The 60948-nt window shown below is 45.0% G+C and overlaps 1 protein-coding gene across 1 annotated transcript; it reads right to left on the bottom strand.

Annotated features, from left to right (window-relative positions):
- Positions 1-22509: 22509 nt before the first annotated feature.
- On the bottom strand, positions 22510-30978 carry ATP5MC2 (ATP synthase membrane subunit c locus 2). The gene is made up of 5 exons (XM_080939260.1): positions 30887-30978; positions 27632-27701; positions 25362-25439; positions 24727-24920; positions 22510-22774 (listed from the first exon to the last, which is right to left on the bottom strand). Exons 1-5 carry the CDS (start codon positions 30952-30954, stop codon positions 22660-22662), a joined length of 525 nt encoding a protein of 174 aa, XP_080795386.1. The 5' UTR covers positions 30955-30978; the 3' UTR covers positions 22510-22659.
- Positions 30979-60948: the final 29970 nt, after the last annotated feature.

Genomic DNA, 60948 nt, shown 5'->3' with positions numbered 1-60948 from the left:
TCTGCTTGTAGGTTTATTGTATATAGCTGAATAAGGAGGTAGACTATCACACGAGCTAAACAAGGAAGTTGGGCTTATGGCATATAACTGGATCAATGGGTCAGGTGTAGCTAATCTCAATAGTAGCAATTTCTATAGGGGAGCATTCTTCAAGTAGTAAATATCTAGGGGGGAGAACTCAATGGAGGACATTGTCTGCACACATTATCAACACATGTACGTGGACCAGTAGAAGGCTTTGCCATTCTTCTGATCTGGGATGGGGAAGGTTTTACCACTTTACCATGGGTTCTTGGTTTTACCTATTTTACCGTAGCCTTTACCTTGAGGCTTTGGGGTCCTTGACATGGCTATATTGCTCTGTTTATGCAGGACTTCCTCTGTTCCCCACAGTCCCCAAACAAAATCTGTTCTCTGCAAGTGCAAGTCAGATCAAATAAAGATAGCCTTCTATTTTTCAGACTTCACATGTACTCTCTTTCCTTGGCATGCAGTATTTGGATGGGTGGGTGCGCAGGGCTGTTGGCGTGAACTGGCATGATTCTGAGCTGGCTTTGAAAGAGTTACTTCAGCAGCTGGCATGATTACTGATCTTTGCATTCTTTTGGAGCGATTCTGCCAGCCGGGCTGGGTTCTGCTCTGTTCCTGCGTGTATTTCTGTTGCTATCCATATGGCAAGAAGCAGGCAGCCCCAGTCTAACACAGCATTGCTGGAGTTGCGGTTGTTAATCAGGTATGTTTCGGGTGAGTCTGCATGGCCACCATTTGCCAAATGCTTCAAAGCTGGAGGTACACTTGGTGCACTTTAAGCCAAAGGAAACATAGAGCTAAAGATAGAAATGTGGCAGTTGAAGCTGCTGGTTTGATGGAAAACTGCTTCAAGGGTTCTTGCTGTGAACGTCGAAACCTTTAAGGTAGCCTAAGTACTGTCTTCCAGAAAGCCACTAAACGTGTCAAAGAATGAGTTTCCTGTGAATGTCACTTTGAAGGAACTTTGAGCCCACTCTATCACTCATGGAAGCCACACTGCTGGCTGCAGGGTATTAGTTTTCAAGGCTCCCACAGAACTCAGGAAGAAGAAAGATGGGAGGGACAAGTTAAAATGCCTCTAGACTCACTGTTCTTAACTGTCTATCATTTTCCTTGAATAAACACTCATGGGTGCAAACCTTTGGATAAAATGCAAACTTTGTCCTTTTATCGTTTGTTTTGTTTTTAATTTTTGAGACATAGTCTCACTCTCTAGCCCAGGTTGGCTTAGCATTCACTGTAGCTCAGGCTGGCCTGAATGGGTAACAGCTTTCCTATGCTGAGTGCTGGAATTACAGGTATGAGCCACCACACCCAGCTTAATTTCCAGAGCTCTGGAAAGGCTGCACCTTACAGGGCCAGCAAGATTGCTCAGCGGGGGCTGGAGAGATGGCTTGGTGGTTAGTTAAGAGCACTGGCTGCTCTTCCAGAGGTCCTAAGTTCAATTCCCAGCAACCACATGGTGGCTCACAACCATCTGTAATGAGATCTGATGCCCTTTTCTGCCGTGTCTGAAGATAGCTACAGTGTACTTATATATAATAAATAAATAAATCTTAAAAAAAAAAAAAAAAGATTGCTTAGCAGGTAAAGGCTCTGGCCAAGCAAGTCTGATGATCTGAGCCTGGAACTCCAGAATTCATGACCACCACATTTGCACCATGATATGTGCTTTCCTACCAAAAGTAATACTTCTAATTTAAAAGCTGATCCTGACAACTTTATGACTTCCACAGCAATAAACTTTTTCCATTTTTGCTAATGCTGCTGCTTCCAATTGCTTTCTTCTTTCTCTCTTTCTTTCTCCCTTTCCTTCTTTCTTTCTCCCTTTCCTTCTTTCTTTCTCCCTTTCTTTCTTTTTTAGTAATTGTTTATTGTAACAGATCGGGGTGCCATGACATGTGTGTGGAGGGCAGAGGACAATTTGACAATCAGCTCTCTCTCTCTCCACTGTGTGGGTCCTGGGCATCAAACTCAGGGTTTTTAAGCTTGGTGGCAAGCACGCCACCCACTAAGCCATTAGCCATGGTTCTCTTGAGGAACAGAACTGATGGAATGAATCTCTATGTGTTAGAAGTGGATTTATTAGAGTGGCTCATAGGCTGTGGTCCTGTTATGTCAAGCAGCAGCCATTTTTCCAATGGAAAATCCAAGACTCTAATAGTTGTTCAGTCCCCGAGGCTAGATGTCTCAGGTCTTCAGAATGCGTTGGAATCCTGAAGAAGATCTCAATGCCTCAGAAGAAGGATAAGGCTGCTACTGAGAGTGAGGGGTAAGCAGGCAAAAAGGAAAGCTTCCTTCTTCCTTGTCCTTTTATATAGGCTGCCAGCAGACGGTGTGGCCAGATTGAGGGTGGGTATCCTCACCTCAAATGATCCAATTAAGAAAAATTCCTCACAGATGCAGTCAAGTTGATAAAACAAAAATGGTCACCAAACCCATTTGTTTTCAGGCTAATGTCTGTTTTTCTCAAACACTCCTTCTACTTGTGGAGTGTTTCCAGGATCATGGGGCCCTCACCAGTCCTCACCATGAGCATTGCCACTATCCTCACCTAAACCATGGCTTTCAAGTCACCCAGCATTTTCCAATGAAACCTCCCCTTCCCTCAGTTCAATATGGACATTTGAAACAAAACTGTGAACAAGGCATCTGTAAAGGCTATGGGTTTTGGGTTCTGTTTTCAATAAATATAAACTAGAAAGAAGGCCCAGGATTCCAAGGGCGTGCAGGCGACATGGTTGGTTGTCGAGGGACCGATGAGTGTAGGTTCAAAAGAGATATCCAAGGAAACATCTTGCTATTGGGAAACAAAATGGGGCAGGGGGCTAGCTCGATGCCCCACACCAAAAAGCACAAGTCATTTCTTTCTTGTCATCCAGGAATTAACCAGCAGGTAGAACAACCTCTGATTCATGCCACCGCAGGCACTGCCGCTCCAGACCTGGCTGTAGATAGACATCTTGTACTGTTCCCCAAAATTCGATATTATAAAGTATCGGAGTTTATGGTCCTTTGTCCCCAGGCATTAGAAATGGTCTTGGGAAGGAACAGTTTCACTTTCCAAGGATTTATTGAGCATCCAGAAATTATAATGGAGATTTCAAATGAGAAATTAAAATAATGGCTTATGTTTAAAAAAAAATACATGCGATTTAACAAAGGTGATGGGATCGTTCAGCTGTTACTGTGGCCCTACATCCAAGGCAAAGCTGCTCCCATAGAACGATCGGGAGGCTTTGTGGAAGCACTGGAAAACATGTGTTCTGGCAAACAGTTAATGATCAGAGGCCAGAATTAAAGTCGCAAGGGATCTCAGATAAATAGGGTATGTGATGGGTTGAATGTGTGGTACTGTAAGGTCAGATAGGAGATTTAAGACCTTATATGGCTGACATGCCTATACATTTACAGGATGAGATTTATCACATCAGTGGGGAACTCAGATTAATATTTCCTCAGTACCAGAGACAATCCCTAAAATAAAAAAGGTGAGTGAATGGAAGATATTTTTGGGGAAGGTATTGAAAGGTGTTATCTGGAACAACCACAGGCTGTGCAGGTTGTCCAATAACAGGATATAGTAGGGACTGAGTTTCCAATTTTATAAGGAGGGTTACTGCTGCAATGGCCCCACCCTTAAAATGATTGACTAAAAAGCCTGTGTGGGTAGATCAGTGGCCCTTAACTAAGGAAAATTTGCAGGCACTTGAGCAGCTGGTACAAGAGGAGATGAAGGACTCAACAAATAGAAGAGTCTACAACCCTTGGAATTCCCCTGTACCTTTTATTAAAAGGAAGAAAGAAAGAAATTGGGGAAATGGAGAATGTTAACAGACTCGAGAGCTTTGAATGGAGTAATTCAACCAATAGGTCTGTTACAGTCTGGAATTCCTTTACTTTCTTTATTTCCTAAGGCAAGGCATAAAGGCTATTTTTCTACAGATATACCACACATCCCTACAGAACAAGCAGCTGTAGAAATATCTAATCACACCTTAAAAGAAATTCTTGTAAAACAAAAAGGGAAAAAATAAAGATCCCCCAGGGATAGACGAAATAGTACTCGGTTAATTTTAACATTTTCTGAATGTTAACGAGAAAGGAACAACAGAAACTGAGAGACACTGGGTTACAGCAAAAACTGTGGAATTAAATCATCCTATATACTATAAGGATGTGTTAATATCAGAATGGAAGTTAGCAATTGTTTTGCTTTGGGGACTTGGATTTCCATAGGAATTGAAAAGCAGTGAATACCATCAAAACTAATAAAACTCGGAATTGAGCAGGGGAGGTCTTCTGAAAACTTGAGCCATAGACCTAAAAAGATCAAAGAAGAGAGCCTGACCAGCCATAAAAGCCTGTACAAGTAATGTTCAGCACATAACCACCGACAGGCCTACAAGCAGGACTTTTGAGACAGACTGTGCTAAATGTACATCCTACATACCCACGTTGGGACTATAACCAAAGGTTCACAGAGTTAGGGGCAGAGATTAAGAGACTGGAGGTTGTTGTCTTTACACAAAGAGGGCTGGCACAAGACCTGTAATAGAACAGTTTGTTTTATCTAGGTGGGGACAGAGTTTCAGAAAGAAGAAGAGGAGAAGCCAGAGAGGGAGGCAAGATGGAGGAAGACAAGGATGAAAGGCTCTGCATAGCTACAGGTTGTTATGAATATTTTATAAGGGATGGATTTGTACAAGATGATTTGTCTTGTCTAGGTGGGCAAATTATATCATTTGGCTCTAAGTTTATGGTGTGGATGTTTTGTGGAGTGTAAAAATTACTGAGAAAATCTGAGATAAAGCCATTGTTAAATTACAAATTTCTGGAGTCCTGGATTTTGTCTGGCTGGTTGGAGTGTAGGTAGAGTTTATGGCTGGCCCTCTGCTAGGAGAGAAACACTAGAAAGGAGCGGCTGCCAATGAGATGAATATAATGTTATTTCTATATGGCCCACCGGAGAGACCGCCAGAGTCAGAGGGTACCTGGGGTCAGCGTGGTGTGGTGCCACACTGGAACCGGTTGCTGCATTCTTAATATTTACGGCAACAAGAGATGTCATCCAGGAACTCCAGAATAAGATAGTCCAGGGGTATAAAAGGTTCAGGAAGTGGTATCCAGGAAAGAGGAGCATCACTGTTAGATTCTATCTCAGTTGTAAATGTGCTCCTGAGAGATCAACAGAAAAATCTCATTGGACACGGGAAATAATGGAGAAACAAAAATCGAAACAGTAGCGCGGTCACAAACAGCAGCTTCAAGACTGCAAAATTAGTAGCTAAAACAAACGGAGGAAGTGCAGTATGATTTATTTCGTGTGCCTGACCTTTAAAGGAACCCCCCTCCCCACCCCGTGGCTAATCAACTGAATCCTTGGGACTGGTTAGCCATTAGAACTGCTTGACCCTATGACCTTCAGTGTCAGTTGCCTCTTGGACTTCTGGGAACAGGAGAGGATATAAAAAGGCAGAAGAGGGTGAGAGAGATTGAGGATTGGAATGGGGTCTGGGTGGCAGAAGAGTAGACTTGGAGAAGAAAGCTGTTTGCAAGAAGAAAGAAGAAGAAAGAAGATTGAGCAAGGCTAGAGAAAGGATTGAGCAGAGTTCAGGTAAGAGTCCACTGAGCCAGGAGAAGCTGAGCTGCACCAGAGAAGATATTGTTAGAATACAGGAGAAGAGCCCATGCAGAATCTACATTCCTCTGTGGTCCAGGATAAACCTGTGTGACCCTGATTTCCCTTCAGATCTCTGCTCTGAGCCAAATGAAGACACTCTTGTGTTCGCCCCACATTTCACATCTCCTCACTCCATTTTCTTTCCCTTGCTTCATTATTCCCTGGCTCCTACAGCATCTGACACGCTGTATTTGCTAATGTTCATCTGTCTCCTCACATCAAGAAGTAAGCTTGAGAAGAAGAGACTGCAGTTTCGTATCTACTTAGAATTTTGGCCTCAGGACACAAAGAACTACTGTCAGTACCCCTGGCTCTCCTGTAAAGACCCCTCCATCCCATGTCTTTGTAAATGTGTCCTTCTTACTGACATCTACTTTATTACAAGTAAACACCTCTGGTGCTAACTTTGTGAAGTGACACTGTTACCATCCCTATTTTATAAAAGAGAACTCGGAGGCCTAGAAAGATGAAGAAATTTGCCTGAGATTGCACAACTAGTTAGTAATACAACCAAAATTACCTTTAGGGAAAAAAAAACTTGTGGTAGAATATTTTAATGATACTAGTATAGGGAGGGATCCTAAAACAAGAATTAAAAAAAAATGGGTAAATTAGAAGGGGTAGGGGGTCTGGAGCAATGGCTCAGTGGTTAAGAGCACCGACTGTTCTCCCAAAGGTCCTGAGTTCAATTCCCAGCAACTACATGGTGGCTCACAACCATCTGTAGTGGGATCTGATGTCCTCTTCTGGTGTGTCTGAAGACAGCTATAATGTACTCATATAAATAAATACTTAATTATAAAAAAGCATCATGGCCTGGGGATACAGCTCAGAGCACTGGCCTGGCTTTCATATGGACCAGAGTTCTCTGGAACTACTTTAAAAAGTCATAAAGGAAAAAAATGGAAATATCTGAAGGTCTTTACATAGAATGATACACAGGACCCCCAAAGATAGCTCAGTTGGTTAATTAATTACTCACCACACAAGCAAGAGGACTTTGTTTCATTCCCAGCACTCACATTAGTTACATAAACTGGGCATGGTGGCACATGCATATAATCCCAATACTCAGAGGTTGATCTCTGGGACAAGCCCCAGGTCCCAGTAGGAAACCCTGTTTCAAAAGTGGTAGTTGGGAAGCAGAAGACGACTCAGTGGGTAAAGGCTCTTGCTATGAAGCCTGATAGCTCCAGTTTGGTGGAAGGAGAGACCCAACTCTTGTAAGTTGTCTTCTGACTGCCGTATGTGCATCGGGTTGCATGTGCACCCAAACATGTACACACAAATAAATTAAATTGAAACAGGGAGGTATGGTGATGAGGGGATGAGGTGACACACTTCCTTTAACAAGGCCACTCCTACTCCAGTGAGGCCACACTTCCTAACAGTGCCACTCCCTATGGGCCAGGCATTCAAACACATGGATCTATGGGTTCCATACCTATTCAAACCACCACAGTATAAAATATAGGTTTTGTGGGAACAGGGACCAGGAAGTGGGGTGAAGTGGAGACGAAGCTCACAAAGATGCCCAGGATTCAGACTCCGGAGACCAGCATCAGAGTGCAGATCTAACTTCATCATTTATACAAGATTATATATAGCTTTGTAGCCAGCTGGGGTATGTTTTGATATTCAAGGGCAAATCGGGGTGCAATTACTATGCAATTTGAGGTGATTGATTTTTGCCTACCATGGGAAAAACTGGACAGTCACCCAACAAGGAAGGTAGGGAAAAATATGTCTAGAATATAAGAGGTCCTTGGGGTGTCCATAGGTATTACTATGCCTAGGGACTAAGATGAGTGGAAAAATAGAACAACCCACCCAGATAAGACTCCAGTACCTAGATCCTTCAGGAAAGGCAACTGTTGAGGAGATGGCTCTGTGGGCAAGAGAGCATTCTGTGCAAGTGTGAGGACTTGAGTTCAAATACTCAGAGCCCTTGTAAAAATCTGGGTATGTCTGGTTACATGTCTGTAACCCAGCACCGTGAGGGTTGGAGACTGGAGAGCTCTGGGACTTTGCTGGCTTGCTGACCGAGCACCAGCTTCAGGGAGAGACCCTGTCTCAAGGGAAGTGGGAGGAAGAGTGGTGGAGCAGAACACAGGACATCCTCCTCTGGTTTCCTATGCACATGTGAGCAAACACCACACACATACAACACAAAACAGTTGTGACCAGTTGAGGTACTTTCTGAAGTCAACAGGAATGTGAAGGGTGGTGGAAATAAAGTAATTGTAAGTGGCAGCTGCAAGCTTAAGCGCACTTGCAGAGAGGAGAGCCGTAACTGTTTCCAAGTCTTTATTTTGTTCACATGCCTATCTGTTTAGGTCTAGATAGAAGGGAGTGTAAATAGTAAGCAAATATCTGTTTTACCTTTTATCCTTTATCATTCATCTTAATATCTATAAACTAAGATGTTCAAGTATTGTTATTTTTCATTTTTATATGGCTGTTTGTCTACAAGCATGCCCATGCATGCCTGGTGTCTGCGGAGCACAGAAGAGGGTGCCAGACTTTCTGGAACTGTCATGTGGGTGCTGTGAATTGAACCCAGGTCCTCTGGAAGAGAAGCCAGTACTCTTCATTGCTAAGCCATCTATCTCTCCAGCCCAAGTATTGTAATTTTTATATCATGGTGTTTAAGTTGCTGGTTAGCAAAGTAAAAAACAGTGTGAACTGATGTGTGGTAGCACAGTGTGAACTGATGTGTGGTAGGTAGCACAGTGTGAACTGGTGTGTGGTAGCACAGTGTGAACTGATGTGTGGTAGCACAGTGTGAACTGATGGGGGTAGCACAGTGTGAAATGGTGTGTGGTAGCACAGTGTGAACTGGTGTGTGGTAGCACAGTGTGAACTGATGTGTGGTAGCACAGTGTGAACTGGTGGGGTAGCACAGTGTGAACTGGTGGGGTAACAGTGTGAACTGATGTGTGGTAGCACAGTGTGAACTGATGGGGTAGCACAGTGTGAACTGATGTGTGGTAGCATAGTGTGAACTGATGTGTGGTAGGTAGCACAGTATGAACTGGTCGGGTAGCACAACTGGCTCCAGGAGAGAACACACACCACTCAGGGACGTTGCCTCCTCTTCAGGAGAAGGGGGCATGCAAGTTTCAGTTGTGGTTGGACTCGGGACAGCCGTATCACATTAGGCAGTATTAGGACCTTGATACTGGTTTTATTTAGAGATTAAGTATGGTTTGGGGAGGCTTATATGGATGCCAATGCGATAAGGAGATAATTTAGAATAATTTAGTTTTTGTGGCAGCCCGGCTGAGACAGGCAGCCTCTGTCTATTCAGCCAAACATCGTTCTGAAACCATCCATGGGGATATTCTGAATGAGATAACATTCGAATCAGTAGACTGAGTAAAGCGAATCGCCTTTCTCATGTAGTTGGGCCTCATCCAATCCATTAGAAGTCTGAATTGAAAAGGTGGGCTGCACATCGCAGCCCAAACCTGCAAGCTCAGCACTTAGGCGAAGTCACTCTGCCTGGCTGTGATATCATATACATCTCTTATGTGAGGAATACAGCCTAATAACTTCTTTTGGGTCTTTTTAAAACAATGAAGTAAAGTTGAGGCTTAAAGATGTTTTGATACAGGCTTAATTAAGCCCAAGGGTTAAAAGAAAGAGAGGTGCTGAGAAGACAGTAAGACACAGCAGGAGGCACTGTGTGGGTTTCTCTCAGAAAGAGTAGCAAGACAGACCTCAGTGTGGGCACTGGCTCTTTAAGGGAGAGTCATTGCTTCTCAGTCTTTTTGACTCAGACAGGATTTATACCACCAACTTCCCTGGGGCTCCAAGTCACAGATGGCAAATTGTAGGGCTTCTCCATCTCTATAATTGCACAAGCCACGGCTTATTGTGTTGTGTTGCACAAGCTTTTGCTGGGGAGATGAGCAAATGCCTATTCAGTCCTGGTAGGGCACCAATGGCAGAAGGAAGAAATTTTTCCACTTGAGTGTACCTTGCTGAATCCTTGAGTTTAACTGAGGTTACTTACAGGGTGATGGGTGATGGGTAACCTACAAGATGGGCACGGCCGCACCACTGAGGAAGAAAATCTGTTAGCTACCACTTGAGCCCCTCTGCCATGACAGAACATTAATGGGTTTGTACTGAGAGAGGACAGCTGTTCCATGTGTGTTCGCTGTCTTCCTTTTCGCTGTGCTCAGATACCTGACCAAACACAATTTAAAGGAATAGGGGTCTAGTTGGCTCACACTTTAGAGAACTGAGGTCTACCTGAGGGAAGGCATGGGGGCAGGAGTGGGAAGTGGATCGCTACACTGTGTCTTAGAGTCAGGCTACAGAGTGTACTCAGGTGGCTTTCTCTTTTTCTCTCCTCCCCCTTTATTTAGTCTGGAAACCAGTCTGTACTATGGTACCACCCACATTCAGGGAGGGTCTTCTTCTTCCCATGGTTGTGAGCTGCTTGACTTGGGTACTGGGAACTGAGCCTAGGTCCTCTGCAAAAATAACAATTGCTCTTAATGGCAAAGACAACCCTCCAGTCCTATTTCCTTTTTATTATTTTAACTCTCCCTCTCTCTCCTCTGTCTGTCTGTCTGTCTGTCTCTCTCTCTCTCTCCTGTGTGTGTGTGTGTGTGTGTGTGTGTGTGTGTGTACATGAGTGAGGGTGACAGAGGAGACCAGATACATCAGATTTCCTGGAGCCACAGTTACAGGCAGTTGTGAGCTGTCTGACATGGGTGTTGGAACCCAAGTTCAGGTCCTCTGCAAAAGAAGTATGAAATATTAACTGCTGAACCATTTCTCCAGTCCTGGACCTTATTTTTTGAGACAGGTTCTCTCATTGAAGCCAGACCACACTGAGTGGCTAGGCTGGTTGGCCACTGAGCCTGAAGGATCCCCTTGTCTCTGCCTCCCCAGATCTGGGAGCCTGGCTTTTTCTGTGGGTGTGGGTGTCCTGTTTTTGTCACCATCAATTACCAACGGAGTTGTCTCCATAGTCCTCTTTGTGTCCCCTTTAAGAAAACTTTGCCAGGGTCAACAGTATGGCTCAGCCACTCAGGCACTTGCTGTCCAGTCTGATGGCCTAAGTTGCATCATACATGGTGGGGAGAGAACTGACTCAATAAAGTTGTCCTCTGACAGTCACACATATACCAGATGTGTGCACATGTGTGCATGAGCAGGCTTGTGCATGAGCACGCCTGCCCGCCCCTACACATAAATAAATAAGTAGATACCTCCGCCGAATCCAAAGTTACTGAAAGTTTCGTTGTTTTCTTCTAGTGTCTTTACAATTTAAAATTTACCTATATTTGTGTTTAATTGTTTCTGTTGTTTCATTGTTGTTTGGGGGGGGAGGTGTGACAGTTTTTCTATGAAGGCCTAGATGTCTTGAAACCATAATATAGAGCAGGTTGGGTTTGAAATCACAGTGACCCTACCTCTGCATTCCAGCATTGAACCGCTGCATCTGCACAGTTTCTCTTTCCTTTCTTTTTTCTCTCTTTCTTTCTCTCTCTTTCTTTCTTTCTCTTTCCCTACTTACCTTTTTGAGTGGATCTTGATATATAGCTTAGGAGAGCTTGAGCCCTCTTGCTTCAACCTCCCAAGTTCTGAGATTACAGGTATCTGCTACCACACCTGGCTCCATCTTGACATTTTCAGGTAACTTTTGTATATACCATGAGACAAAGAGCAAGGTGACTTTATTTCACATATTACTCCAGAACCACTTGTTAAAAAGCATGTTCTTCCCTCCTTTTGGACTGCTCTACCCACACACAACCAATTAAATTTCAGCAAAGGTGTCAAGGCAATTTAAACAGGAGAGAGAAAGAGGGCTAGAGACATATGCTTGTTAAGCACTTACCTAGCATGTGTGAGACCTTGAATTGGATGCCCAATACCACACACACAACAGTTCAAAACAGTGTGGAATCCAGGACTTGCCCAGCAAGCCATCTCACCAGCCCCTGTACTTAGGCTTTAGTGTCTCACCAAATGTCTCATATATTTCAGGATGGTTTTGCATCTTCTGTCTAATTCAGTATCAAGTATTTTGAGACACTTAGCTCAGGGTGACCTCAATCTTTTTCAAGGGGCAATGCTTCATTTTAATGAAGCATGCTGTTGAGAAACCAGTGACAGGTGAGATTGATAATGTTGAGGTGTTATGATTCATAAGCCCTCAGTAAACAGAATTAGAGGGGGAAGTGTATATTACCTACAATATATATTTCATTGTACATCACATTGGTACTTCCAATTCATTCTGACTTAAAGAAAAGAAATCTACCTTTTCCCCAGGTGAGACCTTTGGCAGGAAGAAATCTTACTTATTTTTATCCTAAGTATATTTATTTGATCAGCACCCCCTCATTTGCAACCGGCCTCTTGATGACATTACTGCTGTCCCTACCTCTACCACAGATGCCCTTCTTTATCTCTATCCATAAAGGTACATTGTCCCTACAACCTCCATGGGCCAGAGTTAACCCCATAGATATTTAGAACTGTTGTAGTCCTTCAAAGTCTCTGATACCCCCACAAGTGAGTTACTGTTGCTGTTCATCTTACTGGGCTCCTAAATCCCTGGATTCCTAGTACCTCTGTGTGTGTGTAGTGTGTGTGTGTGTGTGTGTGTGTAGTATGTGTATGTGTATGTGTGTGTTTGTGTGTGTGTGTGTGTGTGTGTGTGTGTGTGTATGTGTGTGTGTGTGTATAGAGTATTGATAAATGCTCTACTGAGGGACTATAACCCAGATCAAGTTGACAATTTTGGAACTGAACTATTCAGGAGGGACAGAGGTAGGAAGGAATGGAAAGATGAAAGTAAGAAAGACTGGCAGGTGTGTTTTGAGTTATTCCTTAAACATAAAAAAGCCATGGCCTGCTGGAGAGGTGACTCAGTGGTTAGGAGCACATGCTCTATTCGGAGAATTTGGGCTCAGTTCCCGTCACCCTCTTCTGGGCTCACCTCTCTAACTCTAGTTCTAGAGGACACGGTCTTCTAGCTTCCATGAACATGGTGCAAAGCAAAACACCCATACACACAAAATTTAAAAAGTAAGTAAATTAGAATATAACTAAAACCCCAAGCATGTTGGTGTAAGCCTACAATCTCAGTATTTGTGATGGTAAGACAGGAAGATTATGGGTCTGAAGCCATGCTAGGCTACACCGTGAGTTCACACACACACACACACACACACACACACACACACACACACACACACGGAAAGAGTTATTTTTCTTTCTTCTTTTGAGAATGATCCATTCAGTTCATTTGCCCTAAATACCCACTATTTCATTGTGATCGCCATTAATAAGCACTGTTGGCTGTTATTTTGCTTATGATGGGACAGGGTTCATCATTAGAGCAGGTATGGCCAATCTATGTCCATGATAAAAGCTTCAGGTAGCTTGCTTACCACATTTGAAGCCACTCACTGTACAAACTTGACAGAGAATGGTCAGACAAAAACTGTCCTTTCATGAAGCCTATGCAGAGCATGAAGTGGCATGATGTGACCAAGTTCATTTAAGTGTCTGTGCTGGGATTACAGACATGCACTATTATGACCGATAAAACTCAAACTCTTTGTGATCTCCAGTAAAACAATTTTTTTGTTGTAGAATATAGAAACATAAAATCATTTTTTAAAAAAATGGGTACACAAGCGTAATCACTGCACTTGAGAGACCAGGGTCCAACCTGGGCTACATAGTGAGACATCACAAAGAACATCACAAACATCACAAACAACAAAAACTACCATCACTGGTCTTAAGAATTAACGAAACCTTTTAATAGAGGCTTTGCCAAATTTAAAAATGAGAAACGGAGCTGATAATAATGTAAAAGCGTCATAGAATGGCTAAAATTTAAAACATGACAGACTAAAGACATGCTGGAAAGGATGTGGAGCTGCTAGAACACTCTCATACCCTTGGTAGGAGTTCAAAGTGATATACCTGTTTTGGAAAATAGTTTTTGGCTATCTCTTACAAAGGTCCACCTACACTCATTACCACATAAGCCAGAAATCTGAGAGGAATAAAAACATATCCACAAATACTCATAGCAGCTGTTTTGTAACACCCCAAGTTACAGCCTGCATGAATGCACATCAGCCGATGACTAGATAAAGAAGTTACACCATTCAATGAGATTGCATTTGCAATAAGGACCAATGCATGCAAAACACATGGATGCCTCGCCTTTCCATGCATGACTCAAAAGCCCTTTAGAACATTCTGGAGAAAGCAAACTTCGGCTGTGGCGGAACTACTGCAAAGGCTTCAAAGGAACTTGTCGGTACAAAAATGTCTAAATCGTACGGTTATAAAGGTAACATGTCTCTGGGATCACAGGGCTGAACCACTACGTGTCTGGCCTTTTAGAGGGGTACAGGGGGTCCAAATGCAAGTCCCTTTGCTTATGCTGCAAGGATTTTCACAAATGAGCCACCTCCCCAGCCCTGTCGTAGGTAGTTTCATTCTAAATAATATAGTCTTACTATAAGTGATGTCTGTTGCAGGGGGGAGGCACGGACCCAAGCAGGGAAGCCAGGAGGGAGACTATTACAGTCCTGTATGAGACACTGCAGTGACTGGCAACCCAGAGTGGAGGAACCAAGGGTGCCTGCTGGGTTCCAACTGAATCGCTGGAATGAGACAAGTTAAGTTATGGAGGAAAAAGAGACACCGAGGAGTTTGTGGGCACAATGTGAAGGTTGGCAGGAGACTTGGAGTTTGTGGCAATTAGGTGAGTGAGTGATGGGAGGTAAACAGAAAAGAAGCTAGAAAGAAGCCGCTCGGGCTACCCTGATTTTATTTACCACTAAAAGGGATCTGGGCTTTGTAGTCTATTTAGTCACTGGAACACACTAAATGTTTTTGTTTGTTTGTTTGTTTGTTTGTTTTTAAGTAGGGTAATTGATCAAGCCCGAGTTTCCAAAGATAATTAGAAGCAGTAATGTGGAGTGTGGACTGAAGGGAGACATTGGAAGTCAGAAGAAACTCTGCAGAACTGATTTTTTAGGAGATGGCCCAGTACAGTGAACAGAGACAGACGACCTCTCATTACAGACTGAACTTCACACACTTCACAACTCATGTGGGTTAATCCTCTGTGCCTGCGGATATAATAGTGGGGCGTGTGGACACAGAAGCACAGGAAAAATGCCAGATGGAGGCATAGGTCTACTACCACAACTGTCAGCATCACATGACACTGTTCCCAAAGAGCACAGGATGGACAGATGACCCAGGAGCCCCCTTTTTTGTTTTAGTTTGTCGGTGTCCTGCTCTCATGTAGCCCAGGCTGGCCTCACACTCACAATGTCCCCATGGCTGGTTTTAAGCTCTTGCTCCTCCTGTCTCTGCGAGGTTCGCAGGCATTTGACAGCATGTCTTAGAATCCCCTCTAATTCAGAGACTCCTTACCGAGCAGCCCTGACAGCATTTTGCTCCTCCAAAACGTAGGTTTGGGGAGGCCAGGGCAGCAGTGAGGTGTTCACGTTTGAGGCAGAGTCTGTTGTATTGTAGTCTGGCTTCAAACTCTCTGTGTAACCAGGCCAGGCCTGGATCTTCTTGCTTCTACTTCCCAAAAGCTGGGATTGCAGCTACCATGCCCAGTAAAAACGCAGTTTCTTTTGCAACTGAACATTAATACAAGAACCAAAAGGACCCTCAAAGACAGGAAGATGGAAGTCAACTTAGCTAAGAAAATATATTGAGAGGAGAGTCAGAAGGAAGGCAATGAACAAAACTAGAGACTGTGCCAGAAGCCTCAGGCCAGCCGCTCCCGCTCCGGCTCCAGGAGACTTCCTTAGGTAGAGGCTTTAAGTTGGGGGTTGTCTTCTTCCCAGCACCGTAGGGAAACCCGACAGAGGCCTCACCAGTCTTTCCAGGCTGGGAGTTCCCTGCCAAAGCAAACAATCCCAGTTCTCCCATTGTGCTCCAGCCGGGGTAGGGGAAAACAAAGATCTCTTTCTTTTCTTCCCTAGTGCTATGGCTGCAGCCAAAGGCGGTTGTTTACACAATCTTCCCTGGTGAAGAATTTGTTCCTTTTCTTTCTAGGTTGCAGCTGGAAAAGATTGAGTTCCTCCTTGCTGTTCCTTATTCCCCTGTCTCTGGGCAGGAAAGGTGCCCACGACTTGACCTTCCCACCCTAGGCACTCAGGAGTAAACTCCAGGGATATGACAGGGAAGTTTGACAGCCTCTCGAGCTTGGAACGGGAGGAGAGCTCAGAGTTTCTGTCCTGGCTTCCAATTCTCCTCACCCTCTTCCATTTCCTACATTTCTCAGGCACATTTCTACAATGGTCAAATGATCGAACCCCAGGGCAGATTTTGCTTATTCTGAAAAGATGATAGCAGGTTAGTAGGTAGAGCACTTTCTAGAACTGTCTCCAGTGTATTACTAACTAGATCTGGCAGGGCGAGCGTCTAGGGCGAGCGTCTCTCCCGCATCCCTTAAACAAAAAAAGCAAGACGGGGAAAGAAGAGTGGCAGAGTCTAATTTTAGTGCTGGCGGAGAATCCCAGTGTTAAGTTACTCTTGGTAAACTGGTAACTAAGAAACAGCAGAGAGAGAGAGAGAGCCTTTAGGTCTAGCTTTCCAAGTCATTTTAAAAGCTAATTTTGTGCTGGGCCTGCAGCTCGATGGTAGAACATATGCTTAGCACGGTAGGGCCTTGGGTTCAACCTCCAGGACCAAAATTAAACCAAAGCAAAAAAGAAAATCAGATCAAAGCTGAACTAGTTTCATTTATTCTGTGGTGTCTCAGGGAGGCAGATGCAACCTCATTTTGCAAGGTTAGGAACACGCAGCACAGGACAGTGACAAAGGCTCAGTGAGTAACTTGAGCCCAGGATTCTGGAACGTTCAATCGAGATCCCACAGGGTCAAACTGTTTTCTGAAAGCAGCATGAGTCTTTAATGTTTTTTTTTTTTTTTTTTTTTTTTTTGGTGGTTCTAGGGATTGAACCCAGGGCCTCCTGGTTCACACTGTCTAAGCATTCCACCGCAAGAGAACATCTCCAGCCTGTCAGTCTTTTTCACTGAGTAAACTTTTCCTGCTGTCAAGTTTTTCCCTACCTCAAATCCCTCTTGACTGTTGCCCTGTTGCTAAGGGAGCCAGGGATAGCTGTTTGTTACTCTGCAGCTATGTTTTGGAAACTTGAAGTTACTGCTTCAGGTGTTGGGAGTGTAGTGGGGCCACAAGTTGGCTTAACTCAGAAACCATTCCTTCACGTCATACAAACGCCTCACTCCAGCCAACTTCCCCACACCCACCTCAGCAAGATGTACGGAGAGAGTCTTTCTGTAAAAGCAGCTTTGAAGTTCCTGGAAGGCCATAATCCACCATGGTTAAAAATATCTATCACAGAGGCAGAATCGTGCCAGCTGAACTGAGCAAGCTCAGAACCCCCAGAAAATAACCAGTGTGGTAAAACAGGCCCAGAAGCAGGAAAATGTACCTGTTTTCAGGAAAGCCATGGTGATGGTAATTTTTAAAAATTTTTACCGAGAAACTGTAGGCATTGTCCAGATTTCTTTTCCTTGTTTCCAATGACATCCTGCAGTTGTATAATGCAAGGACAGGCATGTGTCACCATGTCTGGACAAGTATTGATTCTTAAACACCAAAGATAAGGTACCTACTTTATATAAATTAAAAGGCTCTGAAGCATGTGTACCCTCCTGAGTAAAGTATCTTTCCTATTCAGCTCTCTTGAGCTATGTTAGACCAGATGAAATTAGGAGGCAACTTTCTGTCTGGGCTGGCCTTGTTATTTTTTGGAGGTTTTGAGAAAAATGAATTTGATTTACCCATTGACAGAATGTTTCCTTGCAGCTGTGAGGTGTTCAGATCAATAGTTAGGGGTTATGCTCAGCAGAGAGACTACTTTTTATTTTTGCAAATGGTCCTTTGCATTTCCTTAAATCTGATTTCCTCTAATGCTGACAGTGTGAGAGAGCCCTGTGCTGTCAATGTGACTAGATGTGGCTTAGTACCTAAGCAGGGGAGTGGGGCCAAATGCACAGACTCTGGGGATTACAACAGGGCATATTTAAAGAGTCATTTGTTTATTTTGAGGTTTGGGGAATGAGACAAGAGGCTCGGGCTGGAGAGATGGCTCAGTGGTTAAGAGCACTGACTGGTCTTCCAGAGGTCCGGAGTTCAAATCCCAGCAACCACATGGTGGCTCACAACCATCTGTAATGGGATCTAGTGTGTCTGAAGACAGCTACAGTGTACTCATATACATAAAGTAAATAAATAAATCTTAAAAAAAAAAACCTAAGAGGTTCTGCACACATATACTAGGCAAATATTCTTCTACCTCAGAGCTATGCCATCCAGTGTGTTCTGGTTCTGCAGCAGGGTCATACCACATACCCTTGGCAGCCCTCAAACTCAAGATTCTTCCACCTCAGTCTCCCAGTGTATGCCACCATGCTTGGCTTAGATCATTTTTTAAAGGTTTGTTTAAAAGAATTTTGCTTAGGGCTGGCATGATGACTCAGTGGTAAACAAAGTACCACAGAACCCATGTAAAACAGCTGGATTCAGGAAGATGGCTCAGGGATAAAAGACACACTGCCAAACTTGATGACCTAAATTCCATTTTTTGGCCTCAAATGGTGGAAGGAGAGAACTGACTCCTTCACATTGCCCTTGTGACGTCCACATCTGCGCCATGGTACACGCCTCCCTCCTCAAAAGAAGTAACGTGGTAGTAACATGCATCTGTAACTGCAGCTCTTCTGCAGCCTGGAAACTCCAGGGCCAGCTAGCCTGAAGTGCTCCAGAGTCACAGATACAAGAGATGTGCTGCCTCAACAAGGCAGAGGAAAAAGATGGAGTCCACATGCGTGCCACAACAGCACTGAGTGAACAAGACTCACAGGAAGACATAAAATCTCTGCCTATCAAATCGGTTTATCAAAAGATGGGGGGAAAATGATCCCTGCAGGGAAAAGGAAGAAACAGGAACAAAGCGTCTCTGACTGACTTTAGAGTTACTAGGAGAAACCAAGAAAGTCCTCCTGACTTGTGACTAGTATTCTATAAACTGCATTTGCCATTTCTAAAGTGGCCACTTGTACTGATGCACTAATACCCACAGTGTCTTGAAGTGGGTTTTTTTTTTAAGATTTATTTATTATTATTATATTTATGAGTACACTGTAGCTGTTTTCAGACACACCAGACACCAGAAGAAGGCATCAGATCCCATTACAGATGGTTGTGAGCAACCATATGGTTGCTGGGAATTGAACTCAGAACCTCTGGAAGAGCAGTCAGTGCTCTTAACCACTGAGCCATCTCTCCAGCCTGGTTTTTTGTTTGTTTGTTTTTGATTTTGCTTTTTTGAGACAGGGTTTCTCTGTGTTTCTGGCTGTGCTGGAACTTGTTCTATAGTGTAGACAAGGCTGGCCTTGAACTCAGAAATCTGCCTGCCTCTGCCACCACTACTCCTCCTTCCCAAAAGAAACTTTAAGGAATACCTGGGGACTAACAGATCTTCTCAGACTTTAGTTTTTCCTTTCCACATGGTGAGAATACCAGGTTGAACAGTGGCATGTGCTCAGAACAGATTGGGGAAAGGCAAGGTATTTTGAGATATGAATTAATACAAAATTTTATTGCTCAAAACTAGGACTACAGTGATATTCCCTCTTACAGAATTAAGTAGAATGTTCCTTTCTTCCAGCTCCCCAATTGAAGGTCACACACAGCTGCCCTAGCTTCCTAGATACCAACTCAAGCTAGATCGCTAATGTTGCTGGTTTGCTTGTGGTGATGTCCTTGAGAGAGCCATCCTGAGAAAGCAGCTACGATCGGATCCCCCTCTCTGCTATGTTGCATTCGGATGAGTTTGTTTTTGAGACAGGGTCTCTCTGTGTAGCCCTGACGGTCTGGAACTCATTCCGTAGACCAGGCTGGCCTTGAACTCAGAAGTCTGTCAGCCTCTGCACACTGGGATTAAAGGTATCACCATGCCCAGCTTGATATTTAGATGATTCTGAAAGGGCATCATTTACTTTTCCTGAGCCTGTAAGAACAGGAAAGCAGGTCTCTGCCTGCAGCATTGCTGGGTTCATTCCTAAGCACCTTTCCTGTCAGATTACAAAATTCCCTTCCTTTGGAAGGGAGAACTGCCTAGAAAATGGCTCAGACACTGAAGCCCATTAAGAATGAGAAAGCAAATTAAAGTCAGCATGTTAAATTTTGACAGCACTGTCCTTTTAAATGCTCCAAGTGTTATACCTCCTTGCACAGTCCCTATGATGAGAGTGCTACTCCGGTTTACAGATGGGAAAAACAGAAGTCATGGAAGGTTACTGGTTAGAGCTGGTTGGTGTTACAAGAGAAGTCAGTTCCTGAGACTTCTTGATTTCAAATCATGGGCTGTTTCAAAAATCATGCCAAGCAGAAACCAAAGTTGGATGGATCTTTAGAAAATCTGCTCCTAAATCCCTTACTAAACTTCAACCCAAGTTCCAATCAGTATCTCTTGGGGCCTCAGCTGAGAGGAGCTGGTTGTCTTGACTACTGAATAAATCTGCAAGTGTCTACAGAACCATCTCATTAACAACTGAGGACAAAACCACGTGGGCCACAGGGCTTTGCTCTCTCCAAAAGGCTCACTCAGCTGGATTTAGTTCCAGGATCAAGAAGGGAAATAAAACAGGGTAGGAGAGCCCCCCCCCCCCCATGGTTCAAATTCAAGTGACCAAACCAAAGAGAGGGTTACTGCTTACTTCTGAGTATGCAGTTTTTGGTTGGAGACAAAAGTCAGCCCCATAGTCCAGAAAAAGAGTTAACTGCAGGCAGTGTATAACTCTGGAACCAAGCCTCTTATTCCCCTCAATCCAGTATCAAAGTCAAGGATGATGGGAACGGATCTGCTGGTGGCTTGTTTGTGCACATTTGTGCTCACACGTAGAGGCCAGAACACCACATCCTAGATTGTCTATCTTAGTTTCCAATACAGGTGTCAGGTTTGAGAGTCTCATGTAGCCCAGGCTAACCTCAAATCCCCCATATTGCTGAGGATGGCCTTGAGTTTCATTTTTCTATCTCAGCCTCCTAAATGCTGGTATGATAGGCCTACAGTACCATGCCTGGCTTTCTGCTTGCATACCTTATCAAGACTGAAAAGTAAAGCTTTATGGTCACCTAGATTATCATTTCTATTAAAAATACGTATGTGTTGCATGTGCACACATGTAAAAACCTTCTGCACACAAATTCAGTTTATAATAGAGGGGTATTATAAAGGGCTATGATGTGTTCTATAACCCTTTACATGTGTTCATGCTCATTTGACTGAGCATAGATGGATAAGAAACAGCTTCATAGAGAAGGAAGCATTTCAGCCAAGACTTTCATGACACAGTGTCTTAGGACTTTACTGCTATGAACAGACACCATAACCAAGGAAAATCTTATTGGGGCTGGCTTACAGGTTCAGAGGTTCAGTCCAGTATCATGGAGGCAGGAGCAGGGCAGCATCCAGGCAGGAGGAGCTGAGTTCTACATCTTCATCTGAAGGAAGCCAGGAACAGACTGGGCATCCTCAGGCAGCTGGGAGGAAGATCTCCAAGCCCACCCCAACAGTGACACACTTCCTCCAACAAGGCCACTCCCTAGGATGAGCATGTGCAAACCTTCATACACAACAACTCTGAAGAGGAAAAGGAGCAAAGATTCAAAAAGCCGAGATGAGCAAAGCCAGGACAGGGGTGGAAAACATTTTAAAGTACATTCTGGGTAGTGTATGGGGTCAAAAGACAATGTGCTACTCACACATCTGCAGTCCTCAGTACTTGAGAGACTTGAGGCCAGCCTGGGCAAGGAGGCAATACTTAGGGACAGTAGCTCAGACCTGTAGTCCCAGCACTTAGAAGGCTATTTTGAATTTGATTTACAGAGTTTCAGGCCAGTGAGGTATGTGACATGTGTGAATTTTGGATGACAAAAATCAGTCCTGTTCTTCAGGGAAGATTTACCTGGCTTACATTAGAAGTAAATGTTGGAAGAAAATGGAAGCAGGCTGACAGTTTAGAGGCCCATGCAATCAACCAGATGAGTGACAGTGACAGGTAACAAACTTTTAGTAACCATTTTAAGTACCACCCCAACTTCCAAGGCAAGTAGCAGGTCATACCAGGTAATAATTATTGAAAAGGACAGCTATTTTTTTTTTTTACAACTTTTTCTTTTTTAAAAAGATTTCATTATTTAATGTATGAATGCTCCATCTGCCTGTATACCCACAGGCCAGAAGAGGGCTTCAGATCCCATTACAGATGGCTGTAGCCACCATGTGGTTGCTGTGGATTGAACTCAGGACCTCTGGGAAGAGCAGCTGGTGCTCTTAACCACTGAGCCATCTCTCCAACTCAGGACAGCCATTTTAAATAGAAATTTCCTGAAACAAAGAAGTAAAGAATAAATCCAAGGGCTGGAGAGATGGCTCAGCAGTTAAGTGCACTGGCTCTTCTTCCAGAGAACCCAGGTTCAATTCCCAGCACCTATATGGCAGTTCACAACAGTCTATCACTGTAGTCCTACAGAATCTGATGTCTTCTTCTGAAGTGCAGATGTACCTGCAGACAAAATGCCGACAAACATAAAATACATTTAAAAACACTTACAGGAAAAAGAGAGACTAAGCCCAGCCAAATCCCTGCAGTTTAGAACCATCACCACGCTGGCCTTGTACTCTCACCACGGCATTCTGCCAACTGTGAAAAAGAAATATGCACAGGAGACTCAAGAAACATCCTATTAATACAGTATTTATTTGTCTTCTCTCCGTCAAACCCTGAGCCAAGCACTTTCCCCAGACGCTGTGGGGAGGTTCAGGAAAAGGAACGTACAGGGCGGACGAGACACGCAAGAACTATGGGCGGTGGAAGTGGAGGCAGCTGCTTCACATGGCGAAGAGGATGAGAAAGGCCACCATTAGGCAAAAGAGCCCCATGGCCTCTGAGAGGGCAAAGCCCAGAATTGCGTAGGAGAAGAGTTGTTGCTTCAGAGAAGGGTTCCTGGAAAAGAGGAGAGAAGACTTAATTTCTAGTACACACAAGGAAAAGGCCAAACATCTAAGGAGGACTCGTAGAGATTTCTCTTCACGCTTATTTATAAGAAGATCCATTTAGGAAGATCCCACTGCACTCAGTCTAGCACTAAGGTTTCAACAGGGGGTAAACTGGATAGAGGCAGACAATCCTAGATGCTGTTAAACAGCCTGTGTGCAAACATTACCTTCCCCAGTGGCTCTCTCCTACCATAGTAACTTAGAACACCAGCCTGGATACTTAACATTCAGGGTCAGAACAGAATGGAGAATACTCAAAATGGCCGGCTCTTTCTCAAGAGCAGAAACCTAACAGGACATGGAGTGTGGCTCACATCTGGTGTGTATCAGGACACTATGGACATAACGCTGTTCCAGAAAGCAGGAGAGGCCAAGGGCCGACTCTCTTTGGTCATCTGAAAATAGTCAAGATTTTTTTTTTAATGGTTTTGGTTTTTGATACAGGGTTTCTCTGTGTAGCCTTGGCTACCCTGGAATTTCATCTGTAGACCAAATGCCACAATTAAGGTATGTCTCACCACAGCTTTGATTTGGGGCTTTAAGATGCTGAATAGTATTTATGATATAATATATTTATAATATGAATCCAAACAGGATAACTGTGTGATAACTTTGCAAGTCAACTGATAATTTTCATTTTCCTCACTCTGGTATCTACAGAAGTCTTATGGGTAATGTAAATCAACACAAACGCTCAGCCGAATTGTAGACACAGAAGTAATCAGGCTTCTTGTTTAATTCAAAATCTGAAAAAAATAACCCTATTTCCCCAGATATTAAGATAACCTGCAGATCTCTAGAGGATTAATTTAGTTCTTCAATGACTTGGCCAGAGGTGGTAGAGACTAAATAGTCCCAGGTGCCTGGGACCAGTAGGGCTGGCAGCAGAGACAGCTGTCCCAGGAGCAAGAGGAACTCCCCGAGATGAGGAAAACAGCAGTAAGGCTATGGCACTGATGGAGCTGGAGCCCAGGGATGGCAGCCTTCTCTGTAAGGGACCAGAGCCCATTGTGCCAGCATTTATTCCAGAGTGTAAACATAACCATTCCTATAGTGAAGCCCATGTACACGTGGAACCTGCACCTCAGACTCTTATAGTTTCCTTGTAAGAACATGTAAAACCTCTTCTTGTTGCTTTTAAAAATACTTTAAAGGAATATAAAAACTAGGTGGTCATCCTGGCACCAGGGAAGCAGGCATCTGAGGCAGCCAGGGCCACACAGTTTAACTCAACCATAGAAAACCAAGTTGTGGTCCAACTACAGCCCTCAGACTTGGACTGCCAGTCCCTGCTCTATACCACAGCTGCTCAGCAGAACTTCTACATTTGCACTTTTAACTAAGGTTGTCTCTGCCTCTGAAGCACTTGGATTTTCAGGGCAGAATAACTGCAAACCTCAACTTTATGTGAGACAGGGTCTCATATAGACTAGGCTGGCCTGAACTCAAATGTAGTCCATGCTAACCCAGAGCAGCTAATTGCTTTGCCTCTCTCTCAACTGTTGGCATTGTAGGTCTGTATCATCACACCTAGCATAGTATTCATATTTTTAAAAAATTAAAGCAAGGTATGGCTGTACATGCCCTTAATGCCAACATTAGGGGGCAGAGACAAGCAGAGCTCTGTGATTTCCAGGTCAAGTAGGGCAACATAATGAGGGAACCAAAATTAATATTTATGTATTTAAGTGTGGGTGCATATGCACGTATGTACTCACACGTGTGCAAACACATATATACATGGAGGCACAAGGTGGTTTACTCTTATCTCAAACAAAACCCAGAAATTTAAATAAGTGCAGCAACACTGAGCTAGTGGCCTCTGCACAAGACAGTGCAGCTCTAGACCCGTCCTTTGGAACACTTAACAGAGCCAACAGAGGGCCCGGGTACCCGTACCTGGCATAGCCAATGATGAGACTCCCGAAAACAGTCCCAATCCCTGCTCCAGAGCCAGCCACCCCAACTGTAGCAGCCCCAGCTCCAATGAACTTGGCAGCTGTGTCGATGTCCCTCGAAATGGCGCTGGTTTGGAAGCTGCGGCTAGAGATAAGTGAGGTCAGAGGCCGCCGGACCGCCAAGCTGCTGAGGCCCTGTGACAAAGAGGTGGACAGAAGGCAGGGATTTTGTTATCATTCCACTGTTTTGCTTTGGAAACATTGTACTATTTCAAATCTCTAGGTTGTCAAATCTGATGTTCCTCTCTCAATGGAAAAATCATTTAATTCCCTAAAAACCTCCCTAAAATGCCACTAGGAGTCCATATGGTCTAGAAATGTTAAGTCTGAGACAGGAGCATGTTCTCCACCCCCAACACTGAGTGAGCAGACTGGACCTAATAATGGAAGTTGACAGAGGCCCACCAAAGCAGGAACTACCAGAGGCTAACACAGAGTATTCACTGCCTTCCATTTCTACCTAGAGCCAATGTCAGTCTGTGGTGATTGTCCTCAGCACTCCCCCTACTGGTCCTGGGAGGTAACCCTCTTTAACCCTCCCCACCCAACCACAGTCCCAGCTCCACCTCAAGGTACCTCATCTGTTGGCATCTGTGGTCGCTTCAACTCCACCGCAGACAGTGGGCGGCTCAGCAGCTGAGAGGTGCTCCTGATCTAGGGGAATGACAAGCAGGAAGGTCAGAAAGGTCAGGAAGGCTGAGGAGGGGACTTTCAGAAGCATGTCACTGCATCCAGGATGCTCTCTGATGCTCCTTCCTTTCTTTCAAATGGAGTCATTTTTTTTCTATTTGTTTAAGAGACAGGCAGGCACCTTTAATCTAGCACTCAGGAAGCAGAGAAAGGTGGATCTCTACATGTTCCAGGCCAGCCAGGGGTACATAGAGAGACCCTGTCTCAAAACAATAAGATGATGATGATGATAATGGGGCAGGAGAGATGCCTTAGAGGTTAAGAGAATTAGGAGAGACCCAGGTTCAATTTCCAACACCCACACGGTGGCTCACATCATCCATAACTCTAGCTGCAGGAGATCCAGCACTCTCTTCTGACCTCCTTGTGTACTAGGCACACATATGGCATATGTATCATATATGTAAGCAAAACACTCATACACATAATTTTCTACCCCCCCCAAAAAAACCTTTAAAAACAAAACAAATCCTAAAAGACACAGAAATCTTGCTATGTTGCCCAAACTGACCTTGGAGCCCCAGGCTAAGTCACCCCTCCGGCTTTAGTGTCCCTGGTGCCAGGACTTCACACATGCAGTAATCATTCCTTGTATCAACAAATTCTGAACTCAGGGCCATTCATTGTTTTGTTTCAAGGAAAGAAAGTATTCTTCCTTGTAAGGGGTCATAGGAGGCCACAACTCCTGCTGTCTTTGAGAATCAGAAGAAATCTAAGTCCCCAGAAGTATCTGCTTCACTCAACAAGGGAGACATTAACTGGCAATAGCTGGCTCATAAGAAAGCCAAAGATTAGGGTTTCTTCCCTGAATATATGTATCTTCCTCTGGAAAATGGATGTGAAGAACCATGTTCAAACCCCACCTCATCCTGACAGCCTTTTCTTAATAGTCCCAAGACAGTGTCTCTAAGATACATGGTAGATAACAGCCAGGCCTTTACAGACACAATCAAGATGCTTACATACCTTTTCTTGACAGGATCTTACTGTAGACAATGCTGGTCTTAAATCCGTACCAACCAATCCTCCTGTCTCATCCTCCTGAATTCTAGATTACAAACATGAACCACTGTGTCTGGCTTTTTTTCGTCTTCCTTTTTTGTGCTGAGGACCAAACCCTGGGCTTCTGTACATGTTAGGCAAGCATTCTCCACTGTCAGCCCGTTAGTGTATTAGTGTTCTGCCCACATGTATATATATATATATATATATATATATATATATATATATATATATATATATATATATATATATATACACATACACCTTATGGGGAGGGGCTGGTGCTCACAATGACCAGATGGCACTGGATCCCCTAAAACTGGAGTTACAATGGCTGTGTACTGCCATGTGGATGCCAGGAACCAAGCATGAGTTGTTTGCAAGAGTAACAGTGCTCTTAACTGTTAAGCCATCTCTCCAACCCAAATGTTAACTTTCTATCAGGTATGCCATATGAAGGTTAAGTTACTTAGTGGTTTTCAGCCCATTTCTTCACTTGTCAAATGGGAACAGCCTCTAAGCGTTCTGAGGAATAAAGGGGAAGACACAAAGTGGGTGCTAGGTAACTGGCACCTACCAAGAGTGTCACACCCTTCATCTGACGGATGAAGAGCTCCCACTATCTTATTACTTTTAAATTTCTAACATCCTGATGCTTCTGAGCCTAACACTTCCCCAGAGTGTACTTGAACTTCCTTTCCAAACTTAAATTCCCAGCATAAAGTTCTAGCTAAAGCTTACTCAAGCAAGAGTCCCTAGACAATATAGACTGTCCAAGCTATGTACCCACCATTTGCTCACCATGTCTGGCTGGGTTCAGATTCCATGAGCATATAGTGGAATTACATGTTCTAGGTGCAAATTAACTGACCTCCAGAGTATGGAGCGGGAAGTGCCTAGCAAACATTCACTCCTGCCAGCAACCACAGCAAAAGGCCTTCTCTCCCATCTGTGAAGAACTAGTGGACCGGGCATGTCCATCCTGACCACAGACTGCAAGCACCCCAGGGAGCTGTGAAGGCAGCCCGACACATCCGTGCAGGACAGTGTCATATCCCTATGCCAAGAGTCTGGACGTCTCCGGCATTCTCAATGCCAGATGTTTCTCACAGGAAACAAGTGTCCTTTAAAATCCTTCTAGAAAACGTACTTACCAGGGAGCGGGTAGAGACGAACTTGGAGCAGGCATACATTTTCAGGGGTGGGGGGGCCAAGGCAGGAGAGCTGGAGGCAAGAAGCAGCATTGTAAGCACCTTCCTTTGCTAGTCAAACTTCATCCCTACACCTGAGCTCCAGGAAGCTTAATTAGTTCAGAGAGCCATATGACATCACTACTACAGGTGACATCAGAATCCTGAAATCAAGCGACTTGCTCCCTGCTTTAAGAACCATCATCCATTTCCACAGCCCCACGATTTCGGATTGTCAATGTAATTTCCCAGGATCCCTTGCTTAAGTTCTTTTTCTTCTAGGTTCAAAGGCCTTTCTTCCCTGGCCTCACTGTCTGGACCCAGAAGCAGTGTACGGTGACTCCAACACCTATAATCCCAACATTCGGGAGACAAGGCCAGCCTGAGCTACAGAGTAAGACCTTGTTTCAAAACAAAAAGAACTAGTATTCACTTTTATTGGGCAGCCTGGGAAGTATTAGGGCTAAAGCCCAAGACTTTAAGCATCCTAGTCTAGTGCGGGCTGTGTCCCCATCCCCACAGATTCTCAATCTTTTGGGTGAGTTCTTAAAAGACAAAGTAACTGGAAGTTTTCCAAGTATCATTTTAGCATCTCACACCTTAAAATACTGATTTCTACTTTGACAAGAAACCCTGGGATTAATAAGTGTCAACTGTAAAAGTTCACCACTCCATTAAGTGGCATTAAGTTCTGCATCCTCGAGATCCAAAGGAAGAATATATAAGTTAAAGGTTTAGGACAGTGTTTTCCTCAAGTGAAGAGAGAAGCCGACTTTAATCAGCTCTCTGATACACACACACACACACACACACACACACACACACACACACACACACACACACACATGAATGAAGTGCATATCACTGGGCCAGCAGCATGGGCCAGCCATATGCCCTATAAACCTGATAAAACAAGTTTGATTCTTGGAGCACATGGTGGAAGAGGTATTTCCAAGAGTTGTCTTTTGACCTCCACCCGCACGTGTGCCTGCACATTCACACACAGTAAAATAAAGACATTTTTAGATTTGTATGTATGTATGTGCACCACATGCACACTTAGTGCCCAAGATGGTCAGAGCTGGCACTGGAGTTACTGATGGTTACGAACCATCATGAGGGTGCTGGGAACCAAACATAGGGCCTCTGGAACAGCAGCAATTATTCTTAACGGCTGAGCCATCTCTCCAGCCCCTAGAAACAAAATCTCTCTGGTGTCAATATTTTAAACAATGTTTTCAATCATCTTTATATTTAAGGTATAGAATGGCATGGTCTTGACAACACTGAAAGGTTATCTGTGGGAGAAAAATGCTTGTCACTCTATAATTTCACTCAGAGGGAGGGCACACTGGAAGTAGAACCTAGGACCATAGTGCACATCCGGTAACCCTGTTCTACCAACAAGGTACCCCCTGACCCCCTTCCCTTTTCTCACTCTGAAGTTTGAATATTCTACAAACTAAGACACTCAAAGTATAGGCCTGTTAAACACCATTCCGTTAAGTACACTGGACTCAACTGTCCAAGGGTAAATAGGCTACTTCTAAGTCCCGAATTTTACTTTTAGATCAAAATTTGTCTTCAGGTCTCATTTTAAAACTTCACTTTTTGCTGGATATGGTGGAACACACCTGTAATCCCAGCACTCAGGAGGCAGAGGCAGACAGACCTCTGTGAATTCCAGGCCACACAGAACAACCATGTAACAAACCATATCTTGCCTTTTGTCTTTATACAACCTAAACCCAAAATTGCTGCCCAACTATTCAGGTTCAATTGAGTCAAAACCCAATACTTCTTTAAAACTTAGAATAAAGGGAGGCTTGACCTAGAGTGATGGTTTACAAGATAGTGCCTGCCACATGCCAAAAGCCCACTGCTGGGCACCTGTGGAAGCAGGTGGTTATATGAAGCTGATTGGCTTGCAATCTGAGTTGATGAGCTTCAGGTCAGTAAGACATGCTGTCTCAAAAAAGGTAGTGTGGAAATGCCCTCCACATTAACTTCTCAGCACCCATGCATGCTTCCATAAACATGAATAAAGAGAGGTCGGAGGTCAGGCATGGTGGTACGTGCATGTAATCCTAGCACTGGCGAGGCTGATGCAGAAGGATTATAAATTTGAGGTAAACATGGGTTATGTATAGAGAAAGTCTTTAAGAAGCCAAAATAAAATGGTAAGACATTTTTCCAGAAACAAGTTTTAACGTTATAACTTATAAAATGTGGTTCTGAAAATACTCTAGTGACTGCTGCCCAGGTCACTGCTTGCGGTGTACTCAGTAAAAGTACGGGGGAGGGGAGGGATTGAACTTAATAGTTTACAAATTAACATATGGAATAGTACAATCTGTTGCCATCGTGTAATAAACCCAAGAGTATCATTCACTGAGCCCCCTTCCAGTGAGTCACCTAACCCGGGCAAGCCCACACCAGAGCAACAAAACCCTCCAAAATCAGAATTCCTAAGTGGTCGTCTCTCCATTTAACTATTCCGTTCCTTAAACCTTCCCTCTATCTGGCAGGTATAAATCCACTTCTAGCCCACCATTTAAGATTTTATTTCCAACTTCCATTAGCACGTCAGGGCTTTCGTTAGAGGAAGGTACTCAGTACAACCACAGTTTCTGAAGAAAACAGGCCTCGCTTTTGCCCTGCCTCCAGTGCAATGGCCGGTTAACCTGTTCTGTTACCTATGCCACGTTTCGTTTATTTCAAACTTAAGGATGCTGCTGACTAGGAGATGATGACTATGGACGATGAACTAGCTTGACTGCTCTGAGCGTCAGAGGTCCTGAGGCTTAAAGTCTGCAAGCTTCAAAAAATAAAGGCTATTTTGATTTAGGATGGCAGGAGGAAGCAAAGACAGGAGAGGATCTGGGGCTATGACAATGGTGAAAGGCTCGTGAGGGTGAGCAAAGAGCATCCATAAAGCCTTGGTTCGCGCCCGGAAAGAACACGCACGCCAGCATCTGCCTCTCGCCGGCCGCAGAGCCCCCAACCCCCGTGAGACACCCAAGATGGCGCCAGGCCCGCGCGGTTAGAGGTCATGGACACGAGGAAGGGGCAGCTCTCCGCGCGGGGATGCCGGCAGCCGCGAGGGTGCGAGGACCCGGGTGGGAGCTTGCAAGGTCAGGGCGGCCACGCGCCCTCGCAAGGGGTACGGCTGCGCGCGCCTGCGCGGCACCGGGAGGACGCGAGGCCTCAAGGCCTTACCTGCTCCCAGGGTAGAGAAGACAGAGAGGGGCGGGGGCGCGGGAAGCACGAGAGAAGGCTCTGCGCATGCGCGACCAGAGCCAACGAGTCGCTCCCCGGCGGATAGAGTGCACACAAGCTGGAGGATCGGCCCTGGCGCCACAGCGCCCCCTTCCAGGTTGGTGGTGTCTTGGAGAACAAGCACTCCACCTGGCGTCCAACAGGAGAAACTACAAAAGGACGAGAGACGCCAGCTCTGCTCGGAAGGCCGATCCGCAACGTGGTGGGAAGGGTGGGTGGACAGCGTTTGGAGCCTTGGACTCAAGTCCACTTTCCGAGCATGCGCAAAGGGGAAGGGGGGAAAAAAAAAAAAAAAAAAAAAGCAACCCAGCTTACTCGGAAATTGTTCAAACCATACAGCAGGGATTGGGGTTCAGTACCTAAAATGTTACAGTGCGAAATAGAATCACAGACCTCTTGGCCTCTTGTCGCCCTCAGGGCCCTGGCAACATTGGGTGGGAGAAGAGAACTGTCTCAATGGGCTAATAGCAAAATGTCACGGCTGTTTCTGCTTTAACTTATTTTTTCCCCCTATTTCGCTGATGAGTCAAGCATGAAAACAAAACAAAACAAAAAAACACACACACACAAACGTCGGCGAGTCAGAAGACTGCGGGATAAACAAGGCTGGCATCTCCCTTTTCTGAGTCCAGGGATCAATTAGGAACAACCGCACCTGTGGCCTGCAGTAGGGGTGCGAGGTCACCCCAGGCGACCGGTCTACCTCGGTCGGGCTTGCCGGGGGAGGGGGGACGGAGGGGGGCGAGCTGGAATAAGCACTCGCCCGCGTGGCGCTCTCCCCCCAAGCCCCAGCTTTTCTTCCGTGCCCTTTCGCCCGTCCCTCCCCCGGTGGCGGTGGGCGGGGGCTTCCCTGCACGAGTCCCCGAGTAGGCCTTTGTGTGCTCGCTGGACCAGATGAGCCCAGAAGCCGGCTGCAGGGCAGACCGGGCCCCGGAGCCCGGCTGTCCGGTTAGGGTGCTTGGACGTAGCGCGAGAAAGACGGGAAGAGCTCACCAAACCCCCATAAAAAAATAAATAAAAAGAAAGCCGGGGCTGTAAATAAAGGCAAATCCGCCACCCTCTGAGGGGCCGTTTGTCCTCCCCTCCTTGGCCCCGTCCTTCCCGCCACCCCCTCCCGGCCCCCGGCCCCGCGGCGCCCCGGCCCCGAGCTCCTCCATTTAATCGGATTTGGGAGAAGGGGAGGATAAATCACGGCAGCAGCTTTACGGTCCCGGAGGAGAGGCGAGCCGCAGCCAGGCACACCCCGGCCGGCGATAAAAACCGCCGCTGAAAGCCCACGGAGCAATTTCCCGGGACCCCGAGCGACGCCATTACAGGAATGTAATTTTGCCCGGATGAGGCCCCGAGTTTAATTATCCTCGCGGAGGAATTTCAATGCGGCCAATCCATCTTGCAGGCGGGCGGCAGAGGGATTTATATGGGCCCGTTATTTCACACCGATCCTCCATCTGCATTTTTATGGCCTTAAGCTCCTGAAAGGGAGGGAAAGTGTGGGGAGACACGGAAGAAGAGGGTGGGGGGAGCTCCCCGCCTTTCCTAAACCTCGGGTTTCATCTGGATTAGGATTCTCGCAGGTTCTCCTGGGGTCCCCAAATCTCCCTCCCGTGCCAGTTTGCTGACCCCGGGCAAGGGCGGGTCCGGGATCTTTGGGAAGCAACAGGTATTTCCCAACTACTAAGCAGTGTGAGAAAAGACAAATCCGCCACTCTGAAGGGCCCAGGCTAGCCAGGGCTCAGGAGTTGATCCCTTGAGGTTCCCCGAACACCCCGCCCCGCCAAAACCCGCATTCCTTTGAGCTCCTAGCTCCACACTCTTAAGAGGCGCACAATCTATAGCTCTTAGGAGCCGCCACCGCCAAATGGTGTTGCAGCTGTTGGCTGTGACAATTTGGAGAATCTCGTATATCGCTAACAAAATCCCGGAGGAGGATGGAATCAAAGAAGAGCTAACCCTGGCTCCTCCTAAAAGTTACTTCAGAGTCTTGATGATTCCCTACCCCAGTGGTAGGATTCAGATTAGACAAACTTGGGTTCCCAAATCAACGTGTGAACTTGGGCAAGTTATTTAACCCCTTTAAATAATTTTTCCCCTCTCCTTTTAAAATTGGGTATAATAACAGCGCTTCCCCCGCTGCAGCCTATATCGAGATAATTATGTACCAGAAGCTTTTAGCAAAGGGCTTGGTACTCAGTAAAAGTTCAATAATCGCCATAATCATTATCGTTAGTATTATAGTTAGGATCATTGCAATTCGATTCTGTCATGCTCCCGTGAGACTGTTTATTGTAAGGGTCCTTGCACAATCATCTCCTGAAAGAGATTTGAATATTACAAAACTTTTTTCAATCACATAAATCATGCAAAACCAGTTAGTTGACGCGTTGATGGGTAATCTGTGAAGCTGAAAATCCTGAGGGCCCTCTGCAACAAGGTTTGAAGCAGGAAATTGGACAATAAGAGCAGGGACATGCCAGAAAGTGTATTGAGGCACGTGAGGGAGGGGTCTAGGGATCTTCGTAACCCTGGGTTTGAGAAGGGTCCCCCTCTCAACACAGCTAAGGACCCTGCAGTCCAGGAAGGAAAGGGTGTGGGTGCGAGAACCATCCCTTCCAATCAATCCCCGTCTCTTCCCGACCAGGCCATGTAACAAGGTCGGTCTGATTGGCCAGTTTTCCTAATGACTTCTAGTGGCAGATTCTAACTGGTTAGCAGCCACCCTGCCGAAGGCTGACGGAGAGATGAGATTGGTCTTTCTTTTCCTCCGATTGGTTAACAACCCTCAGGGGAACAGAGACCTCTTTTAATTGACCGGTAGGTTAGGAGGAGGTTTGGCATCCCACACATCGAAATTCCACGAGTTCTTTTCCTCAAAGGTCACCAAGAAGGAATCTTGATTGTCTTGAATATATTTGACAGAGTAGTTAAGAGAAGAAAAATCAAAATCACACAGGCACAGCTGTTCAATACGAAACCTCAGAAAGGAGGATTCCCAGGAAGAAACATAGAAGGGACAGAACGAAGGTTTAAAAAAAAAGGTGCCAAGTGGTGAGATGGAGAAAAGAGAGATTCTGATCAAAGGATACAAAGTTTCAGTTTGAAGAAACACGTTTTAGTAACACCTTTTACTTGGCAGTTAACTACATTTAATGTGTTGGGTATTTCAAGGCTGCTGAAATAAATTTTAAGGTTTCCTCACACATATACAAACGAATTGACTTGGTAAAGTGTATGTTAATCAGCTACATAGAATCTTTCTACAATGAACATGTGGATCAAAACAGCACACGATGCCCGTAAATACACACTTTTCTTTTTCTTTCTTTCTTTTTTTTTTTTTTTTTTGCCAGAGTCTCTCTACTCAGCCCTGGCACTATGTAAATCAGACTGGCCTCAAACTCCCACCTGTCTCTGCCTTTTGAGTGCTGGGATTAATGACCCGTGTGTGTCACCACACCCTGCTCAATAGACACAATTATTTGTCAGTTAAAAATATTTCCAGAGAGCCGGGCTTGATGTGCCTTTATTCCCAGCACTTAGGAGGCAAAGGCAGGAAGAGCTCTGTGACCTTGTGGCTAGCCTGGTAAGTAAGTTCTAGGACAGCCAAGACTAAATAGGGAGACTCTGTCTCAAAAACAAATATATATATATATATAATCTCCAGAGAAAAGTGTAAAGGGTTGCATAGTTTATTATTCTGATGATTTAAAAGTAAACTACTTAATCCTGTTAGAGGCAGTGAGCACAGGATGAACTCCAGGTTTGGAAGGAGCTCAGGAGCCCAGTTTCAGATCTACTGCTAATTAGCTGAGTGACTACTAGTTACTCCATTGCTCAACACTCTGTTTTCACAGTTGGAAAGGGTTTACAGAAGGGGAAACCTATCCAGTGTTAACTTTCCAAAAGTCTTCCTTTTTGACAAGTTTAACATCTTTGTACTTCAGCAATGACTCTTCCTTGGTCTTGAGCTCCTATCTTATTTGCTTTGGTGCTGGGGATTGATTGAGCAGACTGAGCTGTATACCTCAAGCCCATTTGTGATAGCTGACATCAACCTCCTGGTTAGATTCCTGGGGCTGAGATAGATGCTGGCCTCTTTCATCTTGGCTTGTCAGTTCTCCAGGTAGCAGGACACAAGGGACTAGCAAACCTCGTCACCCCTACACGGAGAACAATACAAGTAAGGACCATTGACACTTCAGCTTCTGAGGAGGTCGGATCGGTGGGATGCTTAATGGCACAAATTAGGTCCTTAAAGTATTTATACAGCAGAGTTGGGGATAAGAGGCAGCAGGAGGATTTCTAATTTGGAGCCACCCTAGGCTGCATAGGAAGAACCAATCATAAAAAAAAAAAAAAAAAAAAGGATATTTTTAAAAAGACAGTTTTTCTCAGAGTCACATAATAAATTAGTAATATCTTTAAATTTGACTTTGCCTATAATCCCAACAAAAGGACTAGCTTAAATTAGTTATGTAGACAAGGTTAGCCTTGAACTCACTGAGATCTACCTGCCTCAGCCTCCTAAGTCTTATTTGAGAAAGGGTTTTGCTGGTTGGCCTGGGCGACTATGTAGACCAGTCGGTCTTATGTTTCTACTTGTCTTCCCGCTTCTGCCTCCTGAGAGACAGGATCACAGGCATGCCCTGCCATGTTTAGACCCCCAGCCCCACATTCTTAAATTAAACTAAATTTTATACAGTAGAAATCAAAACAGGGCTGGAGAGATGGCTCGGTGGTTAAGAGCACTGACTGCTCTTCCAGAGGTCCTGAGTTCAATTCCCAGCAACCACATAGTAATATGCTCACAACCATCTGTAATGGGATCTGATGCCCTCTTTTGGTATCGCTAAAGACAGCTACAGTGTACTCATATATAATAAATAAATGAATCTTAAAAAAATAAACAAATTAATTAGACCAGAATTTCAGTGTCTTTGAGTTTGTGTTAAGAATTTGTACACTGGGGGCTAGAACGATGGTTCAGCAGTAAAGAACACTAACTATTGTTATAGAGGATCTGGGTTCAGTTCCCAGAACCCACGTGGCAGCTCAGAATTGTCTGTAGCTCCAGTTCCAGGGGATCCGACACCTTCACACACAGACATGAATGCAGGCAAAACCACCAACGCACATTAAATTAAATTAAATAAATTATTTTAAAAAAGAATTTGTACATTATTTATTTAGAAGCCATGATTTGGTTCTCCTTACCTAATAATGCTGGAGGAGAGAGCAGCTGGAGAGGTGGCTAACCTAAGAGCACTTCCAGATAACAAGGCTCTTTATCCAGCTCCCACATGGCAGCAGTAACAGTTCATAAAGCCAGTCCCATAGGGCCCATCGCCCTCTTCTGGCCTCTGTAAGCACTGCATGCATAAGGTGCGCAGACATACATGCAGGCAAAAAACACCTAAACACATAAAATAAAATTAAAGTCTTAAAAAAAGAAAGAAGAAAAGGAAGAAAGGGAAAGAGAAAGAGAAAAAGAAAGATGAAAAATAAAATCAACAAATATTTCCCAAGTTGAGGAAGACACAGACAAATTAGAAAATAAACATAATTCTGCTGCGAAGAACTCAGGATTACAAGCTAGACATCGAAGTCTAATCTTTCATTTGCTTTCGGTTTTGAGACAGGGTCTCACTGTGAGACCCTGGCTGGCTTGGAACTCTATTTGTAGATAAGGCTAGCCTTGAACTCACATCTGCCTACCTCTCCTGAAGTACAAAGGTTAAAGGCTAGCACAACCATTCTGGGACCCTGAACTCATGATATTCCTGCTTCACATCCCAAGTGCAAGAATTTAAAAGCAAAGCCTAATTTGTGGATGTTACTAATGTATTATGTGAGTCTGAGGAAAACAAATCTCTGTACCTCAGTGTCCTCATCTGTGAAATGCAGAAAACTAGCAAATGATTGTTCAGCTCTAATTTCTACTTACATGCACACCATAGAGCTTAGGTCTGGCCATTCTTGCATTCCCTCATTATCTTTGACAAGGTGATTATGACTAACTGACATTTATTGAATGTTTACTTTGCAAGGTATTGTACCATAATTTGTACATGGGTATTTTTTAAAAAAGGAAAATGTGCCAGCTATGGTGGTACACATTTTTAATCCCAGCACTGGGGAGGCAGAAGTGGGCAGATCTCTGAGTTCAAAGCCAGCCTGGTTTGCAGAGTTAGTTCCAGGACAGCCAGAGCAACCCTGTCTTGGAAAGGAAAGAAGAAGAAAAGAGGAAGAAGGAGAAGGAGAAGAAGGGCTGAAGAGATGGTTAAGAACACTGAATGCTTTTTCAGAGGTTCTAAGTTCAATTCCCAGCAACCACATGATGGCTCACAACCATCTGTAATGGAATCTGATGCACTCTTTTTGGTGTGTTTGAAGACAGCTAACATGTACTTGCACACATAAGATAAATAAATCAATCTTTTTTAAAAAGGAAGAAATAAAACGTAGTGCCTTTTTTGAATTTATAATCTCTAAGAATCACTCACATACATATAATATGCATAAGATGTGCATATTATATGCACAGTGAGACTCTGTCTCAAAACCAACACAAATAAAAGATTAGACTTCAGATGCATAGCATATGCATATTAAGTAAAAGGTTATATGGGCTATAAAGGCTGAGGAAGTAGAATGAATTCTAGTCAAGGTAACTAAATGAGAATCATGATTAAAATGAGCATTTAGTTTTCTTTAAAAAATTATGAGCCAAGCATGATCCCCTTTGATCTCAGCACTCAAGAGGCAGTGGCAGGTGGCTCTGCATGGGTTCTGGGTCATCTAATCTGGTTTACTTAGCATGTGCCAGGACAGCCAGGTTACACAGTGAGGCCTTGTCTCAGAAAGTATGAAATATAAGCCAGGCTATCTTGCTCATGCCTGTAATCCTTGAACTCAGAAGACTGAGACAGGAGGATTGCTGCAAGTTTGAGGCCAGTCTGTGCTACAGAGTGTGGCTTTTTCTTTATAAATTATAAAAGAATGATATATATATGTATGCATACACATATATGTTCACACATATATACATACACACATATACATATTCATATATGTATACATATGTACATGTGTATGTGACTGTATATGCATGTACTGAACAGATTGTTTTTGGAGTACTGGAAGTTTGAACCCAGGGACTCACAAATGCCCAGTAAGTTCTCTGTCACTGAGATATATAGGTCCTGCAACTCAAACATTAGTTTGTTAACATCTACTATATGCCAAGTATTGTTTGTGGAGCTCAGAACACAGTCGTGAACAAAGCAAGACAAACAAACAAAAAACAGTGGTAGGGCACTTGGCTCACATGTGTGAAGAAAGCCTGAGTTCAGCTCTCAGCACTACCACCACAAAACCTTCCTCTATCCAGAGAGATGATGTGTTACATAAACCATGAGGCATAATACGAAACGGAATGAGCTCCTGGGAGCCGTCCTTGAGCTTAAACAAAACAAAAACAAAAACTCTCAGTTACCACTGTGAGTCCCATATGCTTCTCTCTTATATTAATCCTGAGTTTCATATATAGCATTTTGACTTTTACTGCATTGGATGTTTTTTTCCTCAGTGTGACTTACAGTGTCTGTAACTTCTTCCACTTGCTCTTTTCATTCACTCTGTATCTCTCTCTCTCTCTCTCTCTATTAAGAATCATTTATTTTATGTATAGAAACTGTAGCTGCCTTCAGAAGAGGGCATCAGATCCCATTGCAGATGGCTGTGAGCCTCCATGTGGTTGCTGGGAATTGAACTCAGGGCCTTTGGAGGAGCAGTCGGTGCTCTTAACCACTGAGCCATCTCTCCAGGCCCCCCCAGCTCTGCATCTGTAAGACTCCTCCATACTGATGTAAAAGTTGTATTTCAATTTATCCTGTTAACTAATATTTAAATTTGCTCCCTTATGTCTGTCCTTATAAATAATGTTGCTTTTAGAATTTTCACACGTCTCCTAGTCTGCATGGAGAAGAGTCTTTTCAAGATGTGCCTCAGGGGCAGATAATTTTCGTGGCATGCCTGGGACTCTGTGGTCCATCTTCAGTACTAACTACAAATGAGCATGGCCTTGTGGCACAGACCAGCCATCCCAGCTACTGGGAAGGATGGGGCAGGAGGTTTGAAAGTCAATATTTCTAGCTTGAGAGATGGCTCAGCAATAAAGTGCACTCTCTGCTCTTTCTGAGTTCAGTTCCCAACAACCACATGATGGCTCATAACCATCTATCATGTGATCTAGCCCTCTTCTGGCATGTAGGTATACATACAGATAGAGCACTCATACATAAAATAAATAAGTCTAAAAAAATTCAGTGTTTCAGGGCTGAGCATGGTGGTACATGCCTTTAGTCCCAGCACTCTGGAGGCAGAGGCAGATCTCCAGTGTTTGTTTAAGGCCAGCTTGATCTACAAAGTGAGTCCAGGACAGCCAGAGCACTGTTACACAGAGAAACTGTGTCTTGAAAAAAACAAATGGGCTGGAGAGATGGCTCAGCGGTTAAGGGCACTGACTGTTCTTCCAGAGTTCAATTCCCAGCAACCACATGGTGGCTTACAACCATCTGTAATGGGAGTCCGATGCTTTCTTTTGGTGTCTGAAGACAGCTTCAGTGTACTCACATACATAAAATAAATAAATAAATCTACAAACAAACAAAAAGTTTTAATTTAACTTTTCTAGCTAACCTCATTTTGGTTTTTCATTACTTATATCTTCCAAAGTACAAAAGAGTTGAGATGCAATATCATCTAAGCCAGCATTGGTGTTTAATCAATTTATTGTGCATAAAGCAGGACTTCATGGTGGTTTGGATTTATATTTCCTTGATTATTAATGAGGTTGTACATCTTTTCATATATTTATTGGCCATTCGTGTTCCATCTTCTGTGAAGTGACTACTCAGGTATGTTTTGTCTATTTTCTTACTGGGTTATTTATCATCTCCTCATTGATTTTTAGGAGTTAACTAGATCATGAAGAATTGTGTATATTTGTGTGTGTGTGTGTGTGTGTGTGTGTGTGTGCGCGCAACTGTGTGCCCATGTGCAACGGAGGCCAGAGGACAGCCCTGGATGTCATTTCTTAGTCACAATCCACCTTTTTATTTATTTATTTATTTTATTTGTAAAGATTTTAAGGAATCTAACGTGTATAACTATTTTGTCTGAATGTGTGTTTGCACAGCATATTTATGTCTGACACATGAGGAGGTCAGAAGAGGGCATCTGGGTGTCCTGCAACTGGAGTTATGGATGATTCTGAGTGTACATGTAGATACGGGGAACTGAACCCAGGTCCTCTACAGGAGCAACAATTGCCCTTAACCACTGTACAAATTCTCTAGCCCCTCTTTTTGTTCTTTAAGACAAGGTAAAGTTTCATTGGCTTGGAACTCATGGAGTAGACTAGGCTGGCCTCTCAGCCAGTTCCAGGCACCTGCTGGTCTCTACCACCTTAACATTGGGATTAAAGATATGGTCACAGCCAGGCTGTTGGTTTTGAGGGAGGAGGTGGATCCAGTTCAGGTCTTCTGCTTGCAAAGTTCTACCAATGACACTGTCTCCCCAGTCCTTCCTATTGCTTTCTGAGACAGGATCTTTCTGTGCAGCCCAGGCTTCCCTGGGAAATCACTACACATAGCCTAGGCTGTCCTCAAAGCCGCTGTCTTCCTGCCTCAGTCTATGTGCTGCATGCTGAGGTTACTTATGAGCCACTACACACCTGACTTGAGCTAACTAGATCATGAAGGATCATGAAAGGTCATCATCTCTTTGTCAGTCAGTCTGTCTGTCTGTCATTTAACTCCCAGTACTGATCCTTTGTCTACTCCCAGTATGCAGACACGTTGGGTTGTTAATAGAGTGTCAGGATGAATAATTTCAGTTCCAGTGTTCACATCCTTTAGGTGGATTAATTCTTCACTTATTCATGACCGATTTATTGAATGTCTAGCTTGACATTGACTGTACAACACATCCCATGTGTGACTACCCCTTATTGCTTCCAAATCTAATTTGGTCCAAACCAGTGACATCTCTTGCTGGACTACGTCAATAGCCACCTTGTAGCTGGCCACCTAGATTCCAGCACAGCGTCCTTGATGAGTAGCAGGTCTAGCCCTTCCAAATAAAGCTTCCTTATGCAGCTGAAGGCCTCTTAATGGGGCCGAGGATGTAGTTCAGTGGTAAAGCACTTGTCTAATACACTTGATGCCCTGAATTCAATCTCTTGCAACACACACACACACACACACACACACACACACACAAAACACACACACAAACACATGACACACACACTGACATACACACTGACATACATATAAACACATGACACACACAATGACACACACACTGGCACACACACTGACATAAACACACTGACACACACACACACACACACACACACACTGATACACTACTGAGACACACAAATTGACATACACACACTGACACGCATACACATACACGTATGCCCACATGCACAAAATACTAATAAGCCTTTAATCCCAGCACTTGAGAGACAGAGGTAGGCAAATCTCTATGAGTTTAAAGCCAGCCTGGTCTACAGAGAGAGAGTTCTGGGACAGACAGCATTACACAGAGAAACCATGTCTTGAAAAACTAAAAAAAACAAAAACAAAAACAAACCAAAATAAAACAACAACAATAATAATAATAATAATAATAAAGTTTTCTTCCAAACAAACAAAACAGGGGTCAGCCATAACGATCCTACTGGTTCTCAGACATACAGAACTGAGACCTGAAACGTTCTTCCCTGAGTCCTGAATCCATGCTTAACACTCTGATTTCACCGGCAGGATCATCTCTTCAGAACTCTCCTGGCCACCCTAGGTAAACACCAGCCACGCTTCCTTAGCAACTCCTTTGTCTTTCTTTTCAATGCTTACTAGAATTTCATACGTTTTCTCATTTGGTATTTGTTTTTTAATTTGAGGCAGTGTCTCACTCTGTAGCCCAGGCTGACCTTGAATTCATAGACGGTCCTCTTGCCACAGCCTCTGAGATGCTAGTATTAGGAGTGAGAGTCATCACACAGGTTTGTACGTTTGTGTGGACACTGAGTCCTCATTCATGCTAAGCGGATGCTCTACCACTGAACTACACCACCAGCCTTTATTTTTCTTTTTGGTTTTCAAAAATGTTATGGTCAGGCATGGAACACAGGCTTTTAATCCCAGCACTCAGTGGACAGAGGCAGGCACATATGTCTGTAAATTCACAGCCAGCCTGGTCTACACAGTGAGTTTTCGGGCAGCTTGAGCTATGTAGACAGACTCTGTCTCAAAAATAAAATAGATAAAAATGTCTGGGTATGTGTGCATGCCTGCATTATGCATATGTACCACATGAGTGAAGGGGCACACAGAGGTGGTATCCATTCCTCCAGGAACTAGAATGAACAGGCTGATGTGAGCTGCCTCATCTGGGTTCTGGGAACTGAACCCGGATTCTCACAAGAGCAGCAAGCACTCTTAACCTCTAAACCATCTCTCCAGCTGTCTTCATTGTTGTTATTCACTCAGGATTTTGTAGTGTGTTGTGGTGTGCTGTGTGTGCTGTATGTGTGTTGTGTGTGTGTGCTTATAGGCCAGAAGTCGATGTCTGGATTCCTGGATTGCTCTCTACCTTTTTATTTATTTATTTTTTTGACAGAGTTTCTCACTAACCCTGGAGTTTATACATTTATCTATTGCTTCAAAGATCTGCCTGTTTGCCTCCACAGAGCTGGGAATGCAGGTACATACGGTGCACAGCTTTCTTACACGGTTGTTGGGAAGCCTGACTCAGACATCCAATGAGCTGAGCCGTCTCTCCTACTCCTGTTTCCATTTTTCTTGTTCTGTTTCTGTTCTGGACAATAAGCTCCTCCAGGGAAGTGAGCTTCCTCAGTATTGTTTCTTTAACATTAGCGTAATATCTGGTACTTACCGGACATGCTATCAATTGAAGTTTCGTGACTGATGAATGTTGCACAAGATAAAGTCCATTTCTGTCTCATTCTTGTCTTGTTTTAGACACAGTGTCACGATATAGCCCAGCCTAGCATGGAGCTCAAGACTCATCTACCTGAATGATCTGAGTACAGGAATTATAGGTGTGTGCCATCACACTTGATTTGGAGACATAGTTTATAACCCAGGACTGAGGATGTATGTAGTTCAATTTATACAGTTCTTAGCTAGTTATGAAGCCCCTGGGGTTGAGCCCAATTACCTCAAAAACTGGGTATGATAGCACATGCTATGATCACAGCAGCATCCGGGAGATGGAGGCGAGAGGCTCACAAGTTCAAGGTCATCCTTGGCTACAAATTGAGTTCCAGGCCAGCTTGGGGTCCATGAAACTATGTCAAAAAGAAAAAAAGAAGTTTGTGCTTGTACTAGGGGATACAAAGATTGGAATGCATTGTCTTCCTTCCTTCCTTTCTTCCTTCCTTCCTTCCTGCCTGCCTGCCTGTCCATCTGTCCATCTGTCTGTCTGTCTGTCTTTCTGGATGGCACCTTGTTGTATCACATATTCAAGACTAGCCTGAAACTAGCCTCAAGGGTTTTTTCTTGGTTTTTTTTTTTTTTTTTTTTTTTTTTTTGGTGTTGGAGAGTAAGAGATCAAGACCATAACCCTGATCATACGAGGCAAGCGCTTTGCCACTGAGCTATAACACCCCCCAAGCCCCTCAGACTGACATTTTAGGAAAATCAGAAGGAAGGTGTAAGTGCAAAAAGAGGCTGTGACCAGATCCAGGAGTGACCGGCAGGTCTCAGTGACTCCTTGTGCTGGAGGGTGAAGGTCCTGTGCAGTTTCTGACCTGGGCCACTGAGTGGTGCTATTCTCTGACTCTCCAAGCCTGGTCCTTCCATCTCCAAACTTATACAGAAGCTCTCACACAAGCTCTGTAACCTCCAGAGGCTCTGCTGACCTCTTTCTGCCCTCAGTGCCTCTGGATTTGTCTAATCTTCTCTTTACCTCAGTTCTTCTTCCTTCTAAATGAAATTGAAAACTTGTTTAGATATTCCTACATTGGTCCCTGTTTTTACAGCCTTCCCTAGTCACTATGCCTTGCTTTATAAATCTGACTAGGAGCTCAGCTAAGAATAAGGATCTAGAGCCAGAGAGTCAGCTCTGTGTTAGAGCACATAAATACACCTTCCATTCCTAGTACCAAAAATAAACAGCCCTGTTAGTGACTATTCTGGAATTCTGGATTTCTTTAAAAAAAAAAAAAAAAAAACCAACAACAACAACAACACAGAAATATTGTAAGAATATGTTTTCATTTTAATCCCAAATGTGGGGATGTGGGGCAGCCTTGGACTGACTGCAGTAGTTGACTATGACTTGCCCAGTGCTCTATTGGAGGCGTGGTTTTGCCAGCTGCAGGTCATCTCTGTGATGGTGTGACATTTGGAATTCTGAGAGCTTTTCAGACAGTATACATTAGAACACTGAGAAGTGCGTCGGGTTGTTTGGTTGTTGGGGGGGTTGATTGCAGTTTGTTAGTAAACAGAACGAAAGAAATTAGATTCAGGGTTTTCTAACTCTCTTCCCTCATTCTCCTCTTTCTCCTATCTATGAATAGAGGGTGAAACTGGAGGTGGGGGTAATCTGTATGGAAGAAGAATCACAAAATAGCAAAGATCAGCTACACAGCACCCCACCACCAAAAAAGAAAGAAAGAGAACCCCCCAAAAAACCTAACAACAACAAAAGAAAACAAACCCTAAGGATCTCCCCCAGTAACTTCCCACAGAGAAGACAGTTATGACTTTACTAATGAGTATCCTGGGTACTCTAAAGACTCAGCTCTAGGGGGCAGAAGAATGGAAGTTAGTCAGTAAAGGGATTACAAGGGTGTAGCGGGATGAGCTGTAACTTAGTTACATCTTCAGCAGGTCAGAGGTCATAGCAGCCCCTGAGACTCAAAAGCTCAAAGCTAAGTAGTCAGCGGAAGTGGAGGGTGGCTTGGCTGACAAGTCTGAGGATGGTTCACCCCTGAAGCACAGAAAGCCAGACAGGAAAGAAGCCGAGAGATGATCACTCTCACCCCTCATGTGAGTCCAGGGGAAGATAAAAGCCTAGGCCTGAAGCTGTATATCACTCAGCTAAGGAGCTGTTAGAAAACAGGTGCTTGCCACTGAACCTTCCAGTGTGAGTTAGCCCCCCAAAGCCACACAGTGGGGAGAGAGGAAAGAATCCTGAAAGCTTTCCTCTAACCTCCACATGTGCACCAACACAGGCACACGCTCCCTGTCACACTGCCCCCCCCAATAAATAAAAATGTAAAGGGAAAAAGAGGCAGGTTTAGCTTACTGATACACATATCAACACTAACTTGAAGGTTTATAGCTAGGGTTTCAGAGCTTCCCCCAGCCCTTCGAGTCTCTGGTTTTCATTCCTTTCCTGCTTGGATTGAGGCATGTGTTCAAAGCAACTGCACTTCGGGGTACCATTCCCTCTGCCACCAGCTCGGCCTGTGCCAGCTGCTAGGCAACGGAGGTTCTGATAACTCAATCATAGTGGGCGGGGAGTGAGCTGTGAGCTTCGAGTGGACACATCCACTTGGCCTGAAGTTACATTCACTCTGGAGGAGGCGAATCCAGCTCAAATAGTTGCCGGGGTCTAAGACATGGACTGAGCTGGTTCTCTGTTCTGATATTTTATTTCTTCTTTCTTCAACCGGACCCTCTGAACCTCAGTTTCCTTACTTGTAAAACAGAAAGGATAACAGCGACCAGACAGGGCTATCATGAGCATTAAACAAATAAACAAGTGAATTCATACAAAGCAGCTGGATTCAGGAACCTTGGTGTGGGAAGCAGACAAAATTCCGAGTCAGGGTGTGCTATTGATAGGAGTTTGTCAAATCAAGCACCCCAACGTCCCAGACCCATCGAAACAGCAAAGCCTCAGAAGGACAGCCAAGTCTCCAAGTGTGAGTGTTTATGAAAGACCACCGTGTGCCAACAACCAACCAAAAAAAACCAGCAACTACAGCTTCCTCTGTTTGGGGATCACAGCCTGACACTGCTCCCATATCGAGCACCTAGGCTGACTAACCCTCCCCCTTTTGCCATACATGAGAAAAGCTCTGAGTTTCCAGTTGGCAGTAGCTGCCCCCCAGGAGGGTGAGCACAGTCCACCCAATACCAACTTTTCTGTCTGTGTGTCTGCTCTTCCTCAGCAACATCAGGTTCCTGTGACCCAGGACCCTATTCAAGTGGCTTTTCCTCCTCCCTCCCGTTCTCCCCTCGCACTAACCATGGTGACAAGGGGAAAAATATGTTTTTATTTTTCTTTTGCATTCATTTTTTTTTATCTGAATGTGTCTTAGACTTACTTTTACTTCTGGGAGTACGTGTGAGCCTGTGTATGTTCACCACAGGCCTCCGGTACCCATGGTGCTTCCATTTTTAAGGTAAGACTGTTTTGAAGGAGGGTGTCTGGGGATAAAAAGCATTTTAAAGGGAGACAATAATAACCTAGATATCAATAATCCTAGCTTGGACTGGAACCATGTGGGAGAAGGAGGAAGAGGAAGTTGTCTTAGATGCCAACCAGTGAGAAGGGGTAATAGCATCAGAGAGCATAATTGCTCTGACAAGCTGTCAGCTTCGCAGAGGGTAGCAGCTGCCTATTGTTTTCATTCTGAGTATGAAGAATCTGAAAATCTTTGTGTTTGTGTGTGTGTGTGTGTGTGTGTGTTTGTGTGTGTGTGTGCACGAAAGTGTAGAATGTATGTGAGCATGTGTGTGTGCATAAGTATGAAATGTGTGTGCACACGCATGTGGGTATGTCTGTGTGCATGAGTATGCATATATTGGGGGTGTGTGTGGAACCTGTGTGGGATGTGTGAAAGCAGATGCTGGCATGTGTGGTATGTACATGCATGCCCGGCCTCACACGTGCTCCAGTGTGCATGCAGAGGTCAGGTTTGGTCTTTGCCTCCCACCTTATTTGAAACAGGAGTCTCTGTCGTTACTTGCTTTGTAGGCCAGGCTAGCTGGCCTTTGAGCTTCCTTCTTGGTGATTTTCTTGTCTCCTGCTTTTCCAAAGGAGTTCTGGGATTGACACATCCTACTACACCTGAATTTACGTAGGGGCTGAAGATCCAGACTCAGGTCCTCACACTTGTGTGGCAAGCACTTTGCCAGCTATATCCTCGGCCTGTCTAGAAGCACAGGGTCTTAAACACTCCATACAACTGCAGTTACAATGTTCTTCTCTCTTTGAGAGAGTCTACTGCTTTAGATCCATTTCGGCATTTCGGCCATGCTAACACCCTTGCCCCTCACCCCAATGCAGATCCAGTCTCTTGGGCTTATTTTTCTTTTAAAGATTTATTTATTATATATGCATGCTGAGTGCTTTATCTGCATGTACACCTGCATGCCAGAAGAGAGCATCAGATCACATTACAGATGGTTGGGAGGTACCTAGGAGATTGAACTCAGGACCTCTGGAAGAGCAGACAGTGCTCTAACCACTGAGCCATCTCTCCAGCCCATCTTGGGCTCTTTCCTAGTCTGTATTATTCAGAGCCTCTCCACCCTCTCCTTTTCTCTTCTCCCTGGGATCTTACTATGTAGCCCCGGCTGGCTTGGAACTCACTCTGTAGACCGTCACACGCATATTGATCACCTGCCTCTGCATTTAAAGTACTTGGATTAAAGGTATGTGCCACACCTGGAAGATTTTTTTTAAATATTTATTTTGTGTGTATGAATGTTTTGCCTGCATGTGTGCATGTGTATCACATATGTGCCTGGTGCCCTAAGAGGTCAGAAGAGGGTGTTGAATCCCCATGGAACAGAAGTTACAGACTTTTGGGAGTCACCATGTGGTTGCTGGGATTTGAACTCAGGACCTCTGGAAGAGCAGTCAACACTCTTAACCACTGAGCCATCTCTCCAGCCCCCAGAAACTGTATTTCTAATTATTTTCTACTTTTATTCTTATAGTGTTTATGCATTTAATAAACATGTTTCCATGAGCCTGAACCAAATTAGGTCCCAGGCGTACAAGAAAACGACACTGAGTCTAGTCACAATGGTGCATGCCTTTAATCCCAGCACTTGGGGAGCAGAGGCAAGAGGGTCTCTGTGAGTTCTAGTCTAGCTTGGTCTACATTACAAGTTCCAGGACAGCCAGGACTAGACAGACAGCCCCTGTGTCAGAACACAAAACAAACAAACAAACAAACAGTAAAAAGGGCCATCGTCAGAGCTGATGAGGTAATGAACTCGTGGTTTGATATCTGCACAGGACATTGAGCACACAGTGGGTCTTCAGTGTAGGTTTGATGGACTGGTGAACCACGCTACTTTTCAAAGAGGCGTTTTAGGAATGTTTCAATGAACAACTGAGTAACAAGCCTCTGGTACAGATACAGACATCTCCTATATGAATCCCAATCTGGAAGATTATGAAGTAGGCACTATTGTTATCAACACGTTATGGAGGAAACCCAGAGGAAGCTGGGATATGGAGGCAGGATGGAACCCAGGAAGTCAGATTCTACACTACGCTGTCTACTCAATAGACCAGGATGTTGGAAAATGGAGTATGTGCAATTCATTCATCATTATGTACCATTCAGAAATCACTTCTACTTTCTGGTCTTCAGCCCCCCTCCCCCAATAACAGAGCACAGCACAGGAATTAAAGCTGACACTTCTGAGCTCAGGTCCAGTCCTTCCACCAACCTTGGTGACGATCCGACCTCCTAACTCTTCTCTTTTATGCCCCAGTGGCATCAGGGATACCTTCTCTGTTGTGTCTCGTAAGGTGGATGTCCTGTTTTTGAGAGCAATATATACAGGCTGAGGTTTCATACGTTTTCCCTAAGGCAAGAATGGAGAGAGCTTCAGGATGACTTCTCAGTTCTGGGCTTCTTTGTATGACTTCACCTCTCAGTTGCTGGTTTAAATGAGAACATTTCCTGGCATATAGGATGCCTGCCATCACAGATCATTCAGAAAGCACATAGCCAAAATGAGACTGTGACCGAAAGACTGGTAATGAGTCAGGTTCTTTCTGACGGACAACTTCAGGAACCTAACACCAGCTAACAGGAAACAGCGGCAGGAGAGTTAAAACTTCCCAGAGGAGCCCCACATAGAAACAAAGGCTGTCTAAAGATCTGCACTGTTCCCTCATAGGTAGGATATCGCCTTCCACTTACGCAAAGGATGGTTATCTGAAGTGTGCATGCTTGGCCAGCACCAGCCAGTATTTTAGATTGGCATGTTTAAATAAAACCTGGCTTGCCGTACTGTTCATGTTGCTATGTGACAGATCTTGCACATCTCCCTTGCTTGAATTTCAAAGGTCAAAGGCAGCCACTTCTGGATGCTAGCTCTCCTAGGATTTCCTTACTGCAGACTGCCTGGCCAGACAGCCTTCATGGGTTTTGCCTTCGACACCTTCTAGAGCTCCAAATTTATCTTGTCCCCACCCCCCCCCCAAACATTTTCTGGATTCCTTTGTAAGCTTCTATCCTCTCCTTCCCTCCTTCCCCTGTCCCTATTAAAATCAACCTGTCTCTCTGTCTCTCTGTCTCTCTGTCTCAATAGCTGTGGTCCCCCTCTCTTCTTCTTATCCTCCCCCCTCTCTTCTTCTTATCCTCCCCCCTCTCTTCCCCTTATTCCCCCTCCCCTCACCCTCATTTTCCTCTCCCTCCCCTCCCTCTGCCCTCCCCTCCTTGCTCCCCTGCCCTCCTCCTCCCCTCTCACCTCCTTTCCATTACCACCCCCAACAGTAGTTGGCTGATTTCACCTCCGTGACTTGCACTGACTGCATTGCTCCTCCCTAGTCGTGAAACACGTTTACTCCCTTATAGGAGACAGGCCTAGCCTTTATGGAATCCACCTGCAGTTGCAAAAGGACTGGATTTCTGTGGCATCTATTTGTCAGGATGCTGACAGGGGCCTGGTGACTAGCGCTCTGGGTCGGTGTGCATGTGTTTGTAGACATTTTCTTTAAGCAGGACAATGTGGTTATAGGTTAGATTTTAAGTGTATGGGAGCTTGTGAAAAGGGAAGAATAATTTCTAACAGTGGGAGTGGGGATTCAAAGAGAAGTATTGATCCCTGTCTTCCTTGGAACTCCCAATATTTTGAGAAAAAACATCAGAGATCAAATGGGGTGCACTAGGGGTTCAAAGGAGCTGGGGGGGGCAGAGACACTTCACTTAATACAAATGCATTGGCAGATGCTTTTATGCTGGGATACCTAGGACACATCTAGGACAGAAGGCATGTGGTACATGCTTGTGGTGTCACATGTCAGGCCGTCCAGAGAGTGCTGGGGACTGCGCTAGGGGACAGTGAGCTGAGGTGAGCTGCTGGCTCTGACACCAACTGAGGCACCAGCTCAGGCAGCGGCCTTTTAGGGTGTGCTGCAGAGCTGAGCGCGGGCGAGCTGGGCGAAGGAAGGATCGGACAGACCTGCCTGGCTCTCTGGTTCCTCTACAGTCTGACCCCGCTGGCCTCGGCTCCCCATCGCGGACCCTTTGCAACCGCTCCTCCCGCTTCCCCTGGATAATCTTCTGACATCTCTTCAAACCCAATTATCGAATTAATTGACGTGCGACGCGAGAGGCAAACAGAGAGGGGTGGCAAACTCCTCCTCGGGGCTCAGATTTATCCTCCGGCCTCCACACGCCCCGGCCGGCGAGATTTACTGGGTCTCGAGCACCGCGACAGTTCAAACCTTTGATTAATCATGTTTTTCTCCCAGCCCTATAATTTAGTTGCTCTTTTTCCCTCCCTGCTTTTTTTTTTTTTTTTTTTTTTTTTATCAGTAGAAACAGAGACGGAATCCTCATCAGCTTCAATTACAAATATTAAGGCTCCGGACAGCACTTTGACAGAGAGGCGGCCGGCCCCGCTCTGTCCCGCCCCCCTAAATCATCGCTGAATTAACATCACAATCGGTGGCTGGCGCGCGTTCAGACTTAAATGGTGGCATATTGTTCGCGCACGGTCTCGGGCCGACCCGTGGGATCGCTGCACCGGGCGGTCGCCTCCGCCCCTCCGCCACGGGCCCCTCGGCCTCCCTGGAGGCTGCGGCTCGCCCTCACCGCAGCGCGCTGCGCCCTATCGCCCGCAGGGGGCGCTGCAGGAGGGGGTTGAGCCAGGGTAGGCGCGGAGGCGTTGTAGCGGGGCCAGAGCCCCAGCTCTTGGTCCAGAGTGGGAGGGGAGGACGGTTTATTTATGCAAAATAAATGCAAATGAAGGCTCGGAAGCTGCTGATTTGGGAATACCACTTTCCAGACCTTTGGATGGGATTCTGACCCCTCGCAGGGGCTTTGGCCGTGTGGCAAGGAGGTAGGAGCAGCAGAGAATCCCGTGAGGCTCTATTTCTTCAGTTCCCGGCATATCAGAGAAAGTCGGGCCTAAATTACAGTTCAAAGGCTTAAGGCAGGGCAGGGTGAGGTTCCTTGGGGGGTCTGTCGCGTTTAGAGGGCCCTCCAAAGTAGCCAGATTTTAATGAAGGATTTTTGGGGTGGTGGGGAGTGGGAAAGGGGTATACTTGCTCTCCCACTCCAGAGATGAAAAGGGCGAGTTATTATCCTGACCCTGTCAAGCCTTTGCGATCGAAAGAACTCAGGAAGAAAAAAATGTCAATCCAGGAGTCTAGGTTTCCAGATATTTTCATAGTCACCTGCCTCTCCAGTTCGGGCCGCATCAATCTCCTGCACCCAAATTTTGCCTAGCAACATCTCAACCAATCAAGATGCAATTAAACCTGCCAAGTCAGCTCATCCTTAACCAGGATTGGCTGCGCGCGGAATGCGTATCCCAAGTTTTCATTGGCTGACGGCCACCTGTATGGAAATGAGAATTACCCGGGACTCAGGCCCTTTTCAGTGGTGCAGACCTGTGGCTTACTGCGCTGAAAACACCCCGCAAGCTCAGAGCCCCTACCTGTTCTTGCTCTATGATATTCCTCCCTACAAAAGAGATCTCTCAACCCCCCTTTTTTCTTCTGCGCCCCAGCTTGTGCCCAATCTAAGAGAAACTCGACCCAATAACGCAGAAATAGTGTAGATGTTCATATTTTGGACATCTTCGCAACCCCTCAGTTCAGTGTCAGGATTTGTCCCGTGCTTCAATGCCGTCACTATTCCTACCCCTTTTCATTCTTCCTCACCCATCTCGGGGATGGCTTCTGTCCATGTGAAATCTCTCACCCATTAGCTACTGTTTTTAAAACCCCCCTCTATGGCTTCAGCTCTTCCCAACTTCAAACAGTACCCTGCTTGCTACTCAAAAATCCAGTCAGCTCTCACAACAATCCAGTTTAGGAGGGAGTTAGAGGGGGAGACGACACCCTCCCCTTAAAAAAAAAAAAAAAAAAAAAAAAAAAAAAAAAAAAAAAACTCTCCATCCTCTTTCCCCATCCATTTTCTCCGAGGGAGCCGAGTTTGACAGCGAATTCATTCCGAGCGGGGAGGGTGATTTATTCTTCAAATATACCGACAAGTGCGGGCATGATGGAGCCCATTAAAATGTTGGGAGATTGTTTTTATGATTGAAGTCTGTATTACTCCAACCATAAAGAAAGAGAGCAAGGAGTCATTAGCATTTTCATGATGGTGTATTTCTGCTTGTCTCCGCGTCATCACTCATCTTTACTGCCCGTCCCTTTGCTCTCGCTCTGCTACAACGAGGAGAGACTGAAGCCTGGGCTGGGGTTGGGGGCTGCGGGAGGCGGGGGCCAGAGATGCCCCCCGACGCTCTGCCCTTCACGCCAAATCCTACCCTCTCTGGGACGCAGATACGGGGGTGAGAGGGACACAGAGGATATGTCTCCACTTCTAGCCAGCTCCTCCTGCCCCCCACCCCTCCCCCGGCCAGGTGGTAACAGGATGTCCTGTCCAAATGGTCCTTGAAGTCCTGGAGGGGCTGGCCTTGGGGAGAGACCTTCTTTTTTTAGACCCATTCTACACGTCCCTTGGGGCTCTCTGGACTCATCTCTATGGGAGTAAATATGGGACTTCTTGTCAAAGTGCCTTCCTTGGCTTGGAGATAGGGTAGGAAGGAACAAGAGGAAGGACCCCCAAGCCTGTGGGGTTGGGAAGTGTGTTGGCAAGAAATTGGAAGTCTGGGCATTTGGGGTTTGATTCTGCTACTTTGGAAAGGGCCTTGTCCCACTTACTCCCAAACCCCGAAATCTCCAATTCTTTGCAATCCTTTATGGGCAAGATCATCCAGCACCCCAAAGGAACCAATTCATTCCTTCAGTGAAGTAATAGAGATCAAAGCAGCTATGGTGGGGACGAGGGGGTAGCTCATAGGTAGAGCAGTTGCTTACGTTGTGTGAACGCTTTTGTTCAAATCCTAGTACCACAAAAGAAAGGAAGCACAGTAACTGCTACCATGTTAGGAGCTTAGTGGGTGCTGGCAGTGGGCAGAACGTGGCCTCCAGGCGCCCAGGGGTTGCTTGACTCTTCTATACTCTCTCTCCTCATCAGTTGAGACTACCATAAAGAAGCATTCATTTCTGACTGGGTGGGTACAGTCTGCCTACACGTCACAATGTCCCCAAATGTACGATGGATCTTGAATTGGGTGTGTGTGTGAGAGATAAAGGCTACATGGAAAGGTGAGGGGAAAGAAGAGGTAAGAGAAGAATGAAGAACTTGTTCTGTCTTTACGACCTGATGCTGTCTAAGGAGCATCAACCTACCCACCCACCAACTTTATCTGGGTTCGTACAAAAGTATGGAAGACAAGTATGGTATGAACTTGAAAGTTCTGAGGAATTTTTGGTAAGAGTATTCCTCTTTTGGTCACTGGGTCTGGGTAGTTGGGCAGTGGTTAACACTGCTGGAGTGAATCCTGTAACCAGTTAGGTAGCGTTAACTGAGCACCTACTACGTGCCTTTTGATTTACCACAGCCTCCCTTTTCATACCTTGTTCTTTGCTGAGATGGGTACCTGAGAGGGTTTTCAGGTCCCGGACCAGGGTAGCGGTCCAGAGGGAGAGGGGGTGAAGAGGTGAGAGCCGCTTCAAAGTCCGCACAGTGCTCAGAGGCTGCTGCAGTAGCGGCTTCAGATTTACAGCTGCCCTGGCGCTGGTGCCATAAAAGCAAACGATCCTTCTCTGTACTAATTTCTGTGTAATTAGATCTCTCCTGGCATGGAAAGTGGGAAGTGGGGGCAGCCTGGAGAGGAGGGTGCCAAGGACTCCTCACAGAGCCTTTCTTGGGAGAAGAAGCTTCAGGGCATACATGACTTCACACGGGTCGGATACATGGTCTGCAGGCACCATGGCAGAGCCGAGAAAGCCAACGGTGCATTCACAGAGACAAGGGAGCAGCTAAATCTTGTCAGCACAGCGGAGCTCACGATTGGGGCAGAGGAACCTGGGATAGTGCGCAAACATCTAGAAACCAGAATGTCCTCTGCTGGCTGCTGCCTGTGTGTACACAGAAGGCATTGCAGTTCCCAGAGGAGAGATAAATACAGAGCAAGACCTGTCAGAAGGCTTGAGCAACAAAGATTTCCTGCAGACCCACCTACATTTGCATGCACGTATGCAACACCACACACACACACACACACACACACACACACACACACACCTGCATGAGAGCATACGCACACTTCTTTTAATCAAGAGCAAAGTTTATGGGGTCTACACCTAATAGGAGCTAAACAAATGTTTGAGTGCTTCCTCCATTGCTTGCTGTTCATTCGTCCCTTAGAGGAAACTAAATGACAAATAAGGCTCTTTGCTTAAGTAAGATTTCTTTAAGGTGTTTGAAGATGGAGCTTATGAAGAAAAAGATGAGGGTTGCAAAAGAAATCATGGCAGACAGAGGAATGCTTAGGAGATGGAATGTCCCCCAGACTCTTGCTTTTCCTTGGGAGGGAGAAAATCTCAGAGAGGAGAGAATACCATGGTTAGTACTGCTGTCCCTCATTTCAACCCCGTGGTGACAAAAAAGGATGTCGGGTATGGCAGTAATGCTGTTCAGAGCAAACTTGTGCTGTGCTAAGCATTCATCATCCACTCAAGTCTGCTTGTAGAGGGACCTCAGAGGGCCTCTTACCCAATCTCCCTCTGCAGCTGAATCCCTTTTCATGGTAAGCTTGCCAGGGAATCAGCCAGCCTGCTTCAGTATTCCCGCTAAAGTACAGCCCTGCACTTATGTGCAGTCTGCCCCTGTCACTGGACAGCTGCAAAGGTGAGGACATCATTTGGTAGAATGGAAATCTGTCTTCTCTTTAATTTCAGAATATACTAATCCTAACTGCCTGTCATATCTCCTTGAGTTATTCTAATGTTTTAAGACCCGTTCAATCTAAGCATTAATCGTCCCCTCCCCCCCACAATGGCAATAACAATTAGGTACCCATTGGAAAAATCAGAGATTTTGATCTCCGCAGATGACTGTCATGTACTTATCTTAAGCCCTTGTTCTAATGGGTAATTTCTGATTAACCTGAGTAATGGAAATGTATCACAATAAAGGAAGATTTGTCATGCCTTGTTATCGCTTCATAGGGCCATCCTTCCAGATACCTGCCATAACATCAGGGTATTTCTATCCCAATAAAACATGATCATGATGTGCGTGGCTAATAAAAAGGAAAAAAAGGACGTGTATTAAAATATGTTGAAAATGATTTGCATGAGTGGTGTAAATACAAACCACCATCACCATGGTCAACAGCATTCCCCATTTATTTGCCTTCTGAAATCCCTGCCTGACCTTGGGGGGGGGGGGAAGAGAGAGAGAGAGAGAGAGAGAGAGAGAGAGAGAGAGAGAGAGAGAGAGAGTCAGAGACAGACAGAGAGATGGAGAAAGAGAATTTAGCTTTATTAAATGCTTAACTTTATTAGGTGCTGTGCTCAGCACACCCCTTATTTGGGGAAACTGGACTCAAACACCACAAGTCACTTGCAGGTTATTGGGGACGGACCTACTGGGATTTTAACCCAGTCTGACTTCAAAGTGGGCATTCTTTACTTTCCTTACGGAGTTGTTAACAGAGCTCTGACCCCTGAAGAGCCACGCCGAATGGTTCTGTGTTATTGGCATGGAGCTGGTGGTGAGACAGGCTGGGCTCCACACCCAGAGTTCTCCAAAGAGCACCTGGGTGTTTGAGAACTTGAAGTTCCTGGGTCTCCTGCCAAGTCACATTACTGCCTTCACCCAGGGTGTGCCAACACACTGTCGTGTGCAGAGCTGTATACACCATTATATTGTACACTGATGTAGTCACTGTTCTGGCCAAGTGATGCCCAGGTCTCAGGAAGACCCTGAGTACCTACCTCCCTGACTCGCTGGTGCTGACGTGAATAGCCAGCAGGGGTCGCCGGCACACCAGGAATTACTGCTTTCCAAGTCTGTCCAGTACCGAAAAGAAGGTGGAATGTTCCTCCTCCTTTGATCTGCTCCTAAAGTCTTAGGCTGACCCCTCCCCTTCCCCACTTCTTCCCCCTTGCAGCCTTTTGTAGTCTGAGATTTCAAAGGTACAGCTGAGCACTCTGCTTTCCTGAACCCCAAATCAGATGAGGGACCAGGAACTGGGCTACCGGTGGCCAGATAGCAAAGAAACCTGAAGCCCCCAACCTCCTGGTTCAGGCTTGGGTGAGGGATAATAAGAACATGTCCCTCTTCCCAGTGCTTCCCCAAACCTGCCCTGGCACCATCCACTAGCCTGGACCATTTTTGTCTCTTTCCAATATTCATGTAAGCATCTATCTCAACCCTCCTCAAACCTCCCAGGTCTTTAGTCCCCTCATTTCTGGAGCTATCTGTAGTCGATGGTTCTAGATGGGAAGCCACCCACTGGGGGGTTCAAGAAGAGGACCTGCCTCACAGGATACAGAGGGACCAGGTGTCTGTTTTCTGCAGGGAAGGGGCTCTGAGAAGGGCTGTGTAGGCAGTTTTGGCTGTTTGCTGGGAGGGATACTTCTCTGCTCTTTTCTACTGCTCTCTCCCCTCCCTTGTTGTAGCAACAGTGCCCTTCCTCCCCCACCCCATCTCTTTACTGATTCCCTCCCTTCAACTCTTGGAGCTCAGTGATTGGCGGCTGCCTGCTGCAGAACAGGCTAGGTTTATGGCTTTGCGGCAGCTGGGGGAGAAAGCAAGGCCAGAGATAGAAAAAATGGAAATCAACCAAGAAAACTGAGAACAATGAAAGAGACAGACAGACAGAGACAGACAGAGACAGAAAGAGACAGAGACATACAGCGAGACAGAGACAGAAAAAAAAAAGTTGCCAAGAATATTAAAAACCAAAATGCTTGGAGGGACCGGTTGAAGCAGAACCATTGATTTAGCCCACACTGAAGAAATGGAAAGAGAAATAGCTAGAAAGACACTGGACAAACACGTAGGGTAGAAATACGAGCTTTCCACAGCAGACTTGGGAGTAGCCAGCAGGACGGTCCTTGTGTGTATTTAAAGCCTCCAGAGATCATTTCATGATCCAGACCAGAGTGGAGGATCTTGCTGTGGGTCCCTCTTTCCCCCACGAGAGCACCGTGATTCAGTCATCTTCACAGTAGCCTGTTCCATGCATGTCTTCCTGGAGTTTTAAAGCTGATGCAGAAATGCCCTCCTTGAGAGCAATTGGACTTAGTGTGGAAGCATCTTGTTCCATGTTCCTTGAAATGAATGGGAAAGAGCTGTGAGATTTGGAGGGATTTGGGTATTACAGACTCCCTTGGTTGGGCATGAATAACTTGCAATGTCATTACTCGGCCTGTGGTGGCCTCAGCTGACACACACCATGTGTACCCTATAGTTACTTGTGTGATTTCGTTAAAATATAGGCCTCCTTAACGGTACCATCCATGTCTGCCCTTCTTTGCAGTGTCTTGTTTTTGTTCATTAAGTGAGCCCATGAATGGCCCTGCAGAGGTTTAAACAGAGGGTAGATGACTAGCAAGGGATTAGCCCAAAGAATTTCTACACTGAACGGGAAGCTGGGGACCTTCACAAGGAGCCTCTGGTTTAAGAGTCTTTTTAAACAGAATGGAATTTACTCTGTGGTTTTCCTTAATCCTCTCAATCTGCAGTGTGAAGGGACAAAGTGGGAAGCAGAGAATTACAAAGCATGGGCCGTAAAACAAGGAGCTTTGCCCTGGTGGAATCTTCTCAGTGGCTTCACCAGGGAGATTTTATCTGCATTTGCAGGAGAGGGCTTAGAGCCAGTCGATTAGGAAGTATGTCATATCTGGGCTACAGGAGTGCCTAAGAATGCAGTCTGAGAGAAGTGTGGTGACATACACCTGTAAGCCTAGTCAGGGCTTGAATGGCCGAGGCAGGGGGATCTCAAAGTCATCTAGAGCTACAGAGTGAGCTCCAGGCCAGCTTGCATGTGTGTGTTCATGTGTGTACACACATGTGTGTTCCTCTGTATATGTGTGTGTGTGTTCATGCACCTGCATTCCTGTGTATGCACTTGCATGTGTATTCATGTGTGTGGTGTGTGAGTGCACATGTGTGTTCATTTATGTGGTGTTATGTATGTTCATGTATGTGTGTGAGTGTGAATGTATGCATGTATTTAGTGAGATTTGTCTCAAAATACAAAACTATAACAAGCACAAAGAATGAAGTTTTGTGCACTACGGGCATTTGTCTTCCTGCTAGGGGAGACATTAGGTGTTTGAAGGTGAGTCAGATCTGGGGAGTCTGGGCTTGTCTAGAGCTTCAGGAACTGGGTTGTTTCTAGAACTCATTTCTTTTTTTTTTTAAGGATTATTTATTTATTTATTTATTTATTTATTTCATGTATGAGTATATTGTAGCTGTCTTCAGACACACCAGAAGAGGGCATCAGATCCCATTACAGATGGTTGTGAGCCACCATGTGGTTGCTGGGAATTGAACTCAGGACCTCTGGAAGAACAGTCAGTGCTCTTAACCACTGAGCTATCTCTCCAGCCCCCGAACTCATTTCTACCAATTTGGAAAATTTCCACAGTTACAGATAGGAGGAAAAGAAAAAAGGAAGAGGGATGTAAATGTAGGAAACAGGGAGAACATGTTTCCTACATCCAGGGTTGTTGTAGGGCCAGTTCTGTTCTTTAAGCCAGGAAAACACCATTGCATGTGTATATGTGTGCACTCATGCTGTGTGCATGTGTGTTATGTATGTGTGGTACATGTGCAGATGTATGTTCATGCATGTGTGTGTGTTTGAGTGTATTATGACACTTGGGATGTGTAAGACATTTATACCATTGGGCAGCCCCCCAACACTGCTGCTTTGTGCTTCCTTTATTTTGATACAGGGCTTCACTAAATTACTCACAATCTTCCTGCCTCAGACAGATTTCTGAGTAGCTGGCATTATCTGTGTGAGCTACCACAGTTAGCTAAAACTCAATTTTGTGAATTAAGACATTTCTACTCTCACCTAAGTATCAAAAGGGGGAAAAAAAAAAAGAAAAGTCTGGGTGACCAGAACAGAAGAACCCTGGAGACAGCACGTCGTAGCAGACGTCTGCCCTGAGTACGGGGTTGGGATTATGTGGGTTAGGTGTATGTCAAGACTGAAGTCTTCCCATTTAGGATGAAGCTTGTTGACAAAGTACTTGTCCAGCATGCAAGAAACCCTGATTTTTATCTACAGTACTACATAAAACCAGGTGTGGTAATATGTGTCTGAAATCCCAGTCCTCAGGGAGGCAGAGGTAAGAGTGTTTGTAGCCATGAGGTCTTGAATTTGAATCCTTAGCCTCAAGTAAAAGGCTGCGCATGGTTATATGCCTGTGTATACATGAACTCAGGCAGATCTGGAGAGCACACGGGTCAGCGAAAGAGCCTGTTTCCAGGCAATAAAGAGGCACTTGATAAGGACACCTTGCATCCTGCTCTGGGGCTTCAATAACACACTAATTGGGCACATTTGCACACTTACATGCATGTACCAAACACACGCAAGAAAGACTGTAGTCTTGGGAATTCCATGTATTTGTCTTCCTGCTAAGAAAGATGATAGTTTGGGGACACAGGCATGTCTTGGCTGTAAGAGTCCTATTTTGTAATGAATATTAGGCCAGTGTTGCATAGAAGAAAATTAACTGTGGTCCTACACACAATGTAACATTTCCTAATGGCCTCATTTAAAAACTAAGGATAATCCAGAATAATGTTTGTTTATCTGCTCCAGTTATGGTCCCCAGAGATGAATGGTTATGGCTGTGGTTTGAATGTGTCCTCCTAAAGTGCATCACCTCAAGCTGAAGTCAGTATAATATTTGGAGACATTATTTTTTTTAAGTATTGAGTCTTGGAGATCTGTCATGTTCTCACACACCTGACATGTTATCGTGGGCCTGCTGTGTAGTTCTGATATTCAGTAATGTAGCAGTTGTGTTTTTAAATCTCTCTAGCCTTTTGAATTGGTGGTGCCTGTAGTCCTAGCTCTTAGAGAGACCTGAGGCAGGAGTCTAAGGCCAGCCTGGCCAAACATAGCCAGACCCTATCTCAAAGACAAAGAAAATTAGTGTGTTCCACACTCTGTTGGTAGGAGAATCTTTGATGTTGGAATTCTAAACATTTTGATTTCTACTCCTTTGGGGTTTTTTGTTGTTGTTTTTTGAGACAGGGTTTGTTTGTGTAGCCCTGGCTGTCCTGGAACTCACTGTGTAGGCCTCAAACCTGGAGATGTGTCTAACTCTGCCTCCCAAGTGCTGGGATTAAAGGTGTGAGTCTCCACTGCCCAGCTTCTGCTTTCTCTTATACTTTGTTCAGGGGCCTTTGTTTATCTTATTACATTAAAATTCCATCTATTCTATGGGTATATATGTGTGTGCATGTGCCATGGTGCAGTCTCGGATGTCAGAGAATAACTTACTGGAGTCCTTTCCCGTCCTTCAACTCTGCCAGGTACAGCAGCAAGTGCTTTAAATTGCTGAGTCATTTTGCTGGCCTAGCCCTCACGTTTATGAGTCTGGATATATTCCCAGTACCCACAGGTCAGAACTCTGTA

This window comes from Micromys minutus (assembly GCF_963924665.1).
Source record: "Micromys minutus genome assembly, chromosome: 27".
NCBI lineage: Eukaryota > Metazoa > Chordata > Mammalia > Rodentia > Muridae > Micromys > Micromys minutus.
This window is presented reverse-complemented; position numbering and strand designations above follow the sequence as displayed.

Excerpts from the sequence above, each read along its gene's own strand:
- ATP5MC2 (XM_080939260.1), bottom strand. The coding sequence starts at position 30,954 with ATGCGCAGAGCCTTCTCTCGTGCTTCCCGCGCCCCCGCCCCTCTCTGT. Across the intron at positions 27,702-30,886 it reads CTTCTCTACCCTGGGAGCAG|CTCTCCTGCCTTGGCCCCCC; the intron begins GTAAGGCCTTGA and ends TCTTGCCTCCAG. Across the intron at positions 25,440-27,631 it reads TCGTCTCTACCCGCTCCCTG|ATCAGGAGCACCTCTCAGCT; the intron begins GTAAGTACGTTT and ends TCATTCCCCTAG.